Source organism: Oreochromis aureus, linkage group 22 (assembly GCF_013358895.1).
Source record: "Oreochromis aureus strain Israel breed Guangdong linkage group 22, ZZ_aureus, whole genome shotgun sequence".
NCBI classification, from domain to species: Eukaryota; Metazoa; Chordata; class Actinopteri; order Cichliformes; family Cichlidae; genus Oreochromis; species Oreochromis aureus.
This window is the reverse complement of record NC_052962.1, coordinates 6,760,425-6,832,513: the sequence shown is the minus strand read 5'-3', so window position 1 is coordinate 6,832,513 and position 72,089 is coordinate 6,760,425. Positions and strand designations below refer to the sequence as shown.

General features: G+C 40.5%; 1 protein-coding gene across 7 annotated transcripts; it reads right to left on the bottom strand.

Annotated features, from left to right (window-relative positions):
• Nucleotides 1-25,191: 25,191 nt before the first annotated feature.
• Nucleotides 25,192-59,422, bottom strand: phactr4a (phosphatase and actin regulator 4a). 7 transcript variants are annotated; one of them, XM_039605236.1, is made up of 16 exons: nt 59,074-59,422; nt 54,382-54,500; nt 51,969-52,010; nt 40,428-40,598; nt 40,250-40,330; nt 39,031-40,170; nt 37,330-37,698; nt 34,721-34,852; nt 33,637-34,213; nt 32,332-32,564; nt 29,689-29,839; nt 29,376-29,431; nt 27,322-27,383; nt 27,077-27,214; nt 26,474-26,550; nt 25,192-26,324 (listed from the first exon to the last, which is right to left on the bottom strand). In XM_039605236.1, exons 3-16 carry the CDS (start codon nt 51,979-51,981, stop codon nt 26,309-26,311), a joined length of 3,216 nt encoding a protein of 1,071 aa, XP_039461170.1. In that variant the 5' UTR covers nt 51,982-52,010; nt 54,382-54,500; nt 59,074-59,422; the 3' UTR covers nt 25,192-26,308. The 7 variants fall into 7 exon arrangements, with proteins under 7 accessions (XP_039461170.1, XP_039461171.1, XP_039461169.1 ...); XM_039605237.1 differs by lacking the exon at nt 54,382-54,500; XM_039605235.1 differs by lacking the exons at nt 51,969-52,010; nt 54,382-54,500; nt 59,074-59,422 and adding an exon at nt 51,553-51,702.
• Between the last annotated feature and the right edge of the window lie 12,667 nt (nt 59,423-72,089).

Sequence of the window (72,089 nt, the reverse complement as noted above, 5' to 3'; positions counted from 1 at the left end):
ATTAAAGTCCTGTTTGTGGCACATTAGTATATGTGAGGAGGCAAACTCCTCAAGATGGGTGGTGACCATGGTGGCCATTTAGAAGTCGGCCATCTTGGATACAACTTTTGTTTTTTCAATAGGAAGAGGGCCATGTGACACATCAAACTTATTGGTAATGTCACAAGAAAAACAATGGTGTGCTTGGTTTCAACGTAACTTTATTCTTTCATGAGTTATTTACAAGTTTCTGACCACTTATAAAATGTGTTCAATGTGCTGCCCATTGTGTTGGATTGTCAATGCAACCCTCTTCTCCCACTCTTCTCCCACTGATAGCAACACCGCAGGAGAAATGCCAGCACAGGCATCCAGTATCCGTAGTTTCAGGTGCTGCACATCTCGTATCTTCACACCATAGACAATTGCCTTCAGATGACCCCAAAGATAAAAGTCTAAGGGGGTCAGATCGGGAGACCTTGGGGGCCATTTAACTGGCCCACGACGACCAATCCACTTTCCAGGAAACTGTTCATCTAGGAATGCTCAGACCTGGCACCCATAATGTGGTGGTGCACCATCTTGCTGGAAAAACTCAGGGAACGTGCCAGCTTCAGTGCATAAAGAGGGAAACACATCATCATGTAGCAATTTCAAATATCCAGTGGCCTTGAGGTTTCCATTGATGAAGAATGGATCCACTATCGTTGTACCCCATATACCACACCAAACCATCACTTTTGTTGTTCCAACAGTCTTGGAGGGATCCATCCAGTGTGGGTTAGTGTCAGACCAATAGCGGTGGTTTTGTTTGTTAACTTCACCATTCACACAAAAGTTTGCCTCATCACTGAACAAAATCTTCTGCGTGAACTGAGGGTCCTGTTCCAATTTTTGTTTTGCCCATTCTGCAAATTCTGTGCACCGATCTGGGTCATCCTCGTTGAGATGCTGCAGTAGCTGGAGTTTGTAAGGGTGCCATTTGTGAGTAGCTAATATCCGCCGAAGGGATGTTCGACTAATGCCACTCTCCAGTGACATACGGCGAGTGCTACGCTGTGGGCTCTTGCTGAATGAAGCTAGGACAACCCAAATATGACTTCGTAGCGCACAGAAATCAGGATGAAAACTGTGCAAAGTGACTTGAGTATCCTCAACTGTATCTGGGAAAATAATTATTTGACTTTAGAAGTTTGCTTACTTCCAAAGAAATGAACAGTCTGATTTTCACAGTAGTTTAACTTCAATAGAAAAAAGGAGCATGTGAACCAAAAAACCATTAAAAAGCCCACAAATGTTGTAGAGTGATTTGCATGTCGTTGAGTGAAATAAATATTTAATACCCAATCAAAACATATTCAGTATTTGGTGGAGATACCCTTTTTGGCACCACTAGATGTTTGTTGTAGTTGGTCACCAGGTTTGCACATCTCTGGAGGGATTTTCCTCCACTGCTCTAAACCCTTTACCCTTTTCAGCTGCTGCTTAGCAACTCACTGCAGCTCCCTCCAGAGATTTTCTATAAGATAAAGATCTGGAGACTAGCTAGACTACCCCATGGCCGTAACCTTATGGAGTCCAGTGCATAATTGATCATTTCTCACTGCTTTTGACTTTACCTTAAAAATAAAAGAAACACTTTGACCTTGTTTGGTATGACTGAAATAAATGACTGAAGTCTTTTTCTTTTCATTTTCACATATTATATTAAGACATTGGCAAAATAAACAAAAATCTAGCAAACAAACAAACAAAAACAAAACGAACACAAAACAAATTCAAGTAGGAAAAAAACTTTACCTTCTTCAACCAATTGCCTCGCATTACTGTATGATTTTGATTGGTTGAAATGGTGGATTCTTTGGATTATTCTACCTATAGAAAGAAGGGTGGTTTTTGTTACTTGCAGAAACTTTCTGCTAATACTAAAACTTATACTGATACTTTTAACCTATAAAGGGAGCTTATAGGGGAGAGCAGTGTATCATGATTTATGAGCTAAATCATCCTACATTTGCCAAATTCTGAATACATTTTAATGAACGGCAACACAAAAGTGTTGTGAGCTTAACTACTCACAATAATCAGTTAACACACTTTAGCTAACACAGTTTTCTTATATATTCATACTTTGCTTTTTTTTAGAGACCTGGAATGTAAATGTGTCTGTCTAAAGGACTTTGAGTCAGCTGCAGTTGTTTAAATGTGCTATAGGCTATAAAGAATAAAGAATTGATGTCATGATATTTTTTCATTAAAAAAGATTTGAATGTATTTAACACGGTTCAGTGGGATACAGAGGGGTTAGGTTAGCTGGTGATTTTAAATTGCCCATAGGTGTGAATGTGATTGTAAATTATTGTCTATCTCCCTATATTAGCCCTGTAACAGACTGGTGACTTTCGGGTGGCTGTAGCTCAGGTGGTAGAGCAGGTCATCTACTGATCGGAAGGTTGGTGGTTCGATTCCTGGCTTCCCCTAGTCTGCATGCCAAATATCCTTGGGCAAGATACTAACCCCAAATTGCTCTCCGATGCATCCATCGGAGTATGATGTGTGAATGTTACTTAGAAAGCACTTAGAACAATGCGAATGTGGTGTGAATGGGTGAATGCACAAGTTGTGTAAAGCGCTTTGAGTGCTCAGATGAGTAGAAAAGCGCTATATAAGAACCAGTCCATTTACCATTTACCATCCAGGGTGGTTGCCCTAAGACAGCTGGAATAGGCTCCAGCCTAGAGGAGAGGATTATGTTCCATCCCAGGGATCCTTTGTTTTTAGCCTGAGTGAAGAAAGAGCAGCCATCAATGACCCTGAAGTTATGTTTCCTTTGCCTACAACAAATGTTGTCCTGCTGCCCGTAGTTTCTCCCATAGCATAGAGACCTCTGCTTGAAATTTTTCTTATGCTTGCATCAGCCAAAAGTGATCTGCTGTTTTTTCCCCCCTCTGATGTTCGAAAGAAGGTGAGTGAGTTATCTTCCCCTCTCTGTGTTTCTTTTGCCTGGCACGGCTGCTATTTTAAACACTAGTTTGCGCCTAAATTGACGTTCCCTGATAAGCACAGTGACTTGTTATCTCACAGCTGCCACTCGAATGGCGGCGCTATTCTCAGCGTTTGCTTGTGCATTACAGCTTGTGTATTTCTTCTCTACAGCTCCAGTCACGCTGGCTGTGTGACAATATTCACATTCAGAAGCATATCCTTTTGACTTGGATCCTCTGGAGAATATTGGAGCGCATTCTATCAGATGAATCCTTCCATGCACGGTGGATTCATGGTCTTCTCTGTTCCTCTCTGTATTGAGTATTTTGTCAGTGTGATTGATGTTGGACCTTTTTGATGGGCACACTTCCTCCTTGGAGAGGACACTCTCTTCCTTCTCTGCTCCTCACCATAAACAGCATGTAAACTCATTTGACTTCTTCACACGAGTAGGCTTCCCTCCTCCAGCCTTTGTCCCATCAAAGAAAATGTGTTTATGTAGATGTGTTTGTGCTCAAGACACCCGACAGTCCCAGTGAAGGACTTGCTTTGATATTGGTTATGAAGTTATGTTCAGAGCCTCACAGGCACTTAAAAAAACAAAAAAGGGAAAAAAAGATGCTTAGAAGCCAATTATCCAACCTCCACCTGATGAAAACCACGGTGAAGCCCACAGCAGATGGGTCTTAAAAGGGTGAATTTTTTTATTTCTCTTTTTGTGTGCAAGAGACAAATCCACTTGTAAAATCTGAAAGGGCTGATCCTCGGGTTACAGCTCAACCATTTCATTTACAGAGCTGCAAACATATCAACAGCACCCATCATCAGCCACTTCCTAAAACCAAATGTTCTTCGATATTATTTACTTGAGCAAACATTCTGGTGACTCAGTATACATTTACTGACTGGATTGGTTTTCTCATTCCCTGTTGAGTAAAATCGAAGAAAACAGACTCAAATTACAAACAAACGAGCTGCTTTTCAGCAGCAGAAATGTGGCGCTCTGGAGAGTTCTATTATTCATTGTGGTTAATTTACCAACAAGGTAAGTGATAAATGTATCAATCTTTTTCCATTATTGCTCGAGTACTCCTCATGTGCTACAAAGCCTTATAAAATATCTAGATTTAGAGAAATAAGCATACCACACACTCAGATATAATTCAAATTTCCTATGAAGTCCTAACCTAACAAATATTATAGATTAGAACTTGCTTGGTACCATGTTTGATTTTGAAGATGATACTGTACATTTTGGCCAAAAATCTCCACTTTGGTCTTGTCTGTAAAAAGGATATTGGACCCCATTTATAAAAGCGCGTACCCACAAATCTATGCCTAATTCGTACATACAGACACTTCATATACAAATCCATGATTCATTAACGTTTTTGTGCCAGAATGTGTTCATACTTAAAGAAATTTAGAAGTCTCTGACCATGCTAATGAACAAAATATCGCCTTGCTGTCTTGTGAAATTTAAACACAGGTTTTAATACATACAAGCTATAACTGCACTCATTAAAAGTAAAAATAAAAATGATAAATGAATTAGGATTAAAGTATTTAAACTCTCAAAAGTGAGTATCTCATACAATTAGGAAATGTTTTCTTTCTGTATTTCTTGTAGTGACTTACACACAGCCTACACCGACATAGCAAATCCAGTTTGCAGTACTACAGAATTACACATGAAACAGTGGACAGCTGGTTCATTAGTAGAAATTGAACAGACATTCCAAATGCTTGTTAGTGTTAAGCAGGTAATAAAATGGCAGATTTAGCATTGCTTGAAGGCGTTGCCATCTTGAGAGACAGAGTTAATATGTTTAAAAGAGAGTGATGAATGGCTTATCAGTTCTGACTGCCAAGAGAGGCATGGAAGGCCAAACACTATTGGATCAATAGTCAGATACTCAACATTGTGGCCCAGTTGCCAGGAGTTGGCCACCAATCCATTTTAAACAGCACAGTAAGAATATGTTTAGAGGCAGGAGCAGTGAGAATTGGATGGTTTGTTGGCAGTCCTTCTGTATATGCAAGTTATTAAATTGAAACACTTGGTTCCATTTGTGCTGATATTGAAGAGAAGACCTAAAACGTGGCTGATGACCCCATCACTCTTGAAGAGGTGCACTACAACCACATCCATATGTACACATACTGAAGATGCACAACCAATCATGGACCCTCCTGAGGGTGGCCGCTATTTAGGCTCGCCAGGGCTTAATTCAGTGTCTCTAATGATGGGTAGTTCAACACCTAAAGTGAAAATGTTAAACTTGTTTTACATTTTGTTAGAAAGTCTCATGTTGTACATTACAATTATTCTCTTTAAAAACCCCTGATGCATACAAGTATGAAATACTCTACAGTGGTATGCAAAAGTGTGGGCACCCCTGATAGTTTTCATGATTTTCTTTCATAAATCATTGGTTGTTTGGATCAGCAATTTCATTTACTCATACAGCAGATGAACACCATGATATCTGAGAAGTGAAATTAAGTTTATAGGATTTACAGAAAGTGTGCAATAGTTACTTAAACTAAATTAGGCAGGGCTGCAAGTGTTTCTCTTGGAATGCTGTGTTCTGTTTCCGCCATGCATACCACCTGTTGTTATGTCCAAATAACTCAATTTTAGTTTCATCAGTCCACAGCACCTTATTCCAAAATGAAGCTGGCTTGTCCAAATGTGCTTTAGCATACCTGTTTCTGCATGTGCACAGAAAAGACTTCTTCTGCATTACTGTCCCATACAGCATCTTCCCACATAGGAAAATTGGTATGGCCCGGATCAGGCCCACACAATGTGCTTACACGTGGCCACATACCGCAAAGAATGACAGCCCTCTGGTGGCCCATGCATGGGCCAGGCCTGCATGCCTGCATGGGCATACACACTGGTGGTCCTGTGCAGATTAGCTCTGGCAAACCGGATCTGGGCCACCAAAGGGCCATCATTCTTTGCAGTATGTGGGCCATCTGTAAGTGGTGTGCAGCCACGGGCCAGTTGTAGACACACTGCTGTGCCCTGGCCCTGTGCTGGCCCAGAACAGTTTCAGCTCTGGCCTCAGATGTCAGCCTAATGTGTACCTTAATCAAGCCATGTAGTAACAACGCCACATTCACACTCTTGACATGTAGACTGGAGGAACCAGGGATCAAACCACTAACCTTCTGATTAGTAGGTGACCTGCTCTACCTCCTGAGCTACAGCCACCCACTGGCAAAGATGAGTAAACCGTTACTAGGTTTTGGATAAAGTGTACACTCACAAACCTTTCAAACCTGCATTTGAAATGTTGGCTACCATTGCAGTATAGTATTGCAACATGGCATTTGGGTCTTCTAACTAAAATAGGAAAATAGGAAAATAAACAGTGGCATTATTGCCAGACCTGGCCCATATCTGGTTGACATACACCCTGCCATGACACCGGTCAGTCAGAAGTGCCAGCGTGATGCCAGATCCAGGCCAGACCTGTTTTCTATGAGCCTGGGCCACATAAACCAAACCACAATCGAGCCAGATATGGCATGCCATCACATAGACAGTGCCGTCTATGGCAGGCCTGGCCCATATCTGGATGACATACGTCTTATCATGCCAGAAGTCAGCCAGCGGTGCCGACTTGACACCAGATCCGGGCCAGACCTGCTTGCTATATGGGTTCCATGTGCAAAGTGCGCTGAATAGTTGATCGATGCACAGTGACATCATCTGCAGTAAGATGATGTTGCAGGTCTTTGGAGCTGGTCTGTGGGTGACTATGACTGCTCTCACCATCCTTTGCCTCTGCTTATCTAAGATTTTCCTTGAGCTTACACTTCACGCCTTAACTAGAACTGTGCCTGTGGTCTTAGATTTCCTCACTATATTCCTCACAGTGGAAACTGACAGCTGAAATCTCTGAGATAGCTTTTTGTATTCTTCCCCTAAATCATGATATTGAACAATCTTTGTTTTCAGGTCATTTGAGTGTTGTTTTTGTTTTTGTTGATGACAGTTTTTGTTTCCAACTGTGATACAACAAAAACAATTCAATGGAAACAAGTAGAGGAATCTACAAACCCATCAGGGTATGTGACAGTTTTTTTTTACTGCATTTCAACAGTTTAAAGAATTTGATGTATTTTAAAAGCTGACAAACTGAAAATCAAGTAACAATGAGTAACTTCTTAAAACTGACATAAAATATCAGGTAATATATGAGGACCTGAGTGTGCTGGTGATTAAACGTCTCCTTTTATTTTAAATTGCAATGATGATGGCGCTCCTTAGACTTCAGCAGGAAAACAAAATCCCATCATACATCGCTGCTGAAGATCTGAGAGATTTTTTGGTGGAGAAAAGCACAGAGACACTCAGAGAGCAGTGATTTACTGTGACACCTACAGACTATCCACCTCACACCTGAGAGTATGTTAGCGATGAAGTGTAAATGCTGAGAGAAAACCTCGGTTTTGTTTTCTTTTGAAGGCTTTGGGAGTTTGAATTGGAGGATTTTTAAGAAAAAAAAAAAAAAACTCTTCTAAAACTGGTAAGACTAGAAAACTCACAAGAGTTTTAGTAATTTGGAAATTTATAACATCAGGTTCACATAACATCTAAACAAAAATGCATTGTAAATGTGTTTTCTTTTTCACGTGTGGGCATTTCTAGAGGCCGTACCTCCTAAATTTCAGTCAGTCACACATGGCATACATTTAGTCCAGCTACATTGTTTCAATATTTCTGTGATGTTTTAAATATATATAAAAGGTCATTCTTATAACTTTATTCTACAGAACACCTTAACTCCTCAGCATAGTGAGAAATTACATTCAGATCCTTAATGAGAAGCAGCAGGTAGAGCACAGCTCCAAACTGCTCACCGCCCAGGAAGTGGTGATAGAGGTAGTTCTCCGCATCCTGCAGGGCTTCTGGGAGCTTCCTCCTCACCCTCTCTTGAACATGGCCTCCCAGAGTCTGATCCTCTCCACCAGTGTCACAAAGGCCACTTTGGATTGTGTCACCAAAACTCTCACAGCAATGGAAAGCCAGGCCATCTTCTCCCTCTATATCAAAGATAACATGGTCCAGACCATCCTGAGGGAGATCGGAGAGAAATATCCACTAGAAATTCTACTCACCAACATTGCAAACTTTCCACCAGTGCTGCTCACTACAATTGCTGATGTAGCAAAGAACCACATTGTCCAAGATTTTCAAGCCCTCTTTTGAAACTCCACCAATGTCTGATTTTCTTCCCAATGAAGAAACTCCTTCTACAAGTCTGCCAGTGCCTGATGTTACATCAGTTGAAGGAAGTCATTTGGAAATTCCACCAAAGTCTGATGTTCTTCCCAGTGAAAATTCTCCTTCTGAAATTCCTCCAGTATCTAATGTTCCTCCGGTTAAAGAACCTCCTTCTGAAAGTCTGCCAATGCCTGATATTCTTCTTCTGAAACTCCATCCATGTCTGAACCAGCTGTATCTCATTTGAATATTACACAGTCTGAAGGCCATAAAATCAGGAAGAAAAAGAATAAAGAAAAGGGCTTCTTCAAAAACCTGTGGTGTTGCTGTGTCAGACCCAGAGAAACTGACTTTGAGACTCCCATCTGTTTGTTCTCACTCTACAAAATCAAAATAAAGAACTCATCAATATTTCTGCATGAGTCTGCATCTATGTTTAAAAAATATTTTTATTGCCTCTTAGGGTTCTCAAAATAAGTCCAGTAACTGTTATTAACATAAAATATTAGTGTTATTATTTTTAAGAAAAATTTGCATTCTTACTGTTAACATATTAACAACAGTAACTGAAACTGGTATATAAAACTACAGAGAGCATTTCCTCGAGAAAATACAGTGTAAATGCTGACAGCTAAACGGTTTGAGCTGAATTTTTATAATTGCTGAATCTTTGGTAAAAAACAAAAACAAACTGTTGAATACACTGAAATACAATGAATCATTCACACAAAAGCTAAAGTGCAGAACTGTTCAAAGCTGAAGTTCAAGTGGGAAAAACCACAATATTTGAAGAATATCTTCTGTGTGTGTCTGTGAGTACCAGCGAGTAGTGACATACAGAGAAAGAAGGGACCTGGCATCAAATGAACAGCTAAATTAGTTTTTAATCTTGAACTGTTTTACTTGGATTTATTTTGACACACACTATACTTTTTGAAACGTGAGGGTCAGAAAGACTTGTTCTACACAATAGTAAAGACCATGGAACAATGGACCATGATGGCTATGTAGTATACAGTATGACAATATCTGAGGCCAGGACGGGCAGGGAAAAAAAGGTGTGTATGTGTGTGTCTGAGAGGGGGGGAGAGGGGGGGAGAGAGAGAGAGAGAGAGAGAGAGAGAGTCCTTTGTGAGTATGGATGTGTCTGTCAAGAAATGTAATTGAAAATCAGGGTGGGAAGCTGCAATAAGCCCCCAGGAGCCAGAGGTAGACAGAGATGGATCCAGGAGAAATGGGCCATCCACAGACCCCAAGAGTACCAAAGAACTACAGAAACATCTTCATATCTTGATACTGCAGACTGACAAGACAAAAACTGAACTTTTTACTTTTACTTTAAGGTTTGCGTACTGTTACATCTGGTGTAAAACTAACAAGATCATCATCCCAACGGTCAAACATGGTAGTGCAGGTGTGATGGTCTGGGGCTGCTTTAGGAAGTGGATGACTTGCCGTAATTGATGAAGCCATGAATTATACTCTCTACCAGAAAATCCTAAAGGACAGTGTCTCGCCATCAGTGTGTGCCCTGAAGATCAATTGGACTTGAGTTACACAGCAGGAAAATCTGAAACACACCAGCAAATCCACCTTTGAATTGCTCAGAAAAACAAAACACAGGCTTTGAGTGGCCTAATCAAAGTCCAGACTTAAATCTGACCAAGACGCTTTGGCATGACCTTAAACATAAATTAAAAAAAAAAAAAAAATACAGTTGGGGCCAAAATTCTTCCACACCCATGTGGAAGACTCCAGTTATTGCCAATGCTTGATTGCAGTTGTTGCTGGCTGTAATGGTGGTCCTACCAGTTATTACTTTTTGGTGTGGACACAGAGGACAGAGACAGAGTTTGGATTACAGGACCAATGAAGTCTAATAATCCAAACAGTGGTGCAGGGGGAAAAACAGTACAACACAACACAGAGATAAGGAAAACTGAGGGCTTATATACACACAAGGAGCGATTAGAGAGGACGCAACTATGGAAAAACAAGACAGGTGAACAGAATCTAACTAATGAGACAAGGGGACATAAAACAGAACACACTCGAGACACAAGACAACAGAATACAGGGGATGCATCATAACTGAAACAAGGAATAGTGTCATAGTTTGCTGTGTGGCAGGCAGGTAGTGATGACTGACACACAGACCCGTCTCAAGTAAAGGGGGCGTGTCCAAACGAAGCCCGTGTCAAGGCCCATTCTTCGTTCTTTGTTCATTCATTCGTTCTTCAGAGTATCATGTGACTTTTCTCTGAAATAATTTGACTGCCTTGTTTTTTGATTTGAGGTGTTGAAAAGATGCAGGAGTTCATTTTTTGAATGAACTGGATCTCAGGTGATTTTGAGGTTTATCACCAGCTTGCAAGGAGATTGTAAGCACATTAGAGAGTGTGTGTGCATACATTTGTAGTATACCGGACCTCATATTGTTATTCTGCAAATGATATTTCATTATGTTTATATATCGACTGTTAAGTAGCCCACGTGTATTATCACAGCAGGGTATGCTGTACATTGTCCAGCAGATGTCAGTACTTTCAAATGCTGTTGAAGACGGCTTCATGTGATCTTCCGTTTGAAGTAATTGGCTGGAAAGATTCTACACATTCACAGGGCTTCATCACACCATCACTACAGGCAAGGGAAGACCCAAATGCAGGACTCACACAGCATAATGTTAAGCTCAAAAACATGCTTTTTGAAACTGGGACTGGGGATAAACAGACATGTTGACCTGAAGGGATAAAACAGTCAGGCCGGTACATGACAGACCAAATAACAAAACACTAGGACTAACAAAAGCCAGAAACTAGAAATAAACTGGGATGCACAAGAGAAAGCTAAATTATACAGAGCTAGCACTTAAACCATCTCTTTAATGCAGTAGAAAAAATCATGAGTCCAAAACAAACTCAAAACACTGAGCCAGAGACCCAGGACAGACTAGAATACACTGTGAACAAAACCCAAATAACTACAACTGAGAGAATGTCAACATGTCTTTAAAAAGTTTAAAACTCAAGACTGCAAAAAAATTATACCACTACAGTCCCAGGAGCGTGACATTATCCTAGTGTAATATTTAAATTGATTTGCTTATCAGAAACATCAGAAACAAGTGTAAAAAATATACAAAATACTAAGAAATCAAGAATGGGGCAAAATACTTTTTCACAGCACTATATGTGTTCAGCAGTTTCTCACACTCGATTTTTCAGAGAGTTCAGGTGACAAAATACTCTTTCAGGAGAACATTATATATATTTTATTGAATGGTACAATTAATTATCCAGTCCATAGAAAATGTCTAGTTTTGGAATGCTGATATTTTGGATTAGTTGCCAGAAATACCACATGACAGTGCAGTGAGTAAGATGATGGCTTTATTCCCTCTGACTAAAGGAAATTTTGTAACTAACGAGCACTCACATAAATAGTGTTCTTACTAACTGAAAGCCTAACCCTCTCCTAGTATTACCAAATCCTTTTAGCGTCTGGTCATTGCAGGTAAATTATGTGAGGATGCTGAGAGCTGGCAGGTGAATTCAAGATTGCTTCATGGGTAATTTGCTTTGCTGCTTTTAAGATGTGAGTGATACAAAGGGCAAATAGATGTAGATGAAGAAGATGTATGTTTTTAGCTGCAATTTACAGAACAGAGACAGAAATAATGACAATAAGTGGGTTACATCACCTGGCAACTTTCAATGTCTAAACCAAACTCGTGTTGTGAAATAAGTGAAATATTCATATTTGTTAAGCATGCTACCCACCTGTGTCCAGGGAGAAATGGCTCTCTGTAAAGGTAGACAGTTACAGTAGCACAGACTATGAACACAAACATTTTCCCTGAAATACTAATAATGAAGATGAATAAAGTGCACAATCACAAATGTTGTATGGTACCAAGCGAACTCCTCCATGCTCCTGAGACGATGCTGGAACACACAGCAAACCGCAAACCTTCTGGCAAAAGCACGTATTGATGTTCCATCCCTGAGAAGTAGGACTATCAATGTCATAGGGTCCAGGTATCGCCTCATGCTACCAGCAGTGACACAGACCCTAATGAAACAACAATTACATGGTGTTACTTACAGATTAGGAACCCCCTCTGCTAACTTAACTAACTAGATACATATCCCAGATATTGACTTTATGCTATACTGTGATTAAAAGGTTTTCCTTGAACTATTTGAGGCATGTGTATAAGTCGCAGCCCATTAAGATATTGTAGTGTCATAACAATACAATTTAAACATTACAGACTCCCAGCGCTGAGAATGGTTATTAGTAGCTGGACGGGGCCATAGAAAAGCAACTAACCAGCACCAGGTCCAGTATCTGCTTCTTTGTGCAGAGCTGATCAGGAGGAGCCCTGCCAGAACCCTACAAAAGAATTTCACACAGGCTGCTCATGTGCATGTATATGACCAGGCTGTCAGAGCCAGACTTCATGAGTGTCGTGGCTATCATTATTTTTTATGGCGCGTGATTTATCTTGTACTTAAAATAAACACACACTAGTGACAGGGAAGCCATCAGACTGGCAGGTCTGCAACAGGGTGCCCCATTCTCTTCACAGATAATGTTGCAGACAGCATAACCTCATCATCTCCAGAGTCGTTCACATCTGTCAGATGTGCTCAGTGTGAACCTGCTCTCATTTAGGAAGAGAATGGGCATTAGTGGCTGCTCTGCCACTTCTAGTGTTCTCTTACAAATGCCAATTGAGCTGCATGGCACTGGTCTGTGAGGCCAGGTCCCACTGAAGGACATCAGAACCTCATGCCACCCTCAGGGAGTCTGAATCTGCTTAAATCACAAGGCTAACTCTGCTATCATGTTATATGGTGGTCTGTTAAAGGAATTTAGATGGAACTCAAGCTCAAGACCCTCGATTTTAGTACATTAAGTATGTTGACATAGATTCCAGTGAGCAATTGTTTGGCTCACAGAGCAAACCAGGAGAATTCCAACAGTCTGGAACAAATACATAAACATTTACATCACTGCTACCTTGAATATTTTTGTCAGTCAAAGCTCTGTTTCTTTTTTTCCACAAAGCTGCCGTATTTCAGTGAGCAGAGGAAACCCCACGTGTCACTCACAAGATAGTTTGTGATTCAGCAATTAGTGAGTTCAGCATATTATGTATTTACTTCCTGTGGGGCCCTTGAGGACAGAGAATTCAACAAAGCTTTGCTAATTTGTCTAGATTGCTCAGCATGGACCGGCACTCCTCTAATTACACCACAGTTACTATCACGCCTGTTTGAGCACTTCCCCCCTGAAGCTCCCCAGGAGTTTTTAAAAAGGACAGGAGGAGGCTAAAATGTAAGCAGTTAACACACACAAGAAAAGAAAGGCATGAAAAAACTTCTCACAAAATTGCTGGCTGCGTTGTGAAAAGCACGGCTAGAGTGAAGGAGGCTTCCTGCACTTTGCAAAATATATTCAATTTTTGCAGCAGGATAACAGAGTGTTCCCCACTTAATGCAATATCTAATACATTGCTATTGGAGATCCATTTTGCTTAGAAGTAGTCAGCCCTTATGGGGAAAGGGTCTATATAAACACACAAGCTTGAGCCCATATTTTTCTACTTCCTTACTTTCTTGTGCTATTTTCCCTTTTTCTGACCCCAGCGCTATGCTCTCGCTGTCTTTCTGAGCAGTTCCCATTCTTTTTGGTACACTCATTTTTTCTTATTTTTCCACAAGGGCTCTCAGTCCAAAAAGGCTCCCATTCAGTCTTATGTACTGAAGTTTCCAGCAGCCAGATGAAAGCTCAGGCAAATGGAAGCCTCACAATAGAGATTTGGAACACCTTGTGTGATATACACTTTGGTTTCAGTCTGGCTGGATAGATAAGAAAAAGCTTTCAGCACTGTCGGATTTGATTGTGTGCCTCTCTTTTATGAAAAGAATATTTCTAAGGATCGGCCTAATTCCCACAGTGCAATGTGGCGTGAATGAACAAGAGTCAATTACATGAGTTGATGAATAACAATGCAACTGCTGCTGTCTCTCCCTGAGCCTCTTCCTGACGAAGGTCTTCCTGTTGATCGGGAGTTCTTCTTTTCTGCCGTTGCAAATTTCTCACTGAAGGAACCATCTGACTTTTGGGCTTTTCTCTCTATGATTGCAGGTTCCTTATTTTACAATACAAAGCCTCTCAAGGTAACTTTTGTTGTGAACTGGTGCTTTATTGTCAAAATGTTTTTCTTTTCTTTTCTAAGTCTAATACATATTTTTCTTCAATGTGGCCCTAATACTCCTTTGCACTTTTGTATTCACCGTGTACTTTCTAAATATTATCAGACAGAATGGATTGACATCTGATAATACAAAGAGATATAAATTTGTAGGGGGTAGAGTGGGGTAGTGTTAACAATCAATTAAATTTTGCTTTATATCCAGCACGGTCTTCAAGGTCAACTTTGTTTATAGAGTGAGTGGAGGTGTAAGAAGATGTGTGTGAAAATGAGTCTGCACAAATTGGAACTCATATATGTCATTAGGAAGTTTATTTCATGTCTGCAGCACACGTTTTCCACAGTGGGGACACGCCACTGAAGTAGCAGCCACTTGAAGGCAAATCCTGACTTTTTCCTCGCTCTGACCAAATTGTTTTTAGTGCCTAAACCTGACCAGGTAAAATATTCTGAATTGATAATAAATTTAAAAACATATATTATTGATGTATGTGTATATGTGAACTTGGGTCTCTGGTAAGAGTTGGGAAATTATACCCTCCACCATAAATCCCCTTTCAACCTCCAAATCTTTCGCCTTTTAACAGAAGGAATATGTATTGTCTATATGCATGTAAGAGATGAAATATCACGTTTATGGATACAAAAATAATGGGAAGGTTTGAGTCAAGAAACACAAATCAAAAATGTAGAGGTTGTAAGCGCTTTGCTTTTATCTGCCACCGACCCCATTCACTGGTCTTGACAACAGATGGGTGAGTTTGCACTTCACTGGTATCATGTGTCCAGATTTCTAAGGTACTGATTTGACCTTTGGAAAAAAGATAACACCAGCATTGGCACGCAAGGGTTTGAAACAAGAAAAAGATTTGATCAACTCTTGCCCCTTTGCGTTGTTTTTAAGGTGGTTTAAGGTGTTAACAATCAACTGTTGAGTTTATTGCTCCCACTTTGGACAGTCCAGCACTGGACTTGAGAACATCATCAGAAATCATTGGGGTCAGAGAACCTTGGAAGTTGTAAAAGTGCATCCTGGCCAGAACCGCATAGTCTACCTGCGAGACACCAAGAGCATTTTTTACAGAAGTGTGTTGCTGTTCAGCCTCAATGTTCCACCTCATGATACCACAGAACACATTTTCCCAATAATCCATGTCCATGAGCATTGTGAGCTCTGCTGAGGTGACTGAGAGTGGCACGAGGCTTTGTTATTTTTCATAAAATGTAATTATTACCTCCCATCAGCTTCTCAGCAGCCTTACTGTCATTTGAGCAATGTCCTCATTTATGATTTGTCAGCTGCAGCAACACAAGGTGATCAGGATGGAGCCCTTTGTTGAAAGAACCTGGGATTTGGTAGCTAGAAGCCTCCATCTGGGGCATAAAAGAAAAATAATCTCTTTCATCTTTAAGATCCCAAATCCTGGACCGAAAACTAATTCCAACCAGATGACACTGATGCACTAGGACTGTGGTTAGATTATGACTTGTCCCTTTGTCTAAATGTTGCTGCTTGCCAAAATAACTTAGTGCCTCGACTGGTCCCCAGGAAGACAAATTGGACATCAAATTTTCATAGTGCCTGAGCAGTCATGTTCAGATCAACCAGGAGGAGGACAGGTTCAGCTCATTCTCCCCCCAAGTCTAGATGAATGCATCATAACTCAGCAAGAAACAGTTGCCAGCGCTCCAGCTAATTATGCATTCACTGCTTTCTGAAAAACAAAGTAGAGTTTGTCCTTCTTCATAGATAGATGTGTAACATTAAAAATACATTAGTTTGACTGTCAGGAAAAAGGTACAGAGTACCAAACTTTAAGTTAAATAGTATAACATTTTCTCTAGTGCCATTAGCAATCTAATTATTGAAATTGGTGAAATTGGACATGAGTGTTTGTATGTGTGCTGTCTTACAATAAGTGTTTGTCCAAGGTCATTTTTTTGAAGAGGTAGAAAATAAAGGGTATCCAGTCTAATATATGGAAATTAATTTACACCAGCTTTGAGTAGAATTGTCATAATCATCATAATATAAAGATTGAAAACAAACCTTCTCATTTAAAATGTAATGTTATTTATTCATAAATACAGCAGCTGCAAGATGCATTATTTTTTGCTTTCTACAGTTTTCTCCATTTACAGTGATTACGTACATTTATAAATAAATATGTAAATAAAGAAATAATATATAAATAAAACCCATTTTCTAACTTTATTATTTTCTATGGGGAAAGTGGAGTCAGTTATAATAGACTGTGATAAACAAAATAGATGTCATTAAATATTCATACTTACTAAATGGTAAATATAACTCAGTGTTTCCAAAATGCTGTATCAACCAATACCCAGGTGTGTTATTGGATTGTAGTATTATTATTATTTTATTAATTATATTATTGCCACATACAACAGAGAAGATTGGCTTGAATTATGATAATGACATGTCAAAGCCAACCACAACATTGGCATTATGACTGGGTAGCATTAGCTGTTTATAACCAACAGCCTGTGTTGTTTACATTTTTTGAATAAAATTTTCAAGCAAAGACATAACTTTTCCTTCATTTTGAGTACAGTGAAGATTTAAGATTGGCTGTGCTTTGGGGACCATTAGTGCTTCATAGATGAGTCATTGCCATCCCATAAAGCTGGAGTGGCAAAACAGATAAAGCCTGTATAAAAAAAACAAACCCAGCATACTGCTGTTGTTCTTCTCTGACCTCTGGCCAAGATGTCAGCAGATTAATTAGTCCTATGCACGCACACTCTAGTTGCCATGGTGTCAAAGTGTGCACAAAGGTTGACGCTGTGGTAACTAGCTAAGCAATTTACTGATGACAGCCTATTGATAAAGGACCACATGCTCAAGGCTAATGTCTTTAGAGGATTTATTGAAGTCCCCCTGCAAAGGACTGCAGACTCCTTATCAAACCCACAGGGTGACTTGTTGTCCCCGTGCTATGACAGTTTGATCTGTGTGAAAGCACACAGAGGCACTTACTAACTGATAAAGAACTGTCAGCTCTATCTTTTGTGGTGTTCATCAAACCAGCAGCCTCTAAAATGAAAAAGAATGTTTTGAGTTAGCAGGTGATCAAACTGTCTGTTTTATGAAATTCTTATATGCAAAGAAATTTTACCTATAAATGCTCCACAATGTTCAACAGCTAGTCTCTAACTGTTTCAGTGGGCCGTTTACCAGCTTGGTGTAGAACGACATTCTGGAACTTTTTTCTCTGTAAATTGTTGCTCTGGGAAAATAAATAAATAAATGCTGTGGCAGTGTTGAGAGTAAAACAGTAAACTGAACCTGAAGACTTTTAGCTACTGCTGATTTAAGGTTACCATTCACTCATAAAAGCATGATGTTGCTATTAGCCAGGGTGTGAGGCTCACACAGCAACACTGTCTGTCGCAATGACAGCAAATAAAAACTCAAGGTAATACCAAATCAGCAAATGACAATTACATTTTTGTGCTGAGTGATCAAATCATAGAGCAGCAGCATTGGTATCCAACAGCTGATACAGAGACCTCGGGCTTAAAGGCCAACAGAGTGGGTTCCTGTGATTATTGTGGGTTTCACTATAGACAGTATAAAAGTTGGATGTGTTAACATCACTACAAAAATGGAGTAAATCTGCATTTTGTTATGGGCACCAGAGGGCAATAACTGTCCTTTCATAGTGCCATATGTGAAAGATATATAGAAATGCCTGCTTATGTCTGCTTTCTTCTGTCAGAGACAATTCAGCAAATCAAGAACTCAGTTAACTGCAACATTAAGCATTCAGACATACTGAATATTGTATAAATTAAATGACTTTGCACTCTTAATCTCAATTCTGTGCAGTCATGATCAAAAGAATGTGTGATAATAATGTGGTTTTCTGGAAGACTGAAAAAGATGATTTTTTTTTTAACTTATCATAGCAACAATAACATCATCTTCTGCTGAGAAGATAACTCAATGTGGAATAAGTATGTTTCTCTTTTTGAAAGGGACTTAAAAGAGAGTGCATGTTCCTCCCATATTGGCTTCTCTTCATTTGCTCCCTGTTAAATTAAAATTAAAATCCTTCTCCTCACATACAAAGTCTTGAATAATCAGGTCCCATCTTACCTTAAAGACCTCATAGTACTGTATCACCCCAATATGGGAGACACACTTTCTACTTTTATGATGTCTACGCATATAGTTTGGGCTTGATCAGGTGACCTTGAATCATCCCTTAGTTACTTTGCAAAAGGCCTAGGCTTCCCATGATGCAGCATGTTGAGTTTTTCTTCTTCACTCACCCTTTTTACTTCAATTCAGTTCAATTCAATTTGATTTATATAGCTCTAAATCACAACAACAGTCGCCTCTATGTGTTTATAAACCTCTCTCCATTTAATCATTAGTTATTATTAATCTTTTCCACAGCATCTTCGTCTTCCTCGAATAACTCCAACCAGTCATAGCAGATGCCGCCCCTCCCTGAGCCAGGTTCTGCTGGAGGTTTTTCTTTCCCACTTTCGCCAAGTGCTTGTTCATTGCGGACTGTCTGATCATTGGGGTTTATTTTACAGTATAATGTACCTTGAGGTGACTGTTGCTGTGATTTTGCACGTTATAAATAAAAAAAAAAGAATTGAACTGAACTGAATGTCCACAAGAGGTCTCTGTAGACCTTGAATTGGAATCCACAGTTCGCAGCTTACAGGGTTACTAATAGTATGGCACAAAGATTGCAAAACTAGCAACAGTTACAGAGCAAAAAATAGTCAAAAGCAATGTTCCCTCTAAGCTGCGCACGTACGTGCGAAATTGCGCACTGCTGGCACGGTCTCTGCGCACAGAAAATCTGTGTTGCGCACAAAAAAATTAACCTGAATTGAAATTAAAATTAATACTTTAACAATTCTGTTTTGCAGTGTTAGTCAGTAAGTGACTGGCTGCTCCTGTATGGGATTAGAACGATGCCACCTTATCCTATGGGATAAGCCAATAATGCGATTTACATTCGTATATACGCAGCTAATCAACGTCGCTGACAGGCTATGACAGCGTCCTTATGTGCCGACACCGGTGTTTTAGCTGGCAAAGCGGCGTGGCTGATGTGGAGTGAAGCCACGTTAATGACAACGTGTACAACCACTGGAGATGTGAGCAGGACAGACGGAACAATTGACCAGGGCCGGCCCGTGGCATAGGCCGTATAGGCAAATGCTAAGGGCGCCGTCCATCAGGGGGCGCCACGCCAGTGCCACAAATGTTGAAAAAAAAAAAAAAAAGAAGTTGGTACTATTATTTCTAAATACAAAAAATAATCCCACGTTAATTAAAATGCAAAGTAAAGCTTATTTAATAGAAATATTATTTGTTACAACATTACCCCCCCCCGCACGGTGCGCCCCCTCCCTTCCCGTATCATGGTTCCTTTTGGACGTCACCACATCAAAAAATCAACACAAGATGTCAAAACGGCCAAAACTGTCAGGTGCCCAGGGAAGAAAAAAGAGAAAAGAAGAGGAGGAGAAACGAGAAAAAGACAGAGGTAGGTAACGTTAGCCTACATGAAATTATTTGTCTGAATGTGATAGTAACCTAAATTTTTAGCATTAAGCTAATGTTACATGATTCGCTAATTGCTAATCAATAAATAGCTAGTTAACTGTTTTAACGTCAGTTAATATTGTGGAGGGGCTAAATTGTTATGGAAAATAATAATGTAACGTTAGGTAATTACAGTACTCCCACCTTTCCCACCATTCCTCATTTGTATTCATCTTTTAAGCAGGTGTTTTTGTTTACATTGTTATTGCCTTCTGGTTAGCTAACGTTTACCCTGCAGGTAATAGTCACTATTCCACCCTTGTATATATTATAGTTGTAAGCCTAGTTGTTAAAGTGCACATCATTAATGTTAATTAAGCAATATCACATGAGAGGGAATGCTGTTTTTAATATGAGCACTGCTGTGATTCGGTCAAAGATAATCATAACATAACATTCTCATATGATATTATACAGTTACTTTGCATTCTGCTATTCAGCATTTCACTGTAATGATGACAATAAATTGAATCTAATCTCATTTGCATATCAGTTAACATCATACATATATCTCTTTGGTTTTTCATTTATATTATATCATTTCATTTTATTCCTGGAATCATATGTTTTATTATTAGACTTTAATACTCAGTGGTGTCACATACTCCTCTCTTCAGATGCACTGTTGAAGTTTCTAAATCCCACCCTGGGCCATCTACCACATCTACCGCTGCTGCCTCCACTTCAGCAGCACAACCCACCAGTGATGCAGCATCAGCAGCACAACCCAGCCATGATGCAGCAGCATCAAGCGGTCTTCCTGTTGCCTCCACCTCAGCAGCACAACCCACCAGTTTTGCAGCAGCATCAAGCGGTGTTCCTGTTGCCTCCACCTCAGCAGCACAACAAGTTTGGAGTACTCCTCAATTTCCACAACTTACAAAAAGAAGAGCTGCTACAGCAGTGCCAAACACTGAGTACTACTCTGACCCATGACAGCCAGCCGGACATTAATGGCAAAAACTTGCAATGGAAATGCAGAATTTCCCACCATTGCCATCAAAGAACATGACAAACATGGAACTCTTGACCTTCCTGCATGAGAAGAAGCTGGCAGAAATTTACCCCAACATGTGGGTTGCTCTGAGAATCTTTGCCACTCTTCCTGTTACAGTGGCTGCTGCTGAAAGAAGCTTCTCTAAGCTCAAACTCATTAAAACCTACCTGAGATCTACTATGATGCAAGAACGTCTCAGTGGACTTTCCATCATAAGCATAAATCATGTGGTCTCAAATCAGTTGTCATATGATGATGTTGTAGATGACTTTGCTGCAAGAAAGACTAGGAGAGTAAGGCTGTAGCAGGTGATGTGAGGTTGATGAGGGGGTGGTGTACAGTAATTTGTAAGTCATTCTAGTTAAAGTCATACTGGTTTATTTAATATCTTGTTTTGTGCAGTGCCTTATTTATATTGTATTTTTAATTTATTTTATCCAACTTGTTGACACGTTTTATTGTGTTTATGTATGTAAAATTTATTGTATTTCATATATTCATTTTTATTTTTGTATTCATTTATTTATTCATATATTTTTTATCTTGTTAATTATTCTGATTGTGAATTTGCTTTCTTTAAGTAAAAAAAAAAGGTCAAAGACAAAGCTATTCGGTTTCTTGTGAGTACATACACTACACTGCCGATGTAGGGGGGCGCCACCTAAAATCTTGCCTAGGGCGCCAGATTGGTTAGGGCCGGGCCTGCAATTGACGAAAAAAGTGTGGACTTTATACCAGTTTTTAAATTGTGTTGATAGGCCACGTAAAACCAGAGTTGTGATTAAAAAAAAATATGCAATGTTTGGTTTTCTTCCTGAATACTATCGTTGTTTATATTTACTGCGGAATAAACGGTCAAAACTGCATTTTATAAGAAAAAAGGCTCGAAAGCACTCTCCGCCTGTGAGCAAAAACAAACTCCACCCCCCTCTCCCTTTCCTATTCGTCCAAAAAAGTACCATGTCGACCAATCAAAAAATGATATGGCAACGTGGCATCTAGGTGTTAAGAAACGGGGGGAAGTTTTAGGAGTGACGGCGGTGCTTTGATATGTGAGAGATTTGAGACGTTTAGCGCAAATCTTGTGTAGTTAGTGTGTAGTTAGTTGTAGTGTAGTCAATAGTTTTGTTGTGTGTGTCAGAACAATGAGGCGGCTGCTGAATGTTACAGGGTTTTACAGGAGCGATACATCTCCTGTTGTCAGGCCTGCAGGTATCAGGCTGTTCTCCTTTATCTCATAGTGGACAGAAATTATTTTTTGGAGTGGCACAAATAATTTGTGTGGCATCAAATTTGATGCAGAACAGCTGATTGTTCTGTAAATAGTTTGAAATGTTTATTTAAAAACGCCTTGGCTGCATTTTAAAAAAAATTAGCTGCAAAAATCTTTGTTGTTTGCCAAACTGAGTTACTTTTTTGAAGAAGTAACTATATAATTAATTGCCCAGCATTGGTCATTATATACTATATTTTGCAGACAGAGTTACAGGACTCTCTCCCAGACCACAGACTCATAATACAAATCAGAGCTTTTCTTAAAAAAAAAAAAAAGAAAGAAAGAAAGTTGTGTTTTCAAAATTGGAGTTCAAGTTATTTTTACTTCCAATAGTGTTAACATACTACACAGGTCAATGACTAGATTTTTTTTTACATTTTCATTGTAAGTGGGCTAAAGCAGTTAATTAAAAGTAGTCTAACATAAATGTAAATGCTGTAATTTGATTATTTTAATAAACCATGTAACTTGGATGGATTAGATGCTGGCATGACCACAGTGCACACGTCTGATGTCGCTCACAGTGGTCCAAGGGATCGCTCAGGGAGTTTGTGTGTTCGCTCAGACACGTGAAAAAATTAGAGGGAACATTGGTCAAAACAATAGTTCTTTGAATTTTTAATACATCTGGGTAGAATTATTGGAGGACAGTATGTGTGCTCCAATTAAACTAATACTTAAAGTGATCTTACTAATATAATATCAGGGGTACAGTAAATATTCTTTCTTAATGAGAGATATATTCTCAACATTTGAAACCACTTGTGACCATGATCATGCTAATTAAACTTGCAAAGGAAATAACATCTACAGACTCATTGAGGCATAACTCAGTCAAAAGAAACTGCATTACATCTGAGACGCTCTGCAACCACTTTATTAGGAATACCAAGAGTGTGTGCTGAGCATGGCCAGTGATGCAGAGGTCCTTTGGGTCTGCTTGATCATTGTGTTTATACCTCCCAAGTCAGAGCAGGGACATTTGTGCACTATAAGTCACACTAGGCAAAATAATGTGACCGTGTGGTGGACCACTAGAGGGCTCCACTCACACCCAGTGTTGAGGAAGTGTGTTGCTGAGTTTTGTGGCGCAAAGTGTTCAGTTGATTACTCTAGAGTAATAAGACTTTCAGTCTTACGGAAGTGTGAAACAGCCCTCGACTTTGACCTCAGTCCTGATGGGTTCAGTCATTTCAGCTCAGATTGAATAAAACATCATCCATTTTATAAAATTTTGTTATTGTAAGTGTCAGAAAGGAGGATTATCCGGGGTATGTTTGTTGACTAATGACTTGTGATTTGATAAATCGTTTGCCAGGGAGCCTGCAATAAGATGCTACTGTGTTACACCTGGTTTCGAAACACCAAGATGGGGACAGTGAAAATGCTGAGCTTGAGCCGTCAGATCAACATTTCACCAAGCAATGGGTGGCTGCGTTCCTCGATTTATATAATCTGTGGTCCAAATATAGGAACATTGCTCATATTGTATTGAGTTATTTGGTACTGATGTGTTCAATGTTTAGCAAAATGTTGTATTGCAAGCATTCAAATTTCTGTACTTTTTGACAAGGTTAGAATATCCATAGAAAGAACAACCTGCCCAATATTGTGTCGGTGACCCTTTTGCTGTTGAAAGACCCCTGACCCGTCAAGGCATGGACTCCACTACACCCATGAAGCAGTGCTGAGTGGGTGCTGTGATATCTAGCAACAGATCCTTAAAGCCCAGTAAGTTGAAGGGTGGGACCTCCATGGAGCAGCCTTGTTTGTCCAGTTCATCCCCAGGTCTCTACTGGGTTGAGATTTTGGAGTCTAAGTCAGCACCTCAGACTCACTGTTGTGTTCCTCAAACCATTCCAGAACCATTTTTGCTCTGTGGCAAGGTGCATTATCCTGCTGAAGGGAATACCGTTTCCATGAGGGTGTACACGGTCTGCAACAATACCCAAGTAGGTGGTACATATCAAAGCATCATCAACATGGATGGCAGCACCCAAGGTTTCCCAGCAGAACATTGCTCAAAGCACCACATCCACTGTTGGCTTGCCTTCTTCCCATAGTGTATCCTGGTCCACGTTTTCCATTGGCAAGGGATACACGTGGACCCGGCCGTCCACTTACAAGAAAACATGATTAATCAGACCAGGGCACCTTCTTCATTGCTCCGTGGTCCAGTTCTGATGTAAACGTGCCCAATGTTGGTGCTTTCGGTGTTGACAGGTCTGCAGCTCCATACACAACAAACTGTGATGTCACGCAGCTGGGCCCATGTCAAACTCACTGAAATCATTCGCTCATTTTTCCTGTTTCTAGCACGTCACTTCACTTCCTCCCTAATATATCCCGCCCACTAACAGGTGCCATGATGAAGAGAAAATCAGTGTAATTCACTTCACCTGTCATAATGTTATGTCTGATCGGTGTATTCTGTGTACATGAAAACATGTTACTGTTAAGTAGGATATACTGCGGTTTTTGTTAGAAACAAGAGATTTTTACTGTGTCGGTTCATCCTGACAATCACTCAGTACTTCTACTGTAGAATAGAGCCGCTCCTGTGACTGTCCATTTATTACAAACTGCTATCACAGGTGTTATCACAGGTTAGAGACAAATAATTGTGTTTGCTCAAAGAGACATCAGTTGGACTTTTCTAAAGACAGATCCACTACTTGGAAGGAAGAAAATATTCCAATCATGGCTTAACTGTCTGTTGTCTTTAGGCTCAGATGGTGGTGATTTATTTATACCACATCTTTATAACACTGCCCTCATCTGGCCATTTTAAAAGGCTATATCTCTCCCATTCACACATTTCTGCTTTCTTTGCATCCATTTCACCAGCAGACAGAGGCATGAAGAGACTTAAATAATCCCACTGGACTGCATGAAAAATCACATTTTATTTTCTGAGCGGATTGTACAGTTATTCAGTGTTGTTGCAAAACAGTTTAATGGTCTCTGTATCAAAAAAGTACCATTACTACTAGGAGATAATATTTGAAATACTTTAGAATTAAAACATGTCAGCGTTGCATGTCAGTAGTTTACAATACAAAGTAAATCAAATCTACATAATTGATCTATACAATAGCAGCCACCTATGGCATATACAAAGTACCATAAAACAGCCAGGAAAATAAAAATATGTACATTTTCATGCTGTGAATAATTCAGTTATAAACAGTTTAATTAGAGGTTCAAAAACTTTATAGTTTTCTATATACCTGATTAAGGAACATAAGGTGCCTTATTAGAAAATGATCTAGGGATACGTCCCATGAGAATCAACTACATGATCAGCAAAGTACAGTAAAATGCACACGTTAGGATATTATGTGTCACTGTCAGTAAGTATCAGTATGTTGTTGATTCAAACAAAGCGACAACTCAGTTGTAAAGAAGTCTTTCACATTTTGTCTGAGCCTTTCATTAGTTTAGGTGTTTGATGATTTCAGTAGTGAGGCAGGTGCTGTGTGGCACCTTTAGGTACACTCAAATAAACAGTTTTTAAACTAGTCAGTTTAGTGGTACCATCAACAGTGCTAATATGAACTGCTTTGTGTGCACAGTCTTTCTGTGCTGGTAGAAAGGGAGAATATATTCATGAAGGCAGGTAAAGGCATCAGGCAGAGATTTACCCCCTTCAAGGTCAGTCTCTGAGTCCCCAATACAATGGGGATGTTTGCACGTAGCGCTCGCCCTTTTTAGTGTTGGCACCGTGCGCCTCCAACATGGATGCACCGACAAACTCCTCCTTTCCTGAATTCCACAGTGTCAGATCTGCCTTAGACCTCACTGTGGGTGTGGCTCCTTAAGTCCTGGTTCCATTTAGTGACGCCATCTTCAGCAGGTTAGCAGGCATGGATTTAAAAAAGATATACATACATAAAATGGACCAAAGGGGACCACATATTCAGTTCGCAGTGAGAAGGGGGAGGTGGGGGTTTGTACCGCCTCGTTCCCCCCAGTTTAAGTGCTTTACTGTTCGGCACGGAGAACTAAGGCCGATGAAACCTGAAGGAAAGAGAGAGGAAAAGTCAAGAGGTCAGTCTAGACGCTACACTCAAAAATAGCAAATAGCATATAAAGAATTGATGATGTGCTGAATAAAGCTGAAAAACAGCTGGGATGAATGTTTAATGAGAGCTGTATATGAGCCTCACCGGGTATAGATCCTGCTCTCTTCGTGGACCTCCATCTCTGAACTCTTGAATTCGTTGAGCTCCTTGCGGATAGCAGCCTGAGAAGAGGAGGAGACATGAAAGAGAGAGCGCTTCAGTGGGAACGGCTTTTATCCGTTTACAGTAGAGCACAGGAGAAGAAAGGCAGCAACGGATCAAAGCTTCATGTATTTTGACGATTCCTCAACTCTTAATGCTCCACAAACAACACACACTCACACACTTACTCACTTGTCCCTTTGGAACAAACTCAATCTGTATTTGATATCATGCCATATTCCAGTTTCCCCTCTCTCTAAGATGCATTTTTTTCTGTTCCTACACATCTAATGAGCTTCACTTGACTCGGTAATTCACCTGGTAAATCTAAACCCAGCCATTATGCAGTACCTGTGCTACATTCCAGGGATCCGTCTTTGATACCAAATCTGCTTGGAATGCAAATCCTCTCAGAGTGGACCAAAGTAAAATGCTGTTATAAACGTGCAATGTTTAAGCTACCCCACTGCTAAGAAGCTCCAAACCACAGGAGGCCTGTAACGATAAAGGTAGGCATCAAATGCGTTAGAAGGTGAAGTCTCTCACCTTATCAGCAGGTGTTAGCTTCGTCCACGGCTTGTCTGCTCTGCGATCGTAGTCCTCAGCGTGGGTAGATTCGACGTACTCATGGAAACGCAGGATCTTCCTGGCCTGGAGCTCAGCCACTGTGGGTCTCTGAGATAGCTGATGGCAGAGTGGACAAGGCTGCTGTCAGTTTCTTGTTCACAACAACAGCAGCAACAAAAACAAGCTGTCACATTAAAAGTAAAGTCACTTTATTGTATCCTAACCTTTCTGGTGAGCCTCCGTTTGATCTCGCTTCTCTCCAGCCGTCGGTCCACTTCGTTCTTGGCTGGGGGGAGGAGAGTACATTCCATGAGAGAGGGAAACGCTACAGATAGATTTCACCTGAGCTGCTGTCGGCACGCTGCCCTCACTGGAATCTTTAATCACTGCCTGGCTCTGCACAAGGCACTGCATTGTTTTTAGCACGCTGAGGAGCATCTGTTCTGTAGAGTCATTTGAGGACAAGCGAGCTGCAGCGGGGAAGAATGAATCCTGGAAAACTTGCTGACAGATTCTGAGAAGTATTAAACCTGGAATCCCACTCAGCATCACAGTGATGCTGCATCAGTGATCTACCACAGTCAATCTGCTCCTCGTGGTTTTGAACTTTTCGTTCTTGTGTTTTATCATGTAAGCAATGGTTTATTATTTCAGAAACTTGGGTTATATATTTGGTAATTGAGTCAGAAAATATAGAAGTGTTGAAATACTTGAGAGTAGTGGCTGACCTCAGTTTGTCCATCAGAGGGCACAACCACCACAGGCTTGGGCCTGTACTAAGTTCACTAGACTCCAGGCATCATTCCCCTCTCTGGGTTCATTTAAGCTAACAGTGGTGATCAGGACAAGCAGTCACACGGAGGTATGAACTCTCAAAGTTAACCCAGGGTTTCCCCTGCACGTTCACGTGAACCCGTGGTGTTGGCAGCATCTGACCAATCTTTCACGGACCCTATGGCTCGTTTTCCACAGGAAAGGATTCCTGTGAGTGCTGCAGCTCACCAACATAAGAGTGAGTGACTCCAGATAACAAAACGATACCCTAGGAATGCTGAAGTCGCTTCATAGTACAGGCCTCTGATCCGAGCAGAGTGGAAACAAGTATTTACTTGTAAACTCGACAATAAAAGCAGATTGTTTTCAAACTACTGTATCATCTTATCATAGTTAAGGACTCATAAATATCTCAGTTTGTTTCGTGTGTAATTTTAAATCAACAAATATCAGGATGTATGCTGGTTACAGAACATTGGTTTTCCAGCACCGGCAGTTGAAAGTCCATCGCTTTGATTTCAGGTTAATGGTTAAAAGGAATAACGCACTGTGTACAGCTTCTGGAATTCTGCTGTGCAGCTATACTGCACACGTTTCAGTTACTTCACTATTGCATGTGATTTTTCTCCCACCGCACAGATTCTGGATAACGAGGACAGATTGTATTAAATTCTTAACAAAGAGTGGGGATTTGTACACAGTCCTTGGTAAGCTTGTTCAAATTTGTACTGCAGCCCAGAGATTCAGGAACTAGACAGGAGAAGGCATCAACCACAGAATGATGGGCTAATAACATACAGGACAACAATGCTCTATCTACAGATTTTCATCTGAACTGAACGCAAAATGTTGTTTTTGTGAAGTGAACATAAATACAAATCAGAATTTAATTTATTTCCATCACATGTGGCAGCAACCTGAGCTCCTTAACAAGTTCAGTATCTGCTGTGAGGCCTGAATTTGAATACCTCCAACAGTCTCTTAACTACAGCAAAGCAGCAGCACTGATAGAGCTGCCTGGTGACTGACCATGAGACAGATGGACTTGTTATAGTAAATGTAGTGGCTGTGACTCATTAATCACACGTGTTCGCTGCCATGTCTGGAAGGTAATGAGTAATTTAGACTCAACATCGATATGGACACCAAGCAGACGCGCCGAGTTGAAGAGCCTAAAGGAACATTGGATAAATAACTGATTCAGGCTCTCTAATGTGCACTGGTGTATTTATTCAAATCACACGCAAACTTGTAATGAAGTGCCCTCAGACCCAATAATGTACAAACTGCTGTGTGTTTAGTGACACTCGTGGCGCCTGAGGCAAAAAGGAAAAAACATTTTACAAATGAGTGAATGACTAATGCTCTCTATTGATTTCAAAGATGAGAAAATAGAAAGTGGGCTTCTTAACATTACAGCGCAGATGAATGAGATGCAAGTAAACACACAGCTGAATGGAGACGTGAAGGATGGAGAGAGCAATAAACGGAGGAATAGGCTCACCTGGAAGGATGTTCCTCTGCTCCAGCTCTTTTGCTGTGGGTCTCTGACTCAGCCGCCTGAGGGAAGACAATATTTCAGACGGAGCATATTTTTCTTTGCCTTCATTAGATAAATAGTGAAGAGTAGACAGGAAAGTGAGAGGGTGTGTTTTGAAGAAGAAAGTGAAGTGCTGCAGATATCGATCTCAGTCTACTTTTTTGGGTTTGCTGCATGTTAATGTGAAGCAACTGAAAAATAAAACTATTCAGGCCATATTTTTTCCCAAAACTGTCCTAACTTTACTCTCGGTGCCTAAAAACCTTTTATCCTTTACCGTGTCAGTGTGGTCCCGATCTTGTTCCTCACTTCCTCCCACTGCTCCTTATTGTTCCAGCTCATGCTATCATTGTTATCCTGATTCTCCTTCTCTCGCTCCAGTTTCAGCGCCAGCGTGTCCTTCCTCTTCACTCGACTCGCCAGCCCACCTGTTACACACAACGGACATGTTTATACATCCAACAACACCACCAACATGCCTACACCTGAATCATCTTTACGCAGCTTAACATGGACATTTCAAAGAAGCTAATAAAGACCCAGTGTTTAAAGCTAAAGTTAGTAAGAGCTCAGAGCCAGTATCCTCGGTGTGAGAAGCAAAAGGATCAAAGCAGTTTCAAGGAAAATTATGGAGACCAGTTTCCACAAAAAGATAAAAGGATCCATTTCCAATTATCTGGTGAATTTATAAACATGCTGGAAATTTCTGCGAGCAACAGATCATTTTTTCAGTTTTTATAATTAATCATATTTTTTTATTGTCAAAGTGATATTATTTTTTTTATATTCTGTCATTCAAAGTTCTTAGAAAGAAAATCAGAATAGACAAAACTATGATTTCCCCCCAAACAAAGAAAGACAAAAGAAATCGGAGGAATCTGAATCAGTGAAGAAAACTGTTATTGGTCCATCTGTACTGTAAGACATGAAGAAAAATCCAGTAACTTCTTCGTGTTTCCTCAAATACAGTCAAGGTTGAAGCTGTGTCTTCAGAGGAAAGCAAAATTCCTTCTGCTTAAATTAATTTAAATTGTCAGCCTGTCAAAGCAGCAGAGACACCTCAGCACATCTGACAACTAGAAATATGGACTAATGAGTAAGAATGTGGGAATTTTGGTTATAATTGTAGCTTATTTTTTTTAAAAAAGAGGAAAGAAAATAACTGGATGGTAACTGTGTGTGGTTAAAACAGTGGATAGATGGAGAAGCCGTGGAAAATTTATTCAGAATTCAAGGAAACATCTAACCAGATTTAATAGCTGGTTTGACCTTAATGAGATCATCATTAGTTTTAAAGCAGGAAACTGTGCCAGTGTGCTGAGTTGGAACGCAGAGTGAAAGCAAAGCAGCCAATCACTGCTCCGTGTATGTAAAAAGTCCTTGAAGACCACTAGAATAAACGCTGTGCAAAGCAAAGCATTCAGAAGAGAATATTAAAGGAAAAAAAAGACAGACTTTGCTTCATGTACACTTTCTTCTTGCCAAGTAATTTATGATTTTTCAAAGTCTTGATGTCTTTAGAATTGTTGTTGCCCATAGAAAGTAAAAATAATGAACAGCCCTTTAGACCTCTGGCAGGTGGTGTACATAAAAAGAAGACAGACAAATCTACAAAGTGAGAAAATTTTTTCCAAAAGAACAGAGAGCATCATGAGGAAAGAAACTGGCAGATCGTCTGTGAAGGTTCTCAGTCAACCAGGTCATCGTAGTTAAAGGAGCTTGCAAAGAAAAGCGTCTGGACTTCTTTAAGTTGCTTGAAGACGTTTCACCTCTCATCCGAGAAGCTTCTTCAGTTCTAAGGTCAAATGGCCGAGTCTCCCAGATTTGAACCCAGTGGGAGTATCCCCCCAAAGAGGGACAAAGGACCCCCTGGTGATCCTCTAATCACATGAGCCAAGGTGTGAAAGCGGGTGTGGGACCTAATCAGCCAGGGTTTCGGGTGAGCTCATTGTGAAACCTGGCCCCACCTTGTCATGAGAATTCCTGAGGTCAGATGGCCCAGGATGTGAGTGGGGGCAACATAGAAGAGCCACCTCCACAGGACAAGACTCAGCAGTTCATCTGCATCTTAAGGATAAAGGTCACTCTTTCGAGGATGCCAACGTTCACATTCTGGCCAGAGAGGACAGATGGTTTGAAAGAGGAGTGAAAGAAGCCATCTATGTCCACTGTGAGCGACCATCTTTGAACAGAGGCGGGGGTTTACGACACCAACTGTCTGCCATCTATAATCCAGTTTTGAGATCCCTTCCCAGACGCCTTAACGCCCACTCACATCCTGGGCCATCTGACCTCAGGAATTCGCATGACAAGGTGGGGCCAGGTTTCACAATGAGCTCACCCGAAACCCTGGCTGATTAGGTCCCACACCCGCTTTCACACCTTGGCTCATGTGATTAGAGGATCATCAGGGGGTCCTTTGTCCCTCTTTGGGGGGATACTCCCACTGGGTTTAAATCTGGGACTCTCGGCCATTTGACCTTAGAACTGAAGCAGCTTCTCGGATGAGAGGTGAAACATCTTCAAGCAACTTAAAGAAGTCCAGACGCTTTTCTTTGCAAGCTCCTTTGAAACTGGCAGATCGATTCTTGACAGTCTTATGTAAATTAAGAGATCCACAGTCTATCATCATTTTGAATGTTTTCAGTTATTATGCTTGAGGAACATTGAAACCATAAACCTGTCAGCTTTAAGATGTCATAGTGCTTTAGGAAGTATGGCCCATTACACTGATCAAAACATACACAGGGATATTTTAAGTATTACATATCAAATTTCTTGCTTATATCGAAAACAACAATTTCCTGAAATGAGAGACACTAAGTTGGCTGTGAGCTGAGGTGAAAACTATTTTCTATTCATCTTAATGCACTTAAAGATAAGTGGGATTTTTAAATGTCACTTGACAAGTGGAACTTACTTGGAGGACCTTCCTCGTCTTCATCACTTTCTTCGTCTTCTCTGTACAGGATGGGGCCGTCTGAGTCTGACTCCTCCTCGCTGTCTCCAGGGCCTCCACCCTCAGGGATGACAGACACTCTGGGGTCTCCAATCAATCCTTTCCTGCTGCGGGGCTCCAGCTCCGACTGGTAGGACGGCTTAGGAGTAAGTTTGCGCATCTCTTCTTCAATGTCAAAGTCATCGTCTTCTGGCCTGTGAAGGAACACAGCAGCTGTTAAACAGCTATAAAGCTGCTGTGTCACAAATCTGCACACTGCATTTGGAAACAACTGGGTGGGGCGCTATTATGAAATATTCGCAGTGAATTTGAAAACTACTTTTGTTTGAAATGCCCATCCCTGGTGCGCAGCTGAGGCAATAAAACAGAGGTTGTTTGCCTCCATCAAACAACCTCTGTTTGTACCAATTTGTATAGAAGACTCAAAGGTGTTTCATTTTGATATAACAGTTTAGCCACACACTATGTTTGCAGCAGCTCATTCAAACTTTGAATAGTTTTTCTATTATTATGATGTGGGTTAAGCACATTATCCCACATTATCCCACATTTTCTATGAGTCTGTTGTGGCCAGTGCGATCCTCTATGCTGTTGCATGCTGGGGGAGCAGGCTGAGGGTTGCAGATGCCAACAGACTCGATAAACTGATTCGTAAGGCCAGTAATGTTGTGGGGATGGAGCTGGACTCCCTCAAGGTGGTGTCGGAGAGGCGGATGCTGTCCAAGATAAAGACAATGTTGGATAACACCTCCCACCCACTCCATGACATGCTGGTCAGTCACAGGAGCACGTTCAGTGAAAGACTGAAAGTACCGAAAAGCACCACTGAACGACACAGGAAATCATTCCTGCCTGTGGCCATCTCCCTGTACAACTCATCCACTTAACACACTGTTTACTGCAACAGCTACACCCTTCTTGCACGTTCTTTTTCAGCTATTTATTAATAAGTGACTTTTATGTATATATATGCCTGTATATATTGTGCTATTCTTAGTTAGTGTATTGTCTGTCTCTGTTAATGTTTGTTTATAATGGAGCACTGTAACAAAAAATAATTTCCCCTAGGGATCAATAAAGTATTCTGATTCTGATCCTGATCAAACTATTCTGTCATGAAGCTATGTTTCCAAAATAAAGCCAAATTTGATTTGTTATGCATCTGCACATTCAAATAGATAACTAAAAATAAAAAAACAACAACAAATGCTCCTGTGCCTACCCAGTGTTAGTCACTATATAATGTGAAGCATATAGAGCACTTACAGCCTAAGAGGTTCGATGGTGACGGGGAGAGAGCGCCGTGAGTTACCCCCCACTTCTGTGGGGATCTCTGGTGGCATCTCAAACAGCAGTGAGTGGGCTCTCTGGGAACTGTCTGGGTTTGGCTGAGGTGGACCGGGACTGGCCAGAGCCCTAGAGATGCGAACATGTAGAGGGAGGAGTGGAGGCTGGCTGGGTGGCTCAGTGGTTGGGCTCGGGGGATTAATTTGCGTCGTGGGGATGGGACCTGAGGAGGGGAGGCTGGGTGGCTGGAGAGACTGAACCCTGGGGGGAGATGGAGGTATGTGGGAGGGCGGTAACAGGGTAGGCACAGTGGAGGTCTCAGGAACTGCTCCATTTGTCTTCTCCTCTGTGTCATTTCCTTTCAGGACAGCAGGGGGCACCAGAGCGGGGGCAGGGGAGGGCTCAGCGGTGGGAGACTCTGGGGTCTGACTGGGAGGAGAAGGATCCACAGAAAGGTGCTTGATGACAGGGGTTGTCCTCTTTGGTGGGATTGGTGGAGAGCGTTTGGTTGGTGCCGGGACAAGACCTATACCAGAGCCAGCCTGTGAAAGCTCTGCTGTTAAAAAGAGAATCAACAACAAGTCAGTACCTGTTATACAGCATGATGATAACATATACAACCTATAGTGATCAGGTGAAGATGCACATTCCATCTGTAAATGACTAAGGTTAGTTTTATTAACAAAAATGCACAAAAATGCAAATCTGTCACTTTTAGTGAGGGAGAGAAGATGTTCCTGTTAATGCAGAGCTGGCTGCTGAGTCAGTGGAGGGTAACACACAGGTATTAGCTGTATCAGCAGTCTTTTAATAAACATTCCAGTGTGATGAACACGCTTAGTGCATTTTGGCACATAAAATGCCTATCAAATTTCCATGCAGAGCTTTTTTGCCATTGGTTAGCTGAGCTAAAAACAGCTCCAACTGCTAGAGAAACACATGCGATGGAGGTCTGGGGTTAAATGAAGGTGAGGTATTCCCTGCTGTATGAAGTTTGTGGCTCTATTCCACCTCTCTCCAGGTTTACTACAACAGACCGGGATTGTGGCGCCCCTCTGGGTACCTGAGCAGCACTGGGCAGCCCTGTGACGCAGGTACAAGGGTAGAGAAAAGTAGAGGCCGAGCTCACTCTGGCGTCTCCAGCTGGTCCAGTAACAAGGCTGTCTGACCTTAGAGCCCCTGTTCAATGTGGAAGCTGGCAAAAATGAGTGGAGATGTCAGGGATAGGGCTGGGTTTACATTCCAAGTTGGGAGATGAATACGAGAGGGAGGGGGTTCAGATAATGTTTTTCTTGGCTTTACTTTGCCAGAAGCAGAGTGTACATCCATCATTACACAACTTCTGTGGAAAAATATCTCAGAGCAAAAGATAAGCACTTTCCTCGTTGCATTAAAAAAACAAAACAAAAACACTACAGTGTGGTGTAGTACACATTCCTGACCATTCAGGGAATTAAATCACAGGGAAATTATGTTTTTTTCTCATTTTAGCTGGCCCATCAGCAGCAGCTACAATCACATATACATATCAGCTGGACTCACATAATATTACTATTACTATTAGTATTATCGTTGTTGTTATTATCGTTATTATCATTATTAGCCTTTTTATTGCAGGTCTGAATTAAAAACCCAAATGTAAATAGAAGTCTCAAATGCACAATACTGGTCATTAAATGATTTACACATCACATATCATAGTTTTTAATATAACACAGCCTTAAAAAGTTTAGAAGTAGGAACAAAGTATCATGGAGGGAACAGAAATGAAAACTGAAAACAGAAGATGAGACTTTATCACAATCATATACTGCAGTAATGTGCAACGCTTGACAAAAGGCAGTGGAATGTGTCACCGCCACAGAGAATCAGCAAGTTTCAGATACAGTGCTGTAAACAGGAGCAGCTGTGGCATGCTGGGACAAAGAGATAAATACTAAAAGCCAATCCTTTTCTTTTTTTTCCCCCCATAAATCTGCCTTGCGGTGCAATACTACTAATGCTGCATAAAAGGAGCAAGCTCGTGCGTGTCTCCTCGACTGAGACTGGCGGAAACACCGAAACTTCACAACTAGCGACATACTGGAAAGCACACACATCAGTGACATCCGTGAAGCAGTATGGATATTCTGTGTCTCAGGATTACATCATGTTCAAATGGTGACAGTGAAAAGCAGCATATTTACAACTTCAAATTCATTAAAGAGAAATTTTACTACTGTGGGTTTTTAATACTTTTAATGAGGTTGGAAACACCTGTATCTAAGTCACAATTTATTTTTAATTGCACATATCACTACGTGAACTGTGTGAGCCCATTGGCCAATAACAACAAAAGCTGACTGTAATAAGGGTTTAGCAAACATGGAGTCTAAAGAATGGAACAAGACATAGAGTAGCTCTAACCTGAACCTCCGACTTAGAAAATACATTAACAACAATCATCTGCTGATGTAAAGCATGCCTCACCAAAGAGAGAAATTAGCTGGAAAAGGTTGAAGTCATCAGTCTACATTCAGCCCATTGAAAAATGTCTATAAATGGAGAGAGCTTAGTTCTGTGGTCATTCTCTTATAAGTGGGATGAAGCACAAAGCTGATCAGTGACCTCAGACAAGCAGCTCAGAACAACAACTAAAGATGTAAAGGAATAATTTGAGTTAGCTAACATGTCTGTTCATGACTATATGCAGATCACTGTTCAGGCGTTTGCGAAAGAGCACCCTAACCCTCCACAGCATCACTAAAAATGTTTTGTGAACTGATGAAACCAAAGTTTTGGAGGGTTTTCTTCTGGGTTTTTATGCTTATGTGTTTGCGTATTCTTGGATGTCAAAGTCAGGCTAGCAACAAGAATGACCTCGCCAAACAACAATCAGTGTTTGGATGAGCATGTGATTGCTATGAGACAGTTTTCCTGATTTGTAGGTCTCGGTTACAGCAAGATGTTTGGTTCTAGGCTAGCCTGGCTAATAGCGTTTAGCTAACCTTTTCTCCAAGGACCAAAAAAGAAAGAAAGAAAGAAAACAAAAGCACTTCTATCTACTTATATGGATTATTTTCACATTGAATCACAATGCCTTTTAATTCTCCAACAGTCAAACCTGCAAGATCTAAATATGAAACAAAGTCATAATCACGCTGTTATTCATACACAATTCACTGAACAAGGCCTTTTTCACAGCATCTATTTTAACATGAACTACAACTGTAATAATGACAGATCTGTTTCATGAAGGCAGAGCCTTTACTAAGGTAAATAGTGTTAACCTAATATTCCATGTAAATATGACTAATTAAAGACTTTGCAAACATTTTGTTTCTAGCAGCATAAAACCACACAAGGGCCCTGACCTATTCTAACTAACTAAAACTGTCTAGCACCACATATTTGCTGAAGTCTGCAGAAAGAAAAGATTTTGGTCTGTATAACATACCTTTCCCATAAACAACAGGGGAAAAACTCTGAAAAACTCACTGATCTCCAGATTTGACCTAAGGAACAATGTCCACCTGCTATTTCTCCACCATAATTACCACTACTACTTTTTTCTATAAAACCAAAACATCTTCCCTCTGTTTTCTTTGTACTTGCTCCTGAAAAGTCCATTTTTTAAAATGAATCCTGTAAAAATAAACAATGTAAAACTGCAGAAGCAGGCAACAAACTCACCAAGCAGTGGAGGGTTGCTGTTGCGGTTGGTGGGTTTGGGTGGGGGGACAGGAGGCTGTTTGGCATGGGGAGGAATGGGGGGCGGTGTGTCAGAGTCAGTTGAGGAAGCAGCAGTGAGGGAAGGTCGGGAAGCATCATCTACAATTAGGGACACCGTCCTCGGTGGTTTGGCTATTGGTACAGCAGCAGAGGAGGAGGAAGAGGACGACGAAGAGGATGAAGACGAGGGGGGGGTCGGACTCCTCGGTGATTCATAGATAGGACTAGCAAGGAACTTGGGAGGGAGCAAAGCTTGTTTGGGTGGAGGAGGCAGCTGCTGTGAGTCCTGTGTTGGAGGAGTGTCAGGGGTGAAGCGGACACCAGCGGACTCTACAGAGGGTGGACACACACACACACACACACACACACACACACACACATTAAAGACAAGGTCACAATAAGGTTTCTAATACTGCTGCATAAACAGGAAACATTAAAGGGAACGCTGAAGGAGAAGCTGATGCCTGAGTCAGGCTTATAAAATACTGAGAGCTTAACCAGAGGGAGGGCAACTCGGATCAAGGTTCTGCAGTTATTAGAGGATGAGAGGCAACATGAATCACATGATGTAAGGATCACACACAGCAGACAAGGAGGAGGATCAAAGATGCACAGAGGGGTCTTAATGATTTGTTTTCCCGCTTTTCGTGTTCACCTAGATTCATGTATCAAAGCTCAGCATTTACCGATTCATCTTCATTAGCCCATCAAAATGAAGGTTTAGTCAAACATTTAAGTCATTGCAGGCTTAGTATGTAATTCAGCTCCCTTTCCCTACGAGAAATGCAGATACATTTGCTCTGGAAGTGCCACTACACTGATGCAGAAGCAGAAAGTTGGCCAAACTGAAATAACCCTGGGTGACATATTGAATGAAGGAAGATCTTTGTTCTTGCATAATATGGAAAACTTGCGGCTTGTGAAATCCAGACGCGCTACCCACACTACTGCACTCCTTACAACTACTCACTCACAGGCCTACATGGGTTATTCAATGAAAAAAAAAAAAAAAAAATCAGTGCCTACAACGTGAATCAGCTGTCTTTTGTAACTTTAAGGCAAGTAAAACTTTATCATCAGAAAGAAAGTTGAGCATCTGTACTGCAAAACTGCACGAATTTCATGAAATACAAACCCAGGATGTATTTTTGATAAGTCACTGCAGATAACTTCAAAAGGTGCATTTGGGGTAAACTTTTCATGGTCAGATCAATGTGTGCTGGCTCATGTGCAGAGTGACTGCTCTTTACTTGACATAGAAAGCTCAAGCACATCAGTGCCGTCACATTTTCATGACATCACAATTGTCAAAAATGACCATGTTGCTCATAACATGAAAAAAGGCTGAATTAAACCTGCACACCACACCTTTGTACATTTTGTGTTGATGAATGGTGGTAGAAGGTCAAATTAACATTTAGTGAGTATGTAAGAAATATATTTTGACACAAAAGGAAGCAGGAAGATGAGACTGGCATCAAAAAGTAGGTTAAAAGGAAACCATCCGTGTACTGTAACATGTTCCGACCAACCACCTAAACCAAAAGGTGACATAGACAAACTTTTAGTTTGTCCAAAATGCACTTTTTGAAGTTTCCTTCAGTGAGTTATCAGATCAAACAACTTGGGTATCACTAAAGGCTTCTGAGAGAGAGACCTCACCTGATCGTTCTCTGAATTCTGCAGGGGGTGCGTATCTGGGCAGGGTGCTCCTTCGGTCAGACTCTGATGCAGGGCGAACTTTCTTGTTTTCCTCTGAGGAGCTCTTCTGGATAGGAGGCCTCAAGTCAATCTCAGAGGCAGGCCTGATGACAGGCTGAAAGTTGTCAACAGGCCGCTGGGGTCCTGGCCTCTCTCTCTCATTTCTCTTGGCCCAGTTATCTCGTTTGTCCTCCCTCTCTACTCGAGGATCTTTCCTCTCCCGGTTTTCTCTGTCCCTGTCATCTTTGTTCTCTCGCCAGTCTCTCTCAGGACGTCGATCCCTCTCATCTCTCCTGTCTCTGTCATCCCTTCTTTCTCTTTCATCACGCTCCCGATTTTCCCTGTCCTCCCGCTCTCTGCGTTCTCTTTCATCCCTGTCTCTCCTTTCTCTATCGTCCCTATCCCTCTTGTCCCTCTCATCCCGTTCTCGTCGTTCTCTTTCATCCCTGTCTTTCCTGTCCTTCTCTTCACGGATTCTACGCTCCCTCTCGTCCCTATCCCTCCTTTCAAGGTCCTCTCGATCCCGCCTCTTGTCCTCGTCCCGATCCCGCCTCTTGTCCTCGTCCCGATCCCGCCTCTCCCGTTCGTCCCGATCCCGCCTCTCCCGCTCGTCCCGATCCCGCCGTTCTCTGTCTCTATCTGGCCTTTCATCCCTCCATTCTCGCCTTTCTCTGTAGTCTCTATCGTCTCTCCGGTCACCATCCCTTTCTCTTTCCTCTCGCCTATCTCTTTCTTCCCTGTCCTTCTTTTCATCTCTGCCGTCTCTTCTCTCATCTCTACGGTATCTATCATCTTGTTGAGACCCTCGAGGTAGAGTTCCTCCTTTCTTATCAATATCTGATGGCAGACGGCTTCGTTTGTCTACATCAACAGCGAGCCGTGCATGAGTGTCCACGTCCAGCGGTGCCCGGTTACTTCGGGAAGCATCAGATGGCACTCTGTTACGACGTTCATCTAGTTGGGGTAGCCTGGAATTCACCTTAATGTCCGACTCCCCTCGAGACACTCGCACTCCCGCTTCTGAGACCCTGTCCACATCCATTGGCACAGGGTGACCATTTTTAACTGGTGGAGCTTTGGAGTGGTTCACATCGTTACTCTCTGTCAAAAGCAGAGAAACAGTTGTCATTGAAGTTGGATCTAGTTTAGCCACAGAATGCGTAATCACAGCTCTACCTACCGTTCTCTGGGACGTCCTTTAGAACGCCTCTTGCTATTAACTCTTGTCGACTTTTCCTAACTGAAATCTTCCTCTCCAAAACTAAAACAAAAATGTAAAAACACTGATAAATTAAGCACGATGTAATGACATGATTTACACAACATGCAAACGTGACAAAATCCTGTAGTAAGCATACCTATGGATGTTTCTGTGAACTTATCACTTGGCTTCTTCTTCCTCCATTTCCAGGGCTTGAAGATATTTCCCATTTTGGAGAACTTGCCTTTGCGTTTAGCTGGAGGCGTTCCTCCACCAGAGCTGCCTTCCTCACTTCCTTTTGTGCTCGGTTGTAGGTCAACCTCATCATCTGCATGAACAGGACACAGAAAAACTATTTCAACTCATGACAACACCCTCGTACAATAATCCAGTGTCACACTCATCCCTTATTTTGAGAACATACTACCTAATATAGTGTCTAATGTAAAAACTAAACAGTCTTTACAGGCTGCACCAGTGCATCTACAGTTAGATTTCAAATGTAAGGCAGGGCTGCCTTATTAACTGTCAGAATGAAAGCATTAACCTCTAAACAAGGCTAGTCCAAATTCCACTCTTCCACCTGCTACTATTTACAGGGTGGTGTGAATTAATGTGATTATTTTTGCCACTAAGGTGACAGAGGGGACTCAAGACCATGTGGTATCTTCTCCATTTGTCACACCACCACTATCAAACTGAAAACTTGAAATATTCTTGGCTTTAAGTAAAAGGGAAAAAAAAGGTACATATCTGTGACAGAAACCATGAGTCAGAATTCCAGAGGAGGTGTTTTGCAAATCCAGAGAAAGCCATAAGTGGGTGTGAATCTACCATTATAATTCTTAGGTGATGAGTCGTAAGGCAGCAGTTATGGCTGTTACACAATACTGCACTGGAGCATGGCAGACAGTGACAGGAAGTCCTGTGGCATTCCAACGTTTAATGTCCCCGAAAAAAAATATTAGAAGTGCTTATTTAGCTGTAGCGGTTACACTTCACATTTTATGCATCGCTCTATACTATAAATGAATGAATTTATAGTTTGGCAGTAAATGACATACTCAACAAGCTCCTTCAGGAACTTGAAAAAAAATTTCTCAAAAATACTGTACTCAGCCAGACTGGGCAAAGGTTGCAGTAAAACTAACAGATCGCCAAACTAGTCATTAGTCACAATTCAAAATTCTTATAATCTTCTTATCTCAATATGCCTCACAGTGAGAAACTGAGCTGTGATTAGTGTGGCACAGGGTTTAGATAAATATGGCCACTGGTCCCCATAACATTGTGCTTCCCCCAAGGGAAATAAAAGACAAAACCCCCAAAATCTGGAAAAAAAAAAAATTCCTGGAGAGATAATGCAGAAAAATCAATATTGGATGTCCATGATCTCTGGGCACTCACGCATTTAATTTATAATGACCTGATGAAATATTTGAAGGGTCATGCATCAAATTGTTAACTGACAGAATATTTCAAAATGGCATGTAATTGACCAACCACCCCATTTGTCCTTCAAGTCTTAATACAATAAATGATAAAAATCCAGAGGGCGTGCTTAACCCTGGTCATCCATGGCTCAAGCCCATATGTTTTTTGAATAATCTCATGAAAGAATTGTTAAAGTACGGGGGCCCCACAGGGAACTGTGCGGCACCGTTCCTCTTCACCCTCTACACTGCAGACTTCTCCATCAACTCCCCACGCTGCCACCTACAGAAGTTCTCTGACGACTCTGCCATAGTCGGCCTCATCACAGGTGAGGACGACTCAGAGTACAGACAGTGGACTCTGGACTTTGTAGAGTGGTGTCAGCAGAACCACCTGCTGATCAACGCCGGGAAAACCAAGGAGTTGGTGGTCGATTTCCAGAGACGCAGACCCACCACACTGACACCGGTGAACATCCAGGGAGTGGACATTGAGATAGTGGACTCTTATAGGGACCTGGGTACCTATAATAATAAACTGGACTGGAGCCATAACACTGATGCTCTTTAGAGGAAGGGTCAGAGCAGACTCTACCTGCTGAGGCGGCTGAGGTCATTTGGAGTACAGGGAGCGCTTTTAAAGACCTTCTATGACTCTGTGGTGGCATCTGTCATTTTTTACAGTGTGGTATGTTGGAGCAGCAGTTTATCGGCAGCTGAGAGGAAGAGGTTGGATAAACTCATCAGGAAGGCCAGCTCTGTTCTGGGATGCACCCCGGACCCAGTGCAGGTGGTGGGAGACAGAAGGACTCTGGCCAAAATAACATCTCTGATGGACAGAGTCTCCCACCCCATGCATGGAAATGTTGCTGAACTGCAGAGCTCCTTCAGTGACAGACTGCTGCATCCTAGATGCATGAAGGAGCATTTCCGCAGGTCCTTCCTCCCTGCAGCTGTCAGACTGTACAATCAGAACTGCTCCCAACAATCATAGATGTTTACATCAGCACTGTAACTGCAATAAGTTAATCAACCGATTCGCACTACAACCTGGTTTGCCTCTTATCTGTAGTTATTTTTATTTAATTTAATAACTGTACAGTACTCTCTGTATATAGTAACCATTGTCCTTAATGTAAATATGTAAGAAAAATTGTGTATGTTTCTGTTCTGTGTCCTGTGCACTGTTTGTTTGTATGTGTGTCTTTCTGGCTGCTGTTACAGCCAAATTTCCCCTTGTGGGACAATTAAAGGATTATTCTATTCTATTCTATTCTAATCATTATTATTATTGTTTATTAGGGGCAGGCGTGTTCAGGCATCAGTTTGTCAGTGTTGATCAAAGGCCAAGTCACATGTGAAACTCTCCCATGTCTGACCACCCAACAATCTCACAGGAGACACTCTCTGCAGTAGAGCAGGGCGATATGACCAAAAATATTTATCACGATATACATTTGAAAATTTGCGATAACGATATAACTGATGATATAATTGACACTAGACAAAATACTTCACAACTCCACAACTTTATTAGTGCAAAAAAATCAAAAAATCAAAAAAATCAATGTATTTTCACTTAAACAAGCAGCTGTTTTTTTATGTGCATTAAAGTTATATAATTATTATAATATAATTTAACAGTGCAAATGTAAATTCCTTGCTGACAGTTTAACCAAAAGGCATTTCCAGTGGAAATTGGCCGACATATCCTCAGCATAACCATGTATAATATCCACAAAACTTAAAAAGAGGTTATACACACACAATACGGTAATATTATGTTGAAGAACAGTACGTATCACTCCGCGAGGCTCCTGCCTACGATAGCCGTAATGCTCTGACAATCCATCAAGCGGTGCGGCTTCATAGCTTAGCAAAGTCGTACTAAAACATTTGACAGATTTTCGAGCGCCGTATACCACATAAAATCGTTTCGAGGTCAGTAAACAACCAGAATTCATACATAAGGCACACGGGATTATAAGGGACACTGTCGATTTTCAGAAAAATCAAAGGACTGATTTTAAGTGTGCCGTATTTTCCAAACAACACGGTAATAACGACGCCCCGCTAGCATGCTCTACCAAAAATAGTGCTTTGTTGTGTATCTGTGTAAGCTAAACCAGTTCCACACCACTGAAGTCGCAGCATTTTTACAAACCAATTCTGGTTCATCCGTTTCATTCAACGATCCGCTTTCGCCCTTCTCATTCTCCGTCGCCGCCGTGCTTTTTCCCGCCATGTGCGTATGAGAACAACGGCAAACAGCATTCAACAGAGAATATGTTGGATTCCACCAGCTTTGTTGCAGAGCAGGTTGACCTAGTGACTAATGACACTAAGAGGGATTAAAATGCAACACTGTCCCAAATGTGCTCAATGGGATTCATATTGGGCAAGTAGGGAGGCCAGTCTCTAACACCCCAAAGTTATCAGTTCAGCTAAAGCCCTTTTACACAAGAAAAAAAAAACAAAAAAACAAATGAGGAAGGAACAGAGGAGACCAGAACAGGCAGAGAAGAAGTTGCAGCAGAGACCGCTTCTAAATTCAGATAAAAGAGTCATTTTTGACCAGGATATGTCCTTCAATGCACATATGACAGAACTATGTAGGACTGCTTTCTTCCATTTGTGCAATATATCTAAAATTACAAAAACATCCTGTCTCAGAGTGATGCTGAAAATCTAGTTCCTGCATTTATTACTTCTAGGCTGGACTACTGTAATTTTTTTATTATCGGGATGTCCTAATAAACTCCCTGAAAAACCTTCAGTCAATCCAGAATCTGGAGCAACAGTACTGACCGGGACTAGAAATAGAGCACATTTTTCCTATATTGGCTTCTCTTCATTGGCTCCCTGTTAAATCCAGAATTAAATTTAAAAGTAGAATGGGAGGCAGCCTTCAGTTTTTAGGCCCCTCTTCTGTGTAACCAGCTCTCAGTTTGGATTCAGGAGACAGACACTATCTCTACTTTTAAGATTAGACTTAAAACCTTCCTTTTTGTTAAAGCATATAGTTAGGGCTTAAAACAAAGTTATGCTGATGATCACAGTGAAAAATAACATTGTAGACATGAAATCATGCATACTGATTCGAGTAATGTCAGGCTTAAACAGCAGTGTCTCACTCTCCTCAGAGACTGTGGCATGTATGCATGACTGTGGTATGTGTAACAGTGAGTAACCACAACAACATGGGGATGCTCCATGTCTGTCACTCTGAAGCTCTCATGATTCCCAATAAAAGCTCTTAGATTATTTTTCCAAGCAAATCAAATTGCACTTCAATGCTAAAACGTGATACTAATACGTTGTATATTCACATAGTATATATTATGTTATCATAACACTGACATTTACCATTTGCAAAGTCAATGACTCAACTCTAAAGGAAAAATTACATCTACCCTGCCACAGTGATATTTTAGAAGAAAAAACATGAACACATTATTTGAGAGCACTTTGTGTAACTTCCCCATGAAATGCCATGAAAGATGATGACGGACGTTCACTGTGGATTAATGAAAACTAGCGAACATTTAAAACACTACACAGAACTGTTTGTGTGAAATAAATCAAAAAGGTGACAAGTAGGGCTGCACGATATTAGGAAAACCTGCGATGTGCGATAACTGTGATCAATAATGCGATAACGATATGACTTGCGATAAAGTAAATAGCAAAAAAACCCAAAACGAATACATAATTTCCGTTTTACTGCAACAGTTGTATTTAAAGAAAGCTGCTGTATTAGCAGTGTAACAACAAAGTGCACTTTAACACTGAAACATTGCCCCCATAAAAAAACATTTCTGAGGCTTGAATTCTGAAAGACATCCTTCCCGGTCCTTAGAATTAGTTTTAAATAAACATAACTTAAATTATACTGCAAATTATCTCAATCCAGTTGTTCATCATTTTACCACTCACCAAGTAGTTATGATGTAAGTCAAAACTGGAGAGGAAACTTTACTGTAGTGCTTGCGTAGTTTTCAGCATGGCTCAGTTCAAACATGACGGTCTTGCAGCATTTTTACTTGACTAGAAGGACAGAATATCGAGGTGAAATTTCTCGGTATGTTGTCGTTTGGGGGCCTTTTATCGTGCTACAGATGCAAAAAGTGTGATCGCTCAGCAGCATCGCTGGCGAGACTATCGTGAGTATTCGTACATTTGTGGAATGGCGACATGGGAAAAGTAGTTTCGTGAGGGGATGCGGTTTCTCCGGTCCATTTTATGTATCAGACTGGTGAAGCTCTCTCTGCTAACTGTATTTATAGGCTTCATGTCTTTGTCAAAAAATGTGTAATGGCTTCTGTTATTTCTTTGTAGCGCTTCGACGTTTTCTCATAAGGAGTTCCACTTGAAAAACTCTGATACCGAGACGGCTGTTGGACTGCTGTGCTCTTTTTCTTAACATTAGCAACCTTTGTTTGGCTAGCCCGATCTTTCTGGAACTCTTCAAACAGTTCTGTGGTTGTATTAAAGATGATGGGGGAGATTAGTCGTGTTTCCTCTGGTGGTTGCCACGAGTGTTCGGCAAGTTTTGCAGAGTACCTGTGTTTGGAGAACGTCGTCTTTATCAAATCCAAAGTACCTCCAAATAAGCGAGGTACTATTTTTTTTTTTTTTTTTTTTTAGGCACGAGTTCATAGTCAGTAGCGTTATTTCGTCATGCGTCTTGCTCTCAGCCTTTACAACTCTGACTCGTTGCTGCAGCGTTATTCGCTCCCCACCTGCGTAGGAGGCGGGCCTCTAATCCATTTGATTGGTTAATGCTGTGAAGGGCTCTATTCGACTGGTCAAATGTGTAAAGGGGTTTCTTTGATTGGTAAATTCTTTAAGCACGTGTGTAAACATTTTAAGGTACCCAATTATCGCAGTTTACGCCGTCTTTTGCGATGGGCCCATCGCACAGGTTGATATCGCGATGACAATAAATTTTCGATTTATTGTGCAGGCCTAGTGACAAGTATAGTGGAACGGCAAAAATCAGTAGAAGGAATGACTTTTGAAATAGTGCATAATACTACAAAATAAAAGGAAAAAAAGAAATTGAGAAAAGGGGAGGTGATGTGGCTATGACAAGCCATCAGGACTAAAAGCAGCAGAACGCACAACTGAAGCTGCATAAAATAATGGCCTGTGGCTGTCATTCAATAGTGACTTTGATGACGGTTTATAAATAACGCATTAATTAATTTGCATTAGTAATTATTGTGTCATTCTGTATTTTGTAGCGGGCCTCATTCTCACTAGGTGAATACTTGAACGCACTCTTTGTGGAAGAGTCCATCCTTTTTGGCTGCTTGTTTGACCATCAGAATAACAATGGTGTGTGTGTGCAGTGAGCAGCTACAATTTGAGCCAATAGTTCGACACGCTGAGTAATTTTCCATATCTCACATCACATCAGAGTAAAGGACGCCTGGCTTTGAGTCAAGAGCGAGCATATTTTAGTCTACTACAGTCCTTTTAGTCCTTGATAAAACAAAACCCAACTCAATGTTCTAAGTACTTCCCGTGCTCAGTCCCATCTATCCTGCTTCTGACTATCAAAAAGCTCATCAGGCTGAGCACATGCTGAAAGGTTTTCTGGCAAATCATGGGATGCAATTTTTCTTAAATAATAGTCCCAACCAACAGTCTAAAAGTAAGGCCATCACAGGTTTGACATTTCTAATACAATTTAAAATCAGTATATTCACAGACCAATCTATTAATTCTCCATTATGCGATTAGACTACATAAGACGAGGTCACGGATCAACGTTTGTTGACAGCAAATGGTGCATATATACAGCAATTACTCAAGTGGCTCATTTCCAGAATCAGTGACATTACCGGTTTTAGATCAATCATTGTAATATTGAGTAACTTCTACATTGATATGCATACAACTACAGACTCACTATCCCAAACATTTATCACCAATCGCAACATTAATTCAATGCTACATACTCCCACACTACAATGTGTTTTCTATCACAAGGCAGGAAAGCATTTCACCTGGGACCCCTTTTCAAGAAGCATTTTCCTCTCACACTTCCCTTCACAGAGCCAACTCAGATGAAGATGTACAATAATATTCACAAGCATTTTTTATTTCACATCTGTGAAACCGTGTGGCTCTGCATTTGTTGCATTTCATAAGGACATCATAGTAAGAGAGCAATCATTTCATTTGGCCGATAACAGTGCAGTTTTATTTATTCTTCATTGTGTCCATTATCCAGTTTTTTAATATTTGTGACACAGCAGCTAAATACTGGCTGATGACATCACTATGTTATCTTATTTGCACAAGTCATTCGACAGGACTAATATGGAGTAACACCAACATCCAGCTGATACTCTGGATAATACTGATATTCTTTTTCTTTTTATATTGACTATTTTCTTTTTGATTTTCTTAAATAACAGAATTCAGACTGTTGGTCAGACAAAACAAGACATTTGAAGTTAAAATGTCAAGCAGCAGTTATTTCTATGAGTACATTGTGGAGGTAACAGTTGAAATTATTGAAAATATAACTGAATACATTTTTTGTTCCTTTTGATATATTTCGATAAGTATGTCGTGACCAGGCTGTTGGAATTATCTGTGGAATCCTATCCTATGTGCTCTCTGCACTCATCACTTGCTCTCACAGCTATTTCTGACACTTGGAGTTCAATAGGAGGGGCAGGGTGGCAGTAAACTAGGAGAGTGGTCAGGAATATGACATGGTGACCTTGTGTTACAGCAAACCAATTGGACAAGGCTGCTTCTCACTGAGTGAGCAAAGAACTAAAGGCAGTGACCTCTGAGAGCCACAGTCAAGAGGAAAAATGGCACACTACTAACGATCCCTGAGCGAGCAGTCAGAATCTGTACAAGCTACTGATTTGCTTTAATAAACCAGCTATGAACAGTAAAGCTTTTCCCAGTCACCTGAAAGAGTTATAAAAGTCTTAAACCTGTAGTAACTAGCTGGCTCTGAGGTAATACCCTGTAGTCCTCTAGTCAAGCTATCCATATGAGTCATGCCAGTCATATGACACAGTGTTAGCAACTCCACAGAACAGCACACCAGACACAAAAATGAAGAGCAAATATGTAGCAAAGAAGATGTTCTCGTGTTACTCGTTTTGAAGAGGAAAGAGTGTTGCAAAATGTTTAAAGAGAAACTATCCAGCAGCATACCACATCACATCAGATCAGGACTGACACACTGCTTTGAGAAATTGTTCAAAAGAAAGAAGACACTCCAGTGGTACACAGATGCTCGATTTAAAAAAAAAAAAAAAAAAAAAAAATGATGAGCTGCATTGTTAGTAAGAATTGTCAGTCCAGATGCAGACTTTCCTACTAACAGCAAAAACCAGTTCTCAGTGTTTGATCTGCTATTTGCTTAACCAAAGAGACTGATGCTTTATGGTTTCCTGTAGACTTGTGAATTACAAGAAGGCTCGAGGAGTCAAGTCGTTTGAGTTAAAACACGCGGCGAACTGGAGTCAGCTGGTGCCTTGTACCCCCAAATCTCAGTTTTCAGATAAGGTTCCACTCGGAGATGAGTGCTGTGTGCAGACAGAAAGAGGTTTGTGTGGCTTGCACGTTTCACAATCACCACATTCCATCTGCATGCATACTTCTACACCTGTCTGTGCCTGCTGCTTTTTCGTTTCTCTCTGCTTTGAAGACACCTGTTTGTGTATACTTTATCCAACATGATATCCTCTGGCTGCCAGATTTGTTCCTCAGTTAAAACTAGTCAAAGATATGTTCATGACAGCTGTTAAGTGCTGAGCGTCTGGCCTTGGACTCACCCGTGTTGTGTTGGGCTTGTTGCTGGGCCACAGTTTCGCTGCTAGCACTGTGTCCCATGCTATGGCTTCTGTCCCTCCTGGGCTGCCAGGCGCTGCCTCTCCTGAGGCCCGCGGCAGCAGAAGTAAGCCTAAAGCCACCTCGCTCTCCTCCAAACAGAGAGCTTCTGTAACTCAACACTGTCTTGACTGCGTCGTTCAGTCTCTACAGTCTTTGCCTTCCCTTCAGCTTCTGTTATTTCTCCCTCACACCCTCCCTCCTTCCTTCTTTCTCGCTTTAAAACACAAACACACTCACTCGCTCACTCACTTCTTTGGTCCCTCCCTTCTTGGAGCACTGACTTCATAAATAAGGTACACCAATAAGGTAATCCAGCAGCCTGGAGTGCCTTTCATTCCTTAGAACTGATTTTTTTGAGGGCAAAGTTCACAGCAGGAGATCTCTGAAGCTTGGCCGGATCAGACATCAAGGATTGAGGGATTTCAAATGCAATGGGACCACCCACTTGTACCAATTTACGGAGTGACAAAACATTACTGCCTTAAGGGCAAGGGGGCGGGATCTGCAGGGTGAGGTAACTTGAGAAGTGGAAGGTGAGCTGAGCCAAGGTGGAGCTCAGTGGCAGAGCAGAGGAAATGGCACAGTGCAGGTGTCCAGTAACTCCCTGTGGATTGTCCGTTAAAGCAATGATGTGAAACTCCTCTTCACACCAACAGTTCTCCGACAAATTCTTTTTTTAAATTTTAGTGCAAATGTTTTTGTTTGAACTTAATCAAAGCTGGTTACAGGGAAAAAACAAAACAATGTAGACTTCGCACTTGCTTCTTACTTAATATGCTACACCTCTTATTAAAACCCAGTAAATGCTGTCTAAGGACATTACTCTCACATCCATCCTCATAAGTGCCAGATGGGGAAGCACAACTGAATTACAAATTGTGTGAGAGTTAGTAGAGTTCCCTCTTTCAAGCTGACAGATAAACATTACAAAAAAGTATGTTCACTTTTTCCATTGTGACTCAAAAACAGTTTAGTTGGCAGAAGTCGTTGGAAGTCTACTCACAGAACAGAGGAGTCTACTGTAACAACATGATTTGAAAACAACGTGATTTTAAAAACCCAAACATAATAAAACATAATGCTACTACCATTGTGCTGTTTATAGCAAGCTTAAACTTGAGTTTTTTAAAGAAATATTTAAAGTGAAGAGGAGCAAGAGAACAATCCGTATGTTTTAAAGACATGAAAACTTCAAAAGAAGCCGACTTCAAGATGTGGCCCACACTGTAGCTCCCTCTACAGTCAAAATGCAGCAACACAACTCTGACACAGGAATGCGTGGAATGCACAAACACAAGTGGGCTTATTGGTACAAGGACAGTAATTAGGGCAACAATCCTTGAAATCCTAACAAAACAAACAGGACGATCACACCATTCACAATTACTGTAGAGTACTATCATGGTACTTAAATATTTCCCACTCTTTCAGAGGCACAGTGGCAGATGGAGACACTTAATTTTGCTTTTTCAAGCAGCTTGAAAATTGAGATCACGAAAACCAAAAAGCAAATATTAACTCTATGACTCAAAAAACCCCACTGCTGTCACACTGACAACCCCAAAACACAAACATGTAAAATGATTCATCATGATGAAAGACCTCTGCGGATCGAAACATAAAAACACGTGAGTCGTTTCAGTTGCTCAATAGCATCACTTTTAGAGCAGACCTGAGGAGGAAGTGCAGTTTATTTTTACTGCTTGGCCACAGTGCCAGGCAGGGATGAGTAGATCGAGCTTCCTTAATCTTCTCCACCACGGCCCAGTTATCTATAAAGAGCACATACAGCTATGCTCTGCCCTATTGTGACACTTCAATGAATTAAAGTAATATGAGATTACTTCTTAGAATATAGCCACAAATGTTCTAATACTTAAACACAAGACATCCCAAAAGTACAGAAAACACGTTATTGTTTGAATGAAGGTAAACAGCATTTACCATCAACGTGATAGACAAAAAAAGTTTACTCACGACTATATTCAGACTGCACAGCCATCCTAGCTATGTTTTCACAGATGAATAACGATTCAGTCTAGAACAAAAGATCCTCGGGGCTATATGAATCGGTAGGTAATACTAAGAGGTCTACAGGGTGAAACGATCAGTGGTGAAAATAGACACAAGGCTACATTGCAGTGAGTGAAACCAGCAGCTCAACTAACCTACGGGTGTGTCTTCTGGGTATGAGCCAATCAGATAGCTGTACTGATAAATGCCACTTTGCGTCACAAGGACAGTCCCTATATGGGCATCCTCATATTATCAGATGGCATTTCTGTTAAACTACAGAAGCTTTTCTTTGTGTTTGTTGTAAACATTTTCCACACAAATTAATATAGTCAAACAAATAAAATATTTAATCATATAATAAAATTTGGTTTTCTTACCATGATTTTCCATCACTGTGCAAACTCAGCAATCAGCAGCTCCTGAAACAAAAAAGTATAAAGCATGTAATATTCATTTTAAACAAGTATAAGAGATTTACTTATAAGATGTTAGATTTACTTCTTTGACAAACATAAAGAAAAATGTTAGACTTTATTACTTTTATTTCTTGATTAAAAAAAAGTTTTAAGAGATTAAAAAAAAAAGAAATGAAACAATATCCTATTTGTTAAAATATGAAGTCCAAAAACAAATAAAACCACTGTTCAGGGGCGAAAAAACACAAACAAAAAAACCACTTGAAATAACCAAGGTGAGAGCAGTCAGTGAAACCTCCACATTATTACTGAGCATATCAGTAAATTACTGTGTTTGCTCCTATAGATTAGATGTTCTCTGAAGCTAATGGGGAGAACACTGAAGCTAAGCAAAAGCTCTCCTTATAGCCAAGACAACATAGGGCAGTAATTAACTTAAACACTGACTTGAGATCAATTCTAAAAGCCTAAAAGGCACAAAAAAAGTCACCATTAAGAAAGTGTCAGACAGTTGTAGTGTTGCAGAGAAAGGGAGCGCACACTCTCCCAGGATCTAAGGCACAAATATTAAAAATTAAAATGCTCACTGAATAGTCTTTGACACAAAATACGTTTCTTTCTCCGTTGCTGAGAAGTTATCTGGAATTCTTTACTTCGCATAAGCACTTTGAGATAACCAAGCAAAAACTGTTACTGTGTGTGTTACTCTGTGTGACAGAGTGAGACACATTATGAGTTCATAATCTCATGTATAATTTAAGAAGACTTACATGGGGGAATTTTTAAAATTCAATGAAGTAATATGGCATCAGTTGCAAAGTTTTACATGTAATAGGACAGGCGTAAGGTGTAGGCAATAAAAAACAATAACGCCTTCTCTGGAATTTTAAATTATATTAACACTTTAAATCATGAGGCCACCTGAGACAATCCCACCATGAAGTTGAAAGCATACAAGCATACCATTTTAAATCGTTCTCTGTTTAAGAGGAAGCTGATGGAAGTGCCAACTGGAAGTTACACAAGGTATACGATTACTGGAATCACACTGGAGCTGTGGATATAGTCTGAAAAACCAATTGCATGATCTCAGCTTCCATGGCACTACAGCATACTGCCATAAATAGAGTCTGACCACAACGCAAGATTTGTAAGACCGATATCAATACCGATACTTGGCGATTTAAAAATGCAATATTTAGATATCTTGTGCAATGTTTTTTTGATGTTTTTTTTAAAACGGTCATACAAAATATAACCAGGTGCCCCAACATTTGTTGTCATTTCTTTACATTCTACCAAAGTCTCTTAGCTTGCTGGGACCACAAATTATCCATTTTTACACCGTCCAACTACAATTCCTAACAATAAAATGCACTTATGTTCCATATTTATCCCAAAAGAAAAATGCCAAATTCCTACAGAAATACTACAGCAGCTAAACACAGTGATCAACTGACAAAAAGCTAAATAGCTTAATAAAAGTGGCAAGCCGAACTACTCGAGCCCCTCTCTACACAACTTAATTCTAATTGGAGTTTGTTTCTCTAGAACATTTTCATCTTGTTTTTATTTAGTCATCGTCTTGTTGTCTTCAGAAAAAAAGGATGTGGACAAAAAACTATGCTTATATATAGACCTATATGCAGTTTATTTGTTAAGCTGGCCTGTCGGTAGAAGCATGTTATGCCAATACGTATTTTCAGGAAAATCTTCCGGAGGTTTAAATAAACCTCGTATCTATGTACCTATGCAAAAAATGTGAACAAGCTCTCCTTAAATCTCATTAACACCAAACTATCAAACAAGCCGACTAAATATCATAGGATTATTGTTTAGACTCTGAACATTTTTAAGCCTAAAAAAAGTATTTGTTTTTCTGACATTTCTTGTTAATGTTCAATCATGGCTGGCACGTCATAACTCAGAATCAAAAAGCAATTAAACTGCTTTCAAGGGACTGACGGCAACAACGTCATCACCAGGAATTAGCTAGCAAATCACTGCTCTGAATGTCCTGTCGCTTTAAGAACAAGCAGCTGGGTGGATTGGTGACTGATCATAGTTAAGTTCCAGATGACAAGGTCAAACAAGCAGCTGACATTGACAAACTGACAGTGTGTGTTTTCTCTCCCAGGGAGCATCACAGGAGCTATTCAAAGCATGGCCCCACTTGCCAGTTGGTCAGAAACGGTGGGTGCGGCTACATGGTGACATCAACAGAGGTGGGTCCTATGAGCACTATCAGGCTGCACTTTGGAATGTCAAAAGTCTCCTGCGAACAAACTGGTATAACCCCGCCCATGTGACTGAACAATGTGTACATTACAGAAAAAAAATTTTTATTTTAAAATGCTGTTATGAGTCAACTTACTTTGACTGAAGGTCATTGATTATCAATAAAATGCTCCCCCAGAAACAGTGCCCTTGAAGTTTTTCTTGGACTTTTCTTCGACTGGTTCCAATGAGGAAAAACTCAGCAGCAAAATGATCCTGTCAAGTATACAAACAAGCACGAACATAAGGCAAGACACAAAAAGTGAACTTCCTTGTAGCTGAGCTGCTTTGAAAACCTGCTGAGTAAGCCGTTTATGAGATACAGTTTTAGTTTGTGCCATTTTGTTGAACTGTAGCAGAGATCCCCCGAAACACCACTGATGGAAAAAGGAAAACACAAGTTGCTCATTTACGATAAAACATTCATTACCTCACACTGAAACAAGAGCAACAACTCCGCTTTTGAACTTTGAGTTTAGCCTTCTAACAGTAACTGCCCAACCCCTCCGCCTCATCCATTTTGGTTCAGTCCAACTGGTTTGACAAGTCTTGGCCTACATGCTCAACAGCTGTAGCTACGCTGTACTTCACTTCAGCTATTCCACTTCTCTGAAGCATATGTTTACTTAAACACGCAACTCCTAGGTATTCCCCAAAATGCCCAACATCCGCAACAGTGCACCAACTCAAAATACTGAGGTCCACTATATAAATAGATGCACATCGTTAATAGTAAGAGTGTGTGCAAATGGCATGCAAAAATAGGTCCTGCACACCAAATGATAATATTTTTGTAATGACTAATAAATCTGTTCAATCTGACCCAACACCGATGCATAGTTTTATTACTTTCTTCCTGATAAGCAATAATAAATAGATAAAGCCTTATTTCCAACTGACGGGTAAAGAAAGAAATTGATACACAGTTACACTCACAAATAATTCACTAGATCAAGTTCAACACCATTGCAACCCAATTCTGCTCTCAAATATCCTCCGAGCACTGGTGCTGGCTGGCAGCACAGCAAACACAGAGGTGAGTTAATGTGCACCGGTTTATATGCAAGCACAAGAGTGTGAAAACCAGAACAGCTGAGCCAGTGGACTGAGGCCTTGGGACACCACGTGAACATGTGCAAACACACACACACAATCCTGTCACTGCTTTACAGAACAACCAAAGGTTGAATAGGTGATAGCCCAGCCTCTGATTTACCTTGGTTTCCAGTTAGTGGTTCCATGTTAGCTCTGTGACTTAAACCCACATCACACAACTTAAACAGCAGGCAAAACAGCAGCTAGATTTTCAGGTCTGGTAATAGGAACAAAGTTATGTCCTCACATTCCCGTGAAGGCAGATTTTTTCAGAGACATGGCATTCAAAAAATCCTGTATTTAAATCTGGGGGAAAATGCCACAAAAGCAAGTATTATAGTCGCATGACTTTCAGGGGGAGAAAAAAAGCTTTTTAAACCTATTTTTGTGGAAAAGTCAGCAGATTTTTTTAAAATCAGGTTTCATTGAAAAACATTTTTACTGGTGATTCTGTACATGCAGCTTTTATATTCCAGTGACCAGTGAAGTTAATTTAGATAATACTGTGTACAGGCCTTACCAAGATAGTTAGTGTTAAGTGGTATGCTAGAGCTACCTAATCTCAAGTGCGATATGAATTTTTTAAACAATTTAATCGAGGATAAAGGAAAGAGAACAGAAACAACAAAACAACATGTGACCAAAACCGGAGCTGTGACGTGGCGACATGACTCGGGCCTCTCCAGGTAATGATAACATGTTAATTAAGGCTAACAATTATTTTCACCTGAGAACAGAAACATTTGTGGAACAAAATTTGAAAGTAGTTTATTTTAAAGCCATACTTCACTGCTACTCTGTGGAAACATTACAACTAACAAAAAGTGCAGTACAACTAAGGAAAAGCAAAATATGCAGATTGTTAAATACTGACTCTACAATATTTAGCCCTGACCCAAATATTACATTCTGTTAATAGATCCTAAAAGTAGATGATTTACTTTTCTGACTATGTGTAGTATATTTTTCTCTTTTTTCTTTTCATGTCAATATTATATATATATATATTATAAATAATAAAGTTTAAGTAGAAAAGTAAGTGTACTTTTTATTTGCGGTATCAATCCATTAGCATAGCATTTATTTAGCACCACAGACATTTTGCTAACGCCAGTTGACAATGAAAACGTAATTATACAAAAAAAATCCATGAGATGCAAAAATGTAACTTTAGAGTTCTGAGTTTGTTTTTTGTTTTTTTTGTTTGTTTGTTTTTTTAAACGTATTTATTTTGGAGCAAATTTGCAAAACTTTGACAGTTTTCCATCAGATGTGACTACACAAGTAATTTTATGGAGCTTCTTTTTGCCAAATAGTCATAAATTTTGAAGGACTTTTCCTTCATAACAGACGTTTCGAGCATCCTCCAAAGACATGCCAGCCAGACACATTCGAAAATTTCTTTGGAAACAAGCTTCAAAATAACTGCTGAAAAAGTGACCTGAAGGCCTCGCAAAGATGGTTGCGGAGTGGCAAAGTTTGATTCTGGAAGGATTGTGTTTATAATTTGGAGGAGTCACTGAAATGTGACAAAGTATCTTTACAAAATATTATTGTTCTCTTGTTTACTGTAGTTTTTAATCTCCAAACACCTGAAATTATCTCAGATTGAGCAAAAATCTCCACTTTCGGCTTTTTGTTTTTTTTAAATGTGTTTTAGGCAAGAGCACTGCCTTTTTTGTGTGTGTCAATTGTCCTTCTTCAACAAAAAAAGATGACTCCTTGAGCCACTTAGACTTGTATCTAATTTGGTTGTCACTTTTCATAAAATGCACATCATGAGACTCTCACAGCTCCACACACCCAATCCACAGTGATTACTCTCATATAAACCAGTTCCAAGAATTTTCCTTAAAAATAAAGTTTGCACTTCAAGCTGTCAATACACTTTTGTAAATGTCGACCTGACTCTGTTTTAATGGAACTAAACCACTGTTTAATGATGGCAGATTATGTTAAAAACCTTCAACCCATTGCATAATGAATGATATTTTTTGAATTATTTTCTTTAAATGTCATTTCATGTTTTTATTAGCAGTTTTTAGTAATGCGTGATTCCTTTGAAAAGTCAATCTTTAGCTGAAATGCTGGGGTTTTACTGCACTGGCAGTTCGTACATTTTTTTTTCCCGACAATCGTGTTTGTTCACTGTAAGCTCCCATTTAGCTCACTCTCAGCTCATGGAAAAAGGGTCAGGGTTGTGCAGAGCTGAGAGGCGCACAATCAGCCATTGTGCTACCTTTATTGTGCAGGCCTGGCGATCACTAAATGAAGCTGTGAGTAACTGCGTAGCTCTCAGTGAAACACTTTCATCAGCTCATGATGCCACATACATTCGAATTTAAGTCCCACAGTTCCACAACATTAAAATAATCACATTCTTTGACCTATTTATATCCCACTAACCCGTATGTGCAACTGTTTACAAAACTAGCCTGTTTTACACTTGCACGCAATTTTTTAAGGCTTGACAATATCTCTCACAGCATGAGAAAAAATAATTTAAAGCATTTTTTAATATATAGTCTCTAGCTTAGATAAAATTGCATGTGCGTAGTATTTTTTTTCCTTCCTCTGTATTAATTACAAGAAGGTGGGGAAAGGGCAAAATTAAAAAATGATTACAATTGTATAATGCCCACTTTTAAAATTTTGTGACAAATTCAACTGTGACAAAACTGATAGCTGATTACCTGCCAAAAGATTAGTCATGGCAAACACAATTAGGTGGTTATCCCTTTTCCCACCATTTGAAAAATCTGTACCTTCAAAAAGTCTTATCCTACACAGTCTCTCAACGTCACTTCATAGTGTTACATACCTTTAGGCAGTCTGATTTTCATGGAATTTTGCTCGTATGCTTGTTCAGAGTTTAGTCCTTGTCAAATGCAAAAATCCACAACAACATCCATCCATCTGAATACATACCCAACAACAGGACAATGCACAGCACAAAAACAAACTGTGGCTCCTACAGGGCGTATTACTGTTTTCAAACAGGTCTAAAGGCACCGGGTGCCTGTCAGGACATGTACACCGACATGTGAATGGAATGCAGAGAAATACTTCTCTGGAAATCAAATAGCCAAGAAAAACAGGGTCCACTTGGACATTAGCATAATGAGATATAATAACTCAGAACTCTTAAGCTTCTTTCTAAAGTTTTTTCTTTTTTAAGTTATTCAAAAGTAAGGCAAAAAATACAAAAACAAAGATTATGGTAATGGAGTTGTAGTGGCTGCGTGTACTGAGAATGACATGTAAGTGGCAATTAAAGAAACTATTAGAAGGTTATTTTCAGCTATTTGGCATCGCCCTAGCCAACGTTACGTGTACAGTAAACGCCAGGCAGGTACAGGAAGCTACATAACAGAAGCTAATTGGGGGAAAGGTCCTGTGAAACTATTTCGATACACATTCCTTTACGTTGTTTTCTGTCTTTTATTGCATTTTCTCTTTGTACCCTGACCACCCAAAAGTTGGGTATGTTACCATAAAACAGAAACGTATCACAGCAGCACCTGTATAAAAGCTAATCCCTGGCTGCTGCTAACTAAAGTTAGGTAAGACCCAGCAACAGGTGGTTACTGTCCTCCTACAGTAGCATTAGCTTTGTTAGCTAATGTAAATTAGCTTACAGTTGCTGTTCAAGCTCCTAAAGACCGATACAGTGTGTTGTACAAGGGTGACTTACCTTTTCCCGTACTCGGTCTACCTAGGTGGTATTTATCCAAAAGGGTGGAGATTTTTGCGTTTCTGTTCTGTTTGATTGAACCCTTCTTACTTTTGACACTTGTCGCTGTTGTCCATCACAGGGGAGAGAGAGCAAGGCGGAACTAGCTCCAGTAAGTACCTTTGCAACCAACCCGAGCCACAAAATTAACTTTCTGCAGCGCTCCAGAACACATGCGGCACGAAAGCATCGCCTGAATTTAACTCCAGGTTCTAAGAAATATGCTGAATACTGTCTTAAGAGTTCTTCGCTAAGACTTTGCTGCCAAAAGGTGTTGCACGTTAACTCGCAAGGGAGATTAAATACTGTCACGCATGCGCAACTCTTCAAAGGGTGATCGCTCCCTCAAAGGGAGGAAAAAAAGCCAGACACAAACCTCAGAAACCACGTGATTTTTTGGGTCTGGTTTGGTCAGTTTTGTGGAGAAAGTTGAAAAAGTGTGGTTTAGGTTTAGGAACTGAAACGCTTTCACTACAAAATAACCCCATAGATAAGAAAATATGAATATAAGTTTTTCAACTAAATTAAGATTAAATAATACAATACAATAATAACTGTATTTTTTATTTAAATAACTGCCTTGAATATGCGTAATTTTAAAATCCTTCAATACTTGCCTGTGAATTACTGAAATTGGTGAAACTGAAAATTGAGTATATGTTATATTTTCTGGACACCCTTTAAATACCTGGGATCAAAAGTATTTGCACACCTGGCCACTATATATTTATTTAACTTCTATATAAGAATATTTAATATGTTGTTTTAACATTAGGTTAATGATGATGTTGTTTCTCAGACTTGATTGAGAAGTAAAGAGGCACCCAACAAGCATTGAAGAAGATGATGAGACTCAAAAAAGCACAACGCTTATAAGAGACATATCAGACTTGGTTGGTTTGCTAAAATCAGCAAGTGGGATTAGTTAAAAAATGTAAGAAGGATAAGTCGTGGATATTCATATACAGCATGGCCCAGCTACTCCTTTACCGAGGCACCTGGTATTAAAGTTACTGTGATGGAGTGGTTTGAATCATATCTTTCAATCTATCTAGCAATATGTAAATGCAAATGAGGAGTCTACTTTACATACTAAAACTAATTATGGAGTTTCACAGGGTTCTGGCTTAGGATCCATTCTATTTACCTCATACATATTCCCCTAGGCAGTATTATAGGAAGGCACAGCGTAAGTTTTTATTTGGTTTGCAGATCATACCCAGCTTTGTTTATCCATGAAGCCAGATCACAACCACCAATTAGTTGAACTTAAGTTAAAGACATAAAGGTCTGGATGACCACTTTAACTTTTTAGTATTACTTTTTACTTTTTTGTTTATTACTTCTAGGCTGGATTATTACAATTCAGTATTATATGATTGTTCTAAAAGCTACCTGAAAAGCCTTCAGCTGATCTATAATTCTCATAAGACACACATTATTCAGTAAAATGATCAATAGAATAGACCTGCCCAACAAATCTGCATATCAGTATCATGCATATTTCAGTTGAAAAAAGTGTATTTAAAAAAAAAGAAATGTTCTCGACTATCAGAAGAAGTCCTTTTGATCGTTTAATAACACATTTTTATTTCATTTATTAAAACAGCATTTTTGGCTTGTTGACTGTCATGGTCCCTCGGTGCTCCCAGGCTGTCTGCTCCAGGTTTGTTTTCTTTCTGTCTCTCTCCCTTGGTTTTCTCTTTCTCCTCTTTCTGTATCTGTGCTGATTTGATGGTGTTTGCTTTCGTGGGCGGGACTCATCATGGGTTGCTGCCTCTGGCCGAACACACCTGTGACAGTCAATCACCTGTTCTTGATTATCCCATGAAGCAGGGACATTCTTCACTGGGTTGTTAAACTACTCGGTAAACCTTGGCACTTGCTTCTCTGTGTGTTTTCCGCCGCTTCTGACATCTCTTGATTCTGACTGTGTGTTTCCTGTGTGCACAGATCCCCAGATTTCCCTCCCTGGTGTGTATTGTGCAAAGACCCTGAGTTTGAGAGAGAGGGAGTGTTACCTGTAAGTATAGGTGAGTTGATTCCTTATGTTTACGGACCTCGTGGAGCACTATTCCCCTTTTGCATCTTGTCTTTGTGTAAATAAATGTATTCACTGTAAATAAACACACTGAACTGAGTCTTGCACCTGAGTGCAACCTGGCCATTAACCTTGACATTCCCTCAGGGCAACATTATGCAGCCAAGTCACTTTTCTGAATGCACTGAGTGATGCTGCATGTACACAATCAAACCAGATGCTGACATTAACACAAGAGCTTTTTATGGGAGGAAAGAATGTGATGGGTCAGTCAGGGTCATAGGCTCACTTCCTCAGTAAGGACAGCAAAGTTGGTGAGAGTGACAGCCAGTGAGAATGAAACCCAGAATCTGGTTTGAGGAACAGTTAACAGATCAGAGGTCAGTTAAGGCCCATCCATATGTGATCTGTGTGGTTAAGCACTAGTGTAAACATGTAAATGATGATTATGTGTGTAGGTGTGTTGGTAGCTTGTAGAGGACTTTATGGAGGGATATGTAAGGTAACAGGATGTGATGGTGCTCCAAAACTCAAATGTTAAAAATGTGATATTTGTCTCTGTTTTTTCACAGAGAGTAATTGAGGTCACAGAGAAACACATACTGTGCAGTATATTTTGTTATAAAATGTCTAGTTATTTGTTATGCAAGGGGCTCAGGAGGTAGAGCAATGCATCCACTAATCAGAAGGCTGGCACTTCAATCCCTGGCTTCTCCAGTCTGTATGCCAACATATCTTTAGGCAAGCTACTGAACCCTGACTTGGTCCCGGTGTAATTCATTGATATAAATAGGTATCCCAAAGCTCCCAAAGAGTGGGGTGAAATTTTTTTTTCTAAAAAAACCCCAAACTAAGTCATATCATAGAGGGTTAGTCTTATTTAGCAAAAGTTGTGCAGCAGTTTTCTAAAGCTTAAGGATTCTAAAACTGAGGGATGATACACCCTTTTCTATTGATTTTTCCTGTTGTCCAGGTCTCAATTTAAAAAAAAAAAAAAAAAGTCTCAAAAGAGGTTTGCAAGGGGTAATCTTAACTTCTACCTCTCTTTCAATATGCTGGTTTCATTCACCTCTAACAGATATATAAAATCCACTCATTTCTGTCTTATTCCAGCTTTTATTTCTTGTGGATTTGATTACTGTAATTCTCTGAAGACATCAGTCTTTAGTCACCACATGCTACAATTAATTCAATATTCTTCTGCCAGGCTTATAACATGTAGTAAAAGATGCAACTCCATTATGAGGACTTCAGCTGTGCATAGCAGCTCATGACTGGCTATCAGTTAGTTTTAGAACCGATTTTAAGATTTTATTGCTTGTTTTTAAAGCCCCACACAGTTAGGCTTCTCCCTACGTCTCTAAGCTGTGGTCTCCATATGAGCCTGATCCCTGCAGGAGATTTTCCAGCAAGGCCTTTTTAGTGTTTCCAAAGACTATCTGATCACTAAAGGTTATGGCGGCAGCTCAAGGGCAACGACTGTGGGATTCCCTGTGAAGATCTCAGGCAAGTGAATTCTCTCAGCTCTTTTAAATCTCTTCTTACACTTCTACAACCACTCTGACTCTAGTTTTAGAACTGGATGTCATTTTTCAAAGGTTTAGACACAAAACCTGTTCATTGTTCTAAAACTGCATTTTGCAGTCATATTTTTAAGGAACACTTACAGAATCACTGGGACAATTCTTTAGATCACCCACACAAAATGTAACAATAGTTTTTAAGCATAGTTGTTCAGTTTTATAGCTGGTACTACAACAACCATTAGATACTGTAGTACCGTATGTGTGTTTCATCATGGTGTTACATGTAATGTCACTATAAAAGGAGCAGTAGAGAGAATACCACAGATGTGGTGGACTCATGGAACAAATCTGATCTTCAGTGGAGACCCCTGATATTCCTGTGACCACCAAGTCTTCCTCGTCCTGCTTGACGACCTGCATGCCTCCTGTTAGAGTATTGCTGTGTCACTGTGGAAATCCTTTTTTATTTATTCCTGCACCACAAGGTCAAATCAACAACATCATCCAAAACAAATTTGTGACGGTGGATCTCATTATAGGCTATAGGAATGAAAGAGTTATACATATATGTATATATATATCTATCTATATATATATAGATATATATATATAGATAGATATATAGATATATATCAAATCAAATCAAATCAAATCAAATCACCTTTATTGTCACATCACATGTGCAGGTACACTGGTACAGTACATGCGAGTGAAATTCTTGTGTGCAAGCTTCACAAGCAACAGAGTTGTGCAAAATACAATAACGTGCAACAAGCAAAATATAAAAATGGTTAATCTAAAAAGTAATAAATATATGTACCATATATAAAGGTATATACATTACTGAATGTGTGTACTAAATATGTTTTTCTACGTGTGTGTGTGTGTGTGTGTGTGTGTGTGTGTGTGTGTGTGTGTGTATATACATGTTTTACAAATGAAATAGAGTAAACAATAAAATAAGATATATAAAATATAAAATATACAGAGGTAGGTATGTGCAAAACAGTGGCATTAATGTACAGTATGGAGTGCATAATGTTGAAGTTCCAGTAGTGAGGGTGAGGTGTCTATGACGTGTTCAGCAGTCTGATGGCCTGGTGGAAAAAGCTGTCTCTCAGTCTGCTGGTTCGGGACCGGATGCTGCAGAACCTCCTTCCTGATGGAAGTAGTCTGAAGAGTTTATGGCTGGGGTGACTGGAGTCCTTGATGATCCTCCCGCTTTCCTCAGGCACCGCTTCCTGTAGATGTCTTGGAGGAGGGAAGCTCACCTCAATTATCCGTTCAGCACACCGCACTACTCTCTGGAGAGCTTTGCGGTTGTAAGCGGTGGTGTTGCCATACCAGGTGGTGATGCATCCAGTGAGGATGCTCTCAATGGCACAGCGATAGAAGGTCCTGAGGATGCGGGGCTCATGCCGAATCTTTTCAGTCTCCTGAGAAAGAAGAGGCGCTGCTGCGCCTTCTTCACTGTCTTGTTTATGTGTACTGACCACGTAAGATCCTCAGCCAGATGTACACCAAGGAAGCGGAAGCTGCTCACTCTCTCCACAGCGGCGCCGTTGATGGTGATGGGGTGTGTACTCCTCTGCACCTCCGGAAGTCCACTATCAGCTCCTTTGTCTTTGCGACGTTGAGGGTGAGATGGTTGTCTTGACACCAGTGGGTCAGGCGCTGACCTCCTCCCTGTAGGCTGTCTCATCACCGTTGGTGATAAGACCCACCACTGTAGTGTCGTCCGCAAACTTCACAATGATGTTGGAGTTGTTAGTGGCCGTGCAGTCGTGGGTGTAGAGTGAGTACAGGAGAGGGCTCAGTACACACCCCTGTGGAGCACCAGTGTTCAGTGTGATGGGGGATGAGGTGGTGCTGCCCAGTCTGACCACTTGGCGTCTGTCAGACAGGAAGTTAAGGATCCAGCTGCAGAGGGAGCTGCTCAGTCCTAGATCCTGCAGTTTCCTGTCCAGCTTCGAGGAACGATGGTGTTGAATGCTGAGCTGTAATCTACAAACAGCATTCTCACATACGTGTCTCTCTTCTCCAGGTGTGACAGGGCAGCATGGAGTGTCAGGGCTATGGCGTCATCAGTGGACCTGTTGTGGCGGTATGCGAACTGTAGAGGGTCCAGTGAGTCGGGTAGTGCGGAGCAGATGAAGTCCCTGACCAGCTTCTCGAAGCATTTGCTCACGATGGGGGTCAGGGCTACAGGTCGCCAGTCGTTCAATGATGAGATGGTGGAGGATTTGGGTACAGGGACGATGGTGGCCATTTTGAAGCAGGCTGGGACTACAGACAGAGAGAGGAAAGGTTGAAGATATGTGTAAACACTCCAGCCAGCTGAGCCGCGCATGACTTGAGGACGCGGCCGGGAATCCCGTCCGGACCAGTAGCTTTGCGTGGGTTCACTCTCCTGAAGTACCTCCGCACATCCTCCTCAGACACAGTGTGCGCACTGACGTCATCCGCGGTGCGCACACTGTCCGGTCTCCTGGTGTTCGCTGTGTCGAATCTAGCGTAGAATACGTTTAGATCCTCACACAGAGAGGCCGTGGTCTGCGGTGTGCTGGTTTTCCCTCTAAAGTCTGTGATCGTGTTTAGTCCCTGCCACATACTCCGAGGGTTGTCAAACTGTTGCTCCACCCTGTCCCTGTACTCACGTTTGGCTGCTTTGATCGTCTTCCGGAGTTGGTAATGTGCGTGTTTGTAGTCCGATGTGTTCGCGGAGGCAAAAGCGGTGCTCCGTGCCGCTAGCGCCGTGCGAACATCTCCGTTAATCCAGGGTTTTGATTTGGGAAGGATTTAACTGTTCCGGATGGGACGACATCTTCCACGCATTTTCTGATAAATCCACAGACTGAGTCTGTGTATTCATCGATGTCTTTAGCAGCCACGTGAAACATTTCCCAGTCCGCGTGATCAAAACAGTCCCGCAGCGTAGACTCCGATTGGTCCGACCAACGATGCACCGCCCTCAGGGTTGGAGCTTCCTGTTTCAGCTTCTGCCTGTAGGCGGGTAGAAGCAGGATGGAGCGGTGATCTGATTGGCCGAATGGGGCGCGGGGAGGGCTTTGTACGCATCCCGGAAAGAGGTGTAGCAGTGGTCAAGAAGCCGGTCTCCACGAGTGTTGAAATGGATGTGTTGGTGGAGTTTTGGTGAGACTTTCTTCAGGTTACCCTTATTAAAGTCCCCGGTCGTGATAAACGCCGCCTCTGGGTGTGCGGTTTCCTCACTGCTGATCGCGCTGTACAGTTCCCTGAGTGCTCGGTCAGTGTCGGCTTGTGGGGAATGTAAACAGCCGTAATAATCACTGCTGTAAATTCCCTCGGTAGCCAGAATGGCCGGCACTTAACCATCAGGTACTCCAGGTCCGGTGAGCAGAAGGATTTGACCGGGTGCACGTTCGCATAATCACACCAGCTGTTGTTGATCATGAAACACACACCACCGCCTCTGCTTTTCCCAGTAAGCTCCTGTGACCTGTCCGCGCGGTGCACAGAGAACCCCGGTAGTTGTACTGCGGGTCCGGTACCTTGTCCGATAGCCAGGTTTCTGTGAGGCAGATCACGCAGCAGTCCCGCATCTCTCGCTGGAATGAGATCCGTGCCCGAAGCTCGCACAGCTTGTTCTCCAGAGACTGCACATTAGCCAGTAATAAGCTGGGTAACGGTGGTCTGTTAGTGCGCCGTCTCAGTCGAACCAGAACGCCAGATCTTCTCCCTCTGCGTCGGCGTTTGCGGCCTCCACGGGCCCAGAACAAAGGCGTCTCAGGTGAGATGAATGGGGGTCTGCAAACGGAGGGTCCGTGTTGCAAAACTTGAACTCCGGAAAGTGATGAGAAAGTCCGTCTTTTATGTCCAGTAAGGTTTGTCGGTCGTACACAAGGAGACATGTGCTACTCGTGAAAAAATAAAGAAAAAGTAAAATTAAACACAAAAAACAGCTGTTGCTTGGGGGAGCTCGCGACGAGGCTGCCATACTCGGCGCCATCTTGATCCCATAGATAGATAGATAGATAGATAGATAGATAGATAGATAGATAGATATAGATATATATCTGTGTGTGTGTGTGTGTGTGTGTGTGTGTGTGTGTGTGTGTGTGTGTGTGTGTGTGTGTGTGTGTGTGTGGATATATATGTGGATTTAACAAAAAAAGGTGTGCTCACAGACCTGCTGTGTGAACACGATCAGGAACTGATGTTTGCCAGAAGGTGCAGGAGTGAAAAGTTTGAACACTGTGATCTCTTCTGGTCATTTGCTGAACTACACAACACAAATGCAGAGTGTGTTTCTTTAGTCTATACACCACACACCAGTGGCAAATATTGTATGCCCCCTACTGGCCTGCTAAAAGCACTGTTAGTTATATAGTTATATGAAATTACTGCCTAACTTATAAATAAAAAAATAAATACATACATATATATACATTTGTTTCTAAAACCAAAAAAAAGAAGAGGGAGGACAAATGCTCAAAACTCACTTATCTAATTCCAGAACAGAGTTGGGTATTCTTCACTTCCAACACAAAAGGTTTCTTAAACAAACAGAAAAGAAATATTTCCCTCATTCTGGAGGAAAAGACTGTTTTCTCTCTTGTAATAAATGCAGTAATCCAAGAACAAGGCAATGATGCCAAAGCTGATAGTGAAACAGTTCACTTCATGCATCTGATAAAATTTATGTGCCCTTTGTTTTCCTGGTTTTAGGAAGTAAACACCGCACACAGTGTTGCTGCCTGCTGTGAGAATAAGAGCCGCAGACATTCCCAGTCTGAGGCTGTTTTTCTCTTTTTTTTTTATTACTCTGCAGAACAGCTCTCTGTGTGAGGAGCTGCTGGTTTTGAAGGAAAACTCAGACAAAAGCAAACCTTCCAGTGACCTTTGCATGGACCCATTCTCGTCTTAGTGCACCAGACAGACCCTCCCAACCGTCCTATTGCATTTAATTATAGCACGCTTTTAAGTTTTGATCCCAAAGTTTTTTTGCTGGGTCACTGCTCAATGTCTGTGAGTATTTATAGTCACTCTGTTTTTTGTTTAAGTGCTGGGATGTTAAGATTCAAAGGAAAGAGGAAGCATAGGACTTTACTGTTGACAGCAACATACTGAAAGCATGCAGTGTGCTTTAGCGTAAAACTTAAAGGAGCTTATCGTTCCTCAGAAGCTAATTTTATCCTAAATACAATATAACCACTGATATCTGTGCACATTATTTTTTTAGACTGTTCTCATATACCGGTCTGAGTCGTTTAGTACCAGGCCACGAGAGTTGAGGCTCATGTGAAATTTATTTATTTATTTTTTTTGTAGTGGTTTTATTTTGTTGTATTTATCCGCGACACCTTAAAGGCCGGTCCGTGAAAATATTGTCGGGCATAAACCGGTCCATGGCACAAAAAAGGTTGGGGACCGCTGTCCTAAATGACTGAAAAACCACACCACACCATTGCTGCATTCGTGCCGGAGCTTTTACGATGCCTTACAGCAAAGGGCAATGCACACACGCTGGACAGGTCCCCAGTGCATCACAACCTTACAAAGCTCAGGGAGGCACAGCATATCACTCTTGCCTGATAAATAGATAATATGAAAGATGAATGTAATTACAGTGACGTCACCTTCTAGATTTTGAAATCCTGATCCGAAGTCTCAGTAAGTGTTTCTGCTACTCGCATATTTGTTGCAGAAAACCAGATAAGATAAGGAAGGGCGGGTCTTGCTGAAACTGCACCCTCATTGGCTAATGAAGTGATTGGCAGCCAGTTAGTCAAATAGTGTGATTTCAAACTACAGAAAATTCTCCATTCTCCAGAAAGTGAAATGACCAAAAATGACCAAGATTTACAAAACAGACTTAATTTTTCTGGGCCTGGCTTCTACAGGCCCAGAAGTCTTTTTGCAACCACAGCTATCGCCATCTGTTGGCCTTCAGATATAATGCAAGTTTTTAAGTGCTTTCACAATGGCTTCATTTTTACATCCATGTTTTATATCTATATCTATGGCCTGATCTCAGAAACTAAGCAGGGAATAGTAGGAATAGTGTGTGGGAATATACATTTTTCCTTTTTAAAACTTAGTCCTATGATAGAAAAACTTTACTATTTATTAAGGAGTTTAGATAACTAGAGTGTTATATACCTCAATTAAGTACACTGCAAAATGATAACTATCATTAACTTCAAGCCTACTTTGGAATCAAAATAAATGCAAGAAAGTGAAATAAGCATAAATTTAAATAAAATATCAAGTAATAATTGACATGTAAAGTAAAATATTTAAAAATCACAGCAGAAAAATCTGACTTTAAAATTCCGTTAATGGAGAAAATGTATCTAAATAAATGTCAAAGTACAACAGAACCTACTGTTACACTTTGGGAGATGTGGAATGTTATTGGTGACGGGTTTTTTTGTTTGTTTTTTACAATATTATGCCATGTTGGGTTTTATAATTGTAATTCCAGAACTTGTGCACACACCACACCACATGTGCACAAAAGCACTAATGCTTCTAATGTAACTTACATAAACTTTATCATTCACAGAAGTGTCTTTGCAAGCTCTGTTGGGAAACTGTCCCTACTCCAAGTGATTTCTCCCCTCTGGATCATTACAGCATACCCTACTTACATTTAAATGATATAAATAAAACCTAAACCCAGTCATTTTTTTTCACAGTTACAGTGTAATAGGCTCTGTAGAACCACCAATGTTAAAAAATGCTATAGAAGTGTACCACTTTGATCTGGAATTGAGAAAAACAGTCCATCAGTTTGCTGTGTAACACTAGCTACACTAGCTAATCTGGGACTCTCCACCATTTGACCCTTAGAACTGAAGAAGCTTCTCGGATGAGAAGTGAAACGTCTTCATGCAACTTAAAGAAGTCCAGACGCTTTTCTTTCCAAGCTCCTCAGACTACAATGACCTGGATGACTGAGAACCTTCACAGACAACACTAGCTATTGGCACACACTCAACTGAAGCACTAACGTGATAATCTGTCACATCAAGGGAGTGTTTTTCCACAAGGTGGATCAACTTTCATGTTGCATAATATCCATTCTTGTGTACATTTTGTCCCGAAAGAATCATTTTCCAATCAACGTTGTGATCTTGCATGGACCTCCCTTATATTATACTTAGAACCAGCAAACAAACAGAGGAAACCAGCTTCTCTGAACCCTGAAAAGATGAACTATAAATATGCTAGATAGTCTGACTGTTTTACATGGTGAATAGAACCTGCACAATGCATACTGTTTGATTAGTTACACCCATGTCTTCGAATCTATTATTAGACAGCAGGATTTTATTTCAGCTATTGTGGTGCTTCTTTTTTAAATGTTCATTTCCTGTGACAAATTTGAACAAAACCACCATAACTTCCCCTCACAAATGAGAGGGAAAAGCTCACTCACCTACCTGTCAGCTTTCAGAATACTGCAGATTTATAGATGCCTGATAACACCCCCCTTTTTTTTCTTCTGTCTTCCACTGAGACTCGTTTATCAGATGTTTGATGGACAAAATGTGTGTATGTCTTATTGTTCATGATAAAAGTGAATTTAAATAAAGCCTCTTTTAACATTTAACAGTAGTTATTTATAACCATCACAATTATTTCAATTAAAAAAAGAAACAAATGCTTTTTGTTTTATTTTTTTTTTTTTTTTGCCCCTCACAAATTTTTATTTTGGATATCCAATAATATCTTTACTATGAATTCATCTGGTCATTTTTTGGCTTGCTTAGAGTGGACTTAAATAGTCCTAAGAAGGAAAAAAAGGGAAATGAAACCTGTTTGGGTTATATCGGGGAGCAGAGGTAAAACCTGATAATAGAGCTGCCTACGCTTTCCTTATGTCACCCAGCAGGAAACACACAGGAAAACAATAAGGCCATCTTTGTGGACACAGAGGCTGATTACACAGTTCAGTATCACAGTTTCACTCAAACATTAGATAAGCCAGCAATGCAACACAAAAACAGATTATGCGTGACTCACAGTTATGAACCTCAGTAAGCACCTTTACAACATCAGCCCTTAATGAACTGTAATGACACGGAGCATCATTTCCCTGTCAGTTACTGCGAGCTCATTACAGGGTCTGTAAAAACAACTGACTGCTTTCTAAATTTAGACTACAATAAACTCTTGTTGTTAGTGTCCACATGGCTAAACACTAAAAAAGCAACAATGTGGTTATTTAAGAACTCATAAGAGTGGAAAAGCAATAATCTATAGCAGGGGTGTCCAACTCCAGTCCTCAGGAGCTACTGTCCAGCAGCTTTTAGATGCATCCCTACTCCAACACAGCTAAATCCAATGATTGGATTACCTCTTCAGCATGCCATCAAGTTTGGCAAAGGCCTGGTAACAAGCCATTCATTTGATTCAGGTGTGTTGGAACAAGGATGCATCTAAAAGCTGCAGTGCAGTAGCTCTTGAGGACTGGAGTTGGACACCCCTGTGTCGAACTCCAGGCCTTGAGGCCTGCAGGTTTTAGATGTGTCCTTGATCCAACACAGCTGATTCAAATGGCTAAATTACCTCCTCAACATGTCTCGAAGTTCTCCAGATACCTGGTAATGAACTCATCATTTCATTCAGGTGTGCTGACCCAGCTTGATTGACCATCACTAACTTTGTCAGGTCATGTTATGGAGGCCATGAGATTTGATCTGCACCTTTTAGATTCTTTGATTGGTCTCTTCTGATTTCTGTATTTTCTTTAAATCACAGGATTCTTTATTGTATTTTTCTCCTGTCTTTTATTTCCACTGTTTTTTTGTTTTTTAAATTTAATTCCACGTTTGCATGTAAAGCACTTTGAGTCTCTTGGCTGTGAAAAGTGCTGTATAAATAAAAAATTGCTAATAAACCTTTTTAGCCACAGCTTGTTGGCTGGCTCAATTTTATCAAAAGGATTACACCCTGCAAAAATAATACGCCCAAGCAGAGAAAGACATGTGTTAGTTTTATTAAAATATAAGCAGTGCATCAAAAAAAAAAAAAAGAAAGAAATTAGGGAAAGTGAGGATAAATTTATTATTCAGTTATATAATATCTGGCACTTAAAATTTTAGCATTAGGTTAAAAGATGTCACTTGAAAGAATAGAAACAAAGTATTAAATCTGGTTTCCTTGAGTTTTGCTCTCAGAAGAAAGGCTTAGATGTATTTTATTAGACTTTATATTGACCTGATTTGACAAAAATTAACTAGCAACTCATTAAATCATGTAATGCAAAAACCTTTAGGAGATAGAGCTGGCTGCCTACCAACAATATCCATGGGTGTGTAGATGAATTGACTTTCTTTTGATTGGAAAGGTTTTGTATTAATAGACAAACAGACTAAAGTCCAGAGAATGAACTTTGAATGCTCCAGAAGTGTTTTAAATAC

What these genes read in the sequence shown, in the direction of transcription:
- phactr4a (XM_039605233.1), bottom strand. Translation starts at nt 49,575, where the DNA reads ATGGGACACAGTGCTAGCAGCGAAACTGTGGCCCAGCAACAAGCCCAA. An exon ending in GTTCACAGAAACATCCATAG is followed by an intron (nt 40,331 to 40,427) that starts GTATGCTTACTA and finishes TTTTTGTTTTAG; the next exon opens with TTTTGGAGAGGAAGATTTCA. An exon ending in AAAGGACGTCCCAGAGAACG is followed by an intron (nt 40,171 to 40,249) that starts GTAGGTAGAGCT and finishes TGCTTTTGACAG; the next exon opens with AGAGTAACGATGTGAACCAC.